The sequence below is a fragment of the Lutra lutra genome, chromosome 11, assembly GCF_902655055.1.
Source record: "Lutra lutra chromosome 11, mLutLut1.2, whole genome shotgun sequence".
In the NCBI taxonomy this organism is placed as follows: domain Eukaryota; kingdom Metazoa; phylum Chordata; class Mammalia; order Carnivora; family Mustelidae; genus Lutra; species Lutra lutra.
In genome coordinates, this window is record NC_062288.1 from 77105011 (window position 1) to 77177099 (window position 72089).

The 72089-nt window shown below is 35.3% G+C and overlaps 1 long non-coding RNA gene across 1 annotated transcript; it reads right to left on the reverse strand.

Moving 5' to 3' along the window:
- Nucleotides 1–8179: 8179 nt before the first annotated feature.
- LOC125080902 (uncharacterized) lies at nt 8180–49448 on the reverse strand. The gene is made up of 3 exons (XR_007121534.1): nt 49396–49448; nt 45534–45690; nt 8180–8273 (listed from the first exon to the last, which is right to left on the reverse strand). It is a non-coding gene; the product is annotated as an uncharacterized LOC125080902 (long non-coding RNA).
- Between the last annotated feature and the right edge of the window lie 22641 nt (nt 49449–72089).

Genomic DNA, 72089 nt, shown 5'->3' on the forward strand with positions numbered 1-72089 from the left:
AAATAAATATAAATTTAAATTTAAATTTATACATATAATGTATATTTATATATTTAAATTTATAAATATAAGTTTAAAATATAAAAACTATATATATGTGTATATATACACATATATATAAAATGATGATGTGGTGTTTACACAATAGAATATTACTCATCATCATCCTGGGGAGAGCAAAGGGGAAAGGGCTGAATGAGCCTAGAAATCCTTTTGCTTTGAAAATTCAAATTTCTCCATTTACTACAGTAGTTTATCTACGTTTATTCTCTCAGATTTTTGTATTTGCATATATATAAAAAGACCCATGCCAAATAAACAAAAGTTTTCATTTCCATTTCTCCCCTTTTGACCTGAAAAGTCAAAAGGTTCTTGTGTAACCAGACCAGGTTGCCAGAATTATCTGGAGTGCTTCTTATTAGTAGCCCAGATCATATAAATGTAGATTCTAATTCATTATCCATGGTGGGGGACACACAAATCTGCATTGCAATAAGATTGGAAAGAAAAACAGTTACAAATTCCACAGATGACATGGGGACTTCAGTCTATTATAAAGCATTACAGACCTTCTGTTTCAGGTTTTATTAATTCAGTCCTGCTCCATTACAAAATCTATTAATGATGTTTATTATCGAATACTTAAATGTACCAATTAGAAAAGAAGCAATTCTATTACAGTCTCTTGGCTAATCAGGATAACATTTTACAGAATATAATATTCTGCAGCAATAATCTCAAAGTTTGGCAAAAACCACATGGAGGACCTGTTAAATACAGATTGCTGGCTCCCACTTCCAGAAATTTCCAATCAGTAGATCTGAGGTTGGCCCCCAGAATTTGCATTCATTTCTAACAAGTTCCCAAGTGGCAATGATGATGATGATGATATTGGCCCAATAAACCCATCTTTGGTTAACAAACTTTTTCTGTAAGACAAGATAGTAACAGTTTAGGCCTGTGGGCCATATGTATCTGTTACCAATTTTCAACTCTGCCACTGTAGCTCAAAAGTAGACATGGACAATATGTAGACAAATGAATATGACTGAGTTCCAACACACAGTACTTAAAAAAAAAAAACAAAACAGGTTGAGAGGCTTAATTTGGCCCATAATCCACAGTTTGCAAATTTCTGCTTTGCAGTCAAATTTTTTAAGTTCAGCAATATTGACATCTTGAAATGGATAATTCTTTGTTTGGGCAGCCATTGTGTGCATTTTTGGATGTTTAGCAGAATCCTTGGCTTCTAACCTCCAGATTCCAGTAATACTTCCCCAAATGTGACAACCAAAATATCTTTGTGCTTAGTCAAATGTCTCTGAGGGGCAAAACTGCCCCAGTTGAATACCATTTCTGTAGCAGCAGAAGGAGTTACTATAGAAAATGAGCATGTTGTGACAGAAAACACATGGAGATAGATTTTGAGAAAAGGAATGTCTGAACAGCTTGATCAAATATTTCTGAATCTCCCTTCATCATGATTCCCTGCTGGGATTTCTTAGGAAACCAAACGATCATGTTGTAGCCAACTTTTAGAACCTGTTAGAAAGCTGAATAAAGCTGTTACTTTGAAAACTGTTGAAGATGGTTCAGGTATAAAGTGTGGTGCTTGGTGCAAATTAAAATCTGGCTGCTTGGCAAGTGATTTATGAGATGAATACCATCAAGCGTATATTTCCAAAAGTGTATGTACTGGGGAATAGACCAACTAGGAAAACAGATTTATCTTTAAGAATTGAAGAACAGACTCTGGACATTGTTAACAAGAAAACATTCAATCTGTTTTAAAAACAATCACTCAAAGGCACTAACAAGACAGTAAAGAAGTCTATTCAAGGGAGGACTATTGCAAAGTTACAGGGATCAGTCCAATAGAGTCTTGTAGTAGGGGAAAGAGAGTGTGTTAACTCTGAATAAAACTAGGAAAAGTGGAAATTTATAGCCAGGAAACAGGTTGGGGGTCACTGGATGCAAAATTCCTAAGAGGAAACATCAGAGGAAGGGGGGAATTCTAACTAAATTGACATAATAGGATTTTTGCTGAAGGCAGACCTGGGTGATCAGACATCACCTGCGGATGGTGGAGGATGAGGAATCTGATTACATTTTCAGGTGATCAGACATGGAGGATAATATGGAAGAGATTCTGGCTAAACGTACTCAGTAGGATTCTTGTTAAAACTGAACGATGCAGGGGTGCCTGGGTGGCTCAGTCATTAGGCATCTGCCCTTGGTTCAGGTCATGATCCCAGCGTCCTGGGATCAAGCCCCGCATTGGGCTCCCTGCTCAGTGGGAAGCCTGCTTCTCCCTCTCTGACTCCCCCTGCTTGTGTTCCCTCTCTCACTGTGTGTCTCTCTCTGTCAAATAAAAAAAATCTTAAAAAAAAAAACACAAAACTAAACGATGCAGAGAGGAACATGGAAATTCTAAAGTCTAAGCCTAGTTGAAAACAAGTTCAGGAGGGTCTGATTAGAGTTTGCCCAAGGAGAGAATCTAGTCACCATATACTGCATACAGTTCCTGGGAGAGTCTATTTACTCCCATTACCTCAGTCAGCACCAAAAATAAGTTGCAGGGTAGGATTAAGGTAAGGTTTCTCAACATGTGTCTCTTGACTAGTAACATTAGCATTCCCTGGGAACTTGTTAAAAATGCCAATTTGCAGGGGAGAGGGGCCCATCCCCTACCTGCTGAATCAGGCACTTAGGAATTGGGGCCCAACAATCTTTTTTAATTTTAACAAGCCCTTCAGGTATTTCTTTTTTTTCTTTTTTTTTTTTTTAAAGATTTTATTTATTTATTTGACAGAGAGAAATCACAAGTAGGCAGAGAGGCAGGCAGAGAGAGAGGAGGAAGCAGGCTCCCTGCTGAGCAGAAAGCCCGATGTGGGGCTCGAACCCAGGACCTGGGATCATGACCTGAGCCGAAGGCAGCGGCTTAACCCACTGAGCCACCCAGGCACCCCCCTTCAGGTATTTCTAATGCATGCTTACATTTAAGAAATACTGGCAATACGATTAATCTATTCCCATTTGCATTTATGAGACTGACGCGCTACCTACTGCGCTAACGAGGCACCTTCCCATTTGCATTTAAAAACAGTTTGCTTCTAAAACTTATCAGAAGAGAGGCCTATCTTGCCACATTGGTTTCTATTGGGTCACAACATCTTCCAATGCCTGTTGAGCTGCCGCTGCTGGAAAAATTCTAGATCATCCGGGCTGCCAGATATTGACAGAACTATGTTCATGAAAATGAGTGAGTAGAAGAAGGTCCCAAGCCATTATATGGGAACATAGTTGCTAGCAAGATAGAAATAAAGTTGAACTAGAACATATGGCCATTACAGAAGCATGATAATTAACTACTAATTACTAATTTATCTGTATCTTCAATTTCATCACTGTTTTATAGTTTTCAACATATAGATCTTTTACCATCTTGGTTAAATTTATTCCTATTTATTTTACTGGGGTTTTTTTGGTAATTTTATTTTATTGAAATATTGTTGATATACAGTGGAATATTAGTCATAAAAAGAATGAGATCTTGTCATTTGTATTTTATTGCTTTTGATGTTATTGTAAATAGGACTGATTTTTTTTTTTTCAAAATAGTTTGTTGTTAGGGTATTCGTTAGTATTTAAAAACACACATGATTTCTACATGTTGAATATGTATCCTATGACTTTACTGAATTTATTAGTTCTAAGAGCTTTTTGGTGAGATATTTAGGATTTCTATATAGAAGACCACATCGTGTGCAGAGACATTTTTACTTCTTCCTTTCTGATTTTGATGTCTGCTAGTTCTTTTTCTTTCCTAATTGCTCTGGCTAGGACTTCCATTATGATGTTGATTGAAGTGGCAAGAGTGAACACCATTGTCTTGTTCCTGTTTTCAGAGGAAAGGTTTTCAACCTTTTACCACTGAGTGTGGTGTTGGGCTTGTCATATATTTAGTATGTTGAGATATGGTCCTTTTATACCCTATATATAAAAGGGTATTTATCATGAAAGAATGTTGAATTTGTCAATTTTTTTTTGCATTTATTGAGATGACTATATGATATTTACATTTCATTCTATTAATGTGGTGAATCAAATTTATTGATTTGTAGATGTTGAAACATCCCTGCATCCCAGGGTTGAATCCCCTTAAGTCATGATGTATGATTTTTGTTGAGTTCAATTTGCTGGTATTTCGTTGAAAAATTTTGCATCCATATTCATTAAAATATTGGCCCACAGTTTTCCTTTATTGTAGGGTCTTTATCTAGCTTATGTGTCAGGTTAATGTTGGCCTTATAGGATGAGTTTAGGAGTTTTCTCTCCTCTTCAATTTTATTTTTTTTAAGTAATTTTTCTTTAAATATTTGGTAGAATTCATCCATGGAGCCATCTAGAGTCCTGAGCTTCTCTTTGTTGGGAGGTTTTTGAGTACTGATTTAATCTCCTGATTCATCACTGGTCTGTTCAGATTTTCTAGTTTTCATGATTCAGTTTTGGTAGGGTATATGTTTCTAGGAATTTACGCATTTCTCAACAAATTTCATTTGTTTGCATATGATTGTTTAGAACTATACCTTATGATCTTTTGTATTTCTGTAGCATCAGTTGATCTATCTCCTCGCTCATTTCTGATTTTGTGCATTTTCTCTGTCTCCTGATCAACATTTTGTCAATTTTGTTTGTATTAAAAAAAAAAACCCTACTCTTCATTTATCTTTCCTATTATTTTTCTTATCTCTATTTCATTTATTTCTGCTCTGATTTTTGTTATTTTCTTCTATCTGCTAACTTTGGGCTTAGTTTGTTTATTTTTAGTTCCTTCTGATATAAAATGAGGTTGTTTACCTGGGATCTTTTTTTCTTAATGTATTTGTCACTATGTATTTATTATAATAAATACCTACATCTGATTCCTCTTAGAACTGCTTATGCTGTATCCCAATAGTTTTGGTACATTGTGTTTCTGTTTTCCATTGTTTCAAGATTCTTTGATTTCCCTTCTATTTATTCTTTGATCCATGAGTTTTTCAAAAGTGTGTTCCACATACTGATGAATTTCCCAATTTTTCTTCTGTATTCCTTTCTACTTTCATGCCATTTTGGTGAGAAAAGGTAACTGGTATAATTTCAATCTTCTCAAATTTACCAAGACTTGTTTTAGCTAACTTTTGGTCTATTCTGGAGAATAATCTTGAACACTTGAGAAGAATGTATATTCTGCTGCTGTGGATGGTATGTCTTTTAGGTCAATTTGGTTGAAAGGGTAGTTCAAGTCCAATATTTCTTGATGGATTTTCTGTCTGGATGATCAATCCATTATTGAAAGTGGGGGTATTGAAGTACCCTGCTACTCTTATATTGTAGTCTATTTTTCCCTTAAGGATCTGTTAGTATATTCTTAATATATTTAGGTCCTCCAATGTTGGGTGCAAATATATTTGTGATTGTTACATTATCTTGACTAACTGATCCCTTTATTATTGTATAATGACCTTCTTAACTCTTCTGACAGTCTTTGGCTTAGAGTCAAATTTTTCTGATTTAACTGGAGCCATCTCTACCATCTTTTGGTTTCCACTAGCATGGAAAAATTTTCCTCTCCCTTTATTTTGAGCCAATATGTGTTCTTAAAGCTTAGGTGAATCTCTTTTAGGCAGCATATAGTTAGATTTTTATAATCTCTTTAGCCACTTTATGCCTTCTGATTAGAGAATTTAATATTTTTACATTTAAAGTAATTATTACTAGGTAAGGAGTAACTAATGTTATCTTATTGGTATTTTCTGGCTGTTCTATAGTCCCTTCTTCCTTTCTTCCTCTCTTGCTGCAATCCTTAGTGAACTGAATCAACGGTGTTGATACCCTTCTTTTTGTATTTTGTGTATCTCCACAGGTTTTTGCTTTGAATTTACCATGAGGCTTATCTTATCATCATTGATTTTAAGCTGATAACAACTTTTGCATACAAAAACCTCTTAAAACCTTTTTACCCTTCCAAAATTGCTTTTGATGTCTGCCTTTACATGTTCTTATACTGTACATACATTAACAAATAATTTTAGCTATAGTTATGTTATACTTTGTCACTTTACCTTTACACTAGAGTTTAGTGATTAATACACCACTACATTACAGGATTAGAGTATTCTGAATTTGAAAATACTTACATTTACTATTTTATATTTTAATAGGTATTATTTATTAATTAATGTCTTTTCATTTCATTTTGAAGAACTCCTTTCAGCATTTTTTTAAGGCAGATCTAGCAGTAATGAATTCCCTCAGCTTTCGTCAGGAAAAGTCTTTATCTCTTCTTCATTTCTGGGGAAAAAAAAACACTTTGCAGGGTAAATTACATTTGGTTGGCAGTTTTTTTGCTTTTAGCACTTTGAATATATCATTCAATTATCTCTTGGCCTGCAGGTTTCTGATGAGAAATTTGCTGATGGACCAATTGGTTTCTCTGGCACATGAAGAATTTTTTTCTCCTCCTGATTTTAAAATTCTTTCTGACTTTGATTTTAGATATTTTTATTATAATGTGCCTTGGAGATGACCTTTTTCGGTTGAAAATGTCGGTGGACTTGAAAGCTTTATAAACGTGAATATTCAGAGGTCTTCCTAAATTTGAGAATTTCTCAGCCACTGTTTTTTTTTTTTTTTTTTTTAACAGAGAGAGAGAAATCACAAGTAGGCAGAGAGGCAGGAAGAAGGAGAGGGGGAAGCAGGCTCCCAGGCTCAATCCCAGGACCCTGACACTATGACCTATGCCAAAGGCAGAGGTTTAACCCACTGAGCCACCCAGGTGCCCCCACACTATTTCTTTAAGTAAGCTTTTTGCCTTCTCTTCCTCTCCTTCTGTGACTCCAATAATGTGTAGGTTGTAATTCTTAAAGGCATCCCATAATTCACAAAGGCTTTGTCACTCTTGTTTATTTTTTTCCCCCTCTGTTCTCCTCAGACTGGATAATTTCAAATCATCTTCAAATGTCTTCTACTTCACAGATTCTTCCTTCTAACTTGTCAGATTTGTTGTCAATGTGCTCTATTGTATATTTTTTCATTTCATCCATTGTATTCTTTACCTCTAGAATTTTTTTAGTTCTTTTTTATGACTTCTGTCTCTGTGTTCTACTTTCTGTTTTGTTCATATACAGATAATTTTGTCAGATTTTTTTAATGTGTTTTTTTGTAGCTCACTGAACTTCCGAAAACAATTTTAATTCATTATCAGGAAAATCACATATCTCCATTTCTTTGGGGTCAGTTACTGGAAAATTACTGTATTTCTTTAGTGGTGTTATATGCTCTTGATTTTCCTTATTCCCTGAAGTTTTGCACTGCTGTCTTCCCATCTGAAGAATCAGTCACCTTCTCCAGTCTTAATGACTGGCTTGGGGAGAAAATACCTTCTGTCAGTCCTGTTAGGTTCTTAGGCCTTCTCAGACATTTGCTATGGATATGCCTGCCCCATGTTTTTTATTACCAATTAGGGAAGAATTCTTAAGACTGTGTGACTTATGTTAATCCTGCAAAATCATGCCATTGCCTAAAGCCTCCTGTTTGTTTTCCCTAGGATGTTACTGAATGCTCAAGTTTGTGTGGTTTGTCCTAAGCACAGTCAGTCTCATGCTCACTAGTCATTTATAAAGGCTTGCTTTCACTATCTTTGGAGGTATGCACAGGGAGATAGTCATTATGTGAGGAGGGCAGTATGTGAGTGAGAGACACAAAATGTTGAAGGTGTCCATGGCCAGGTGGGGGAATCCATAAGCAAGCTTCTCAGTGGTTCTGAAAAGGCCTTTTGATGGGAGTCCACAAAGCAGTTAAGAGGGTGCAAGTCTTTTTGATGCCCTCTAAAAGCATGGCTGCTATTTTCCCAAACCTTTACCATCCCTCATTTATACAGCATCTCTCAGTGTTTTGCATGGTGTGAAAAGGAAGTGGGTCTTTTTGGCATCATACAGCACGGTTAAGGAAGCTAAACACCCACTCATATGCTCTCACTATCCTGTGGGAGAAATCATTGCCAGGGATCTCTCTTGGCACTGAACTCTGATGTCTTGGGGGAGGGGTGATGCTGATAAAGTGAAACGGTTTCTCTTACCATCTTCAATGCCTCCAATCTTGGATCTTTCTTTCTTTCTTTCTTTCTTTCTTTTTGTCTTAGCTCCAGTGTTGTGCTGGAACTTCTCTACTAGACTCCCAGATTTCCACAAGCACACTCTTATCCATGGGTGATTGTCAGAATTGGTTTTCTTTGAGGGAAAGATGGTAGAAAGCTCATTCGATGATATCATTCTCCTGCATAAGTCAACATTTTATGAACTGAGAGACATCAAAGACTAGTGATTTTCACACAGTTATTAAGCAGCAAAACTGGGAATTAATTTTAAATTTGTCTGCCTCGTAAGGCCAGGCTCTTTCCCAATCTCTTTTCAAAATTATCTGGTGTAAATTAACACATGGGATATTCCCAAATTCAGACACACTATGTGACTGTGCCTACACAATCAAACTGTCTTCTCAGCATTCTGTTTGTATAACCAAGGATTATCTAGGAGTATCACTTTTCTATTTGATCTAGCCAGTATTCTGGCCACTTGACTATTATCTATAAGAACAGAGGTGAATGAAAGTCATTTTCCTTCTAGATGAAGTTAGGAACTTCTAAACTGTAAACTAAAAAGACAAATTTGGAAATTATTTAAAGATTTCCCCTAATTGTCTGCATTAAATGAACTACCCCCATCCAAGTGCTAGAGATGCTGAAAGCACTAAATTTAATTCTAGCCCATCTTTGTTATTTTGCAAAAAAGTGATTTTATTTAAAAACCACATAAAAGAGAATTATAAAACTTCAGTGGAAATATCTAAATCAAAATGTTAAGGCAGTAGCTCTTTTTTTTGGAATTTATCAGGCTTTTCATATTTATGCAAACTTTACCCAAAGCTCTAGATGAATAGACTATATCAAAAGCATCTTTGCTTTTTTCTAAAAAATGGAAGCAGTACAACACACATCTTTAAGAGACACTGCTGTTTCTACATTTAAAAATTGCCACATTTACTGATGGAGGAAAAGGGAAAAAGATATAAGATAGAATACAAGCCAAAGGAAAATCCCCTGATCCTTAGTTTGGCACAAAGAGATCTTAATCTTGTTTGGGAGATATTATATCCATTCATTATTGCAAAATAAAATTGGTTCTTTAGAAAAAATGAATTGTGCGCAAAGACTTGACAATTCTATTCAACATAAAGAGAGACTGCTTATTAAACCGGTTGTGGTCTTCCCAAAAGAACTGAGAGAAATAGTGTGAAATTTTAAATCTTTCTTTGGGATATTTCCTGAAGAAAAGGAAAGAGGACATCTCTTCATTTCAAAATGGTGCCTGTTCTTAGCACAGCTGTAAACAACCAAAAATGGTAGTAAATATTCCACAGAAGCCACTGGGCTGTAAGTTGTAGACATTAGAAAAGGTGTAGTACTTCTGCCCATGGAGACAGATTTAAATCAGCAGAACATGTGGGCCAATGAAATATTACTTTATTATTCAAACCTTTCCATAAACCAAATGGTCAGTCCTGTAATATTGTATTATTGCATTTACAATATGAGAAAAATAATAGGTAGAAGGAATACAGTTGAGATTTTTACATTTTCCTTAAAGACAAGGTATTTATACATTATACTTTAACTTGGGCTATTTGTGCATTTGAATAAAACAGACTTTGGAGAGTAAGAGAACAACAATTAAATTTTTGCCAGTTTTGTGCTTGGAAAGCAGCAAAAGGAAACTAATATACCAAGAAAACCCGAGGAGAAAAAAAGGAGCAAATAATAAGAGTAAGGCAAATAATAGATGAACCATGGGAAGAATGAACATATAGATACACAAACACCCAAAGAAGGTGTGACCTGTGATTACAGAAAGGAAGACCATTAAAAAAAAATTAGAAGGATAGGAATAGAGACAGTAACAACAACAACAACAACAAAATAAGGGCAAAGAAGGAAGGCAATATTCTTCTCCCTCTAGCAATAATTATATGTTTAAATGTACAGGAAATATTCCTTCTCCAACTTACAGCTGTGAAATTTCAAAACTTCACATAGAACTACATATTCCATTCAAAAGGCAAATAAGAAAACTTGTGTTTCAAATTCAAAGGAAGACCTAAAGGGGTATTTCTTCATTTCAAAAAATACTTAAGTCTTCCAGATATGAGGGAGATAGGTAAATCAGCTTAGGTCTCTACCTCGTTCACTTCAAAATTTTTTGTTAGAATGTTCTGATCCTTTGCCCAGAAAAAATTATAGTGTTGCCAGTGGAAAGTACTCTCAAGCAAACACGATCATAGAATGCTGCTTTGAATACTTCTGACACTTATAAGAAGCTACTCAAATTTATTTGCAGATGTTTTAATCTGTTTACAATTATAGTTGAAAATTGCAGTGTTTTACTTAATAGTAGCCCATTGAATAGAACGTGTCTTATAATAGAATTAGTTTCATTTATTTATTTTTAAAGATTTTATTTATTTATTTGACACAGAGAGAGAGATCACAAGTAGGCAGAGAGAGAGGAGGAAGCAGGCTCCCTGCTGAGCAAAGAGCCAGATGTGGGGCTCAATCCCAGGACCCTGAGATCTTGACATGAGCAGAAGGCAGAGGGAGGCTTAACCCACTGAGCCACCCAGGTGCCACAATAGATTTAGTTTTAAATGGGTAATTACATACCTTAGAGTTATTACCAGCCTTTGGCCAGTACACAACATATACGGAATCACTAGCATATACTGAAGATTTTTTTTTAAAGATTTTATTTATTTATTTGGCAGAGAGATGGCGAGAGAGGAAATACAAGCAGGGGGGTGGGAGAGGGAGAAGTAGGCTTTCCCCTGAATAAGAAGCCCGATGTGGGCTCAATCCCAGGACCCTGGGATCATGACCTGAGCCGAAGCAGACACTTAATGACTGAGCCACCCAGGCACCCCCATATACTGAAAAAAAATTTTTTTAGGGGTGCCTGGGTGGCTCAGTGGGTTAAAGCCTCTGCCTTTGGCTCGGGTTTTTTTTTTTTTTTTTTTTTTTTTAATTTGACACAGAGAAAGAGAGATCACAAGCAAGCAGAGAGAGGCAGGAAGAGAGAAAGAGAGATCACAAGTAGGCAGAGAGGCAGGCAGGGAGAAGCAGGCTCCCTGCAGAGCAGAGAGCCTGATACAGGCCTCAATCCCAAGACCCCAAGATCATGACCTCAGCCAAAGGCAGAGGCTTAACCCACTGAGCCACCCAGGCGCCTGAAAATTTTTAAGAATAGAATTACTATCCCTTACTATGTGGCAGAACTGTGATAGCAACTAAGGCAAAATGAATGAATATAATAAACACAATCTCTGATCTCAAGGCATTTAAAATCTAATTGTTTTACTTGCAATAAAAAAATATTTTTATTTTATGGGTTGAAATGTGGAAATAAATTGAAAAGAAGAAATGGTAATGTTTTGTTGCTGACCAGTTGGAAATGTTCTATGAAATGCTAGTTGCTGTACGTGGTAGATCTCCAACCCCTAAAGACTTTAAACCTTAGTTTCCTCAAGTGTGAAACAGAGCTCTTGCATCAGTATTTGTCTCAGAGTGTTGCCTAGTTTACTTGACATAATATACGTAAAGCATTTTGTCACAATGGCTTTCACATATTAGGTGCTTAGTAAATAGTGGTATGTATGGTAACTATTTTAAGTTATGAATGCAAATCTCTAATATAAATACCTATAGATAAAGATTAATCTGATATATTAATTTTAGGGGTAGTTTGATTTCATTTTGGTAGACTTACTCAATTTAAAAAGGAAGAGTGTATATATTGAAAAAATAAAAGGTGAAATAGATCTAAAACAAGTTTACCTCTGTCAAGTATTTAAAATATATTTACATTTTGAATGTAAGACTTAAGCTGAAAATTCTGATTTGAACTCATTTCTACTAACTGCAACTGTTGTTTTAGAGAACAAAACTCTCCCAGAATAAATTACTTTTTTTAAAGATTACTTCTTTTAAAAGGCATTAATAAAATAAGATCGTTTATTTAAAATCCAGTATCTAATAAATAGCACTTCAAAACAAATCCAGTACAATAATTTTTTTTTTCTTTCAAGATTTTATAAAATTCAAGCTAGTTAAAATACAGTATAGTATTAGTTTGAGGAGCAGAATTTCATGATTCATCACTTGCATATAACACCCAGTGCTCACTATAAGTGCTCCCCTTAATGAATATCACCTTTACCCCATCTGCCCACCTACCTGCCCTCCAGCAATCTTCAGTTTGTTCCATATCGTTAAGAGTCTCTTATGGTTTGTCTCTCTCTCTGTTTTTATCTTAGTTTATTTTCCTTTCCCTTCCCCTATGTTCATCTGTTTTGTTTCTTAAATTCCACATATAAGTGAAATCATATGTTATTTGTCTTTCTCTGACTGATTTTGCTTAGCAAAACACACTCTAGTTCTATCCACATTACATACTCTCTAGCATTTACAACAACATGGATATAAATGATTTTTCCTTAGAAACTTGTCCAATTATTTCTTTTGGTTCTTTCTTTTTGCATTATAATTCCATTTAGATAGTGCTTCTAATGCTTCACTTGAATTTTGATTTTTTTTAAAATAACTCCACTCTAGCCTGATATATTTTTGCATAAGAAGATTTGATGAGCAAAAGTATCTAGATCTTAAGTTAGGTTTTCCTTAGCAAATCATTCAAAATGGCCACCAGAGTAAGCATTCCCCACATAACTAGACACATAAAATTTCTTTATAAACCCACATGATGGCTGGCAAAGAAAGGTTGAAATGTCACTTTTTCTGCTTAGTATTTCAGAAGAGTACTAAGAGGCACAGCTACCCTCTAAGGCACACTAACAACTAAATCAGCACACTCAGGGAGAAGACATTTTCCCACATAAGTACTCATGCCAGTTACCATTACAAATTTATAAATATTTACAATATCTTCATATGAAAACCTAGCCAGCATTCTAATCAGCCATACAGAGAAGTAAGCTGACAAAGAGCAGTCCATATCATGTTATTAATTGTTCTTATTTTTTCATTGCAATTTTATTGTATAGCTATCATTTTTTTAGTCTCATACCCCATCAGTTCTAGAAGCAAAAATCATTTTCATTTTCAACCACAAGGGTATAATCTCCCAACAATAAATGCCCAATCCCTACTGATAGAAAACAAATCTCTTTTCTCTTACATCAAATGTATTCTTTTTGGGTACATTTTGACTTTTATATATGACAAGTAGAGGTCTCTCTGTAGGTAGAAATGTAAGAATAAACTAATATGGATGTTCTAGTAATGTTTTTGAAGTCAAACATTAGCAGACAATTAAGATTTTTAGGTGTTAGATTTGATCATTACTTCTGAAAAGGTAATTGGAAATATCAAAAGTTAACTTAATTTTAATATTTCTAAAGTAAGTCTTGGGACAGGGAGAAAGAAACTTTATTGAGATAAAAGAATATTTGAAAAAATTAAAAAAAGAATATTTGATAAAATTCAGATTTTTTTTTTTTTGGTAATGAAAGCTATTATTTCTTCTAAGTATTACTTAGAATTTTTAGGGAAAATGTTAGCTAGGTCTTTGTTTTTCCTTCCTTGAATAATGGGGATCTATTCATCTATCTCTATAAATAGATCTCTTCTAAAAAAATTCTTAATAAAACATATTTTATTTTATACTTGAAATATTTTTGTTCATATAGAACATATAACAATAGGGTAAGTACAAAGCAGAGCCATAATTTAAAAGAACTTTATCACCTAAGAAACACAGAGAAAAGCCTTAATACTGATACTTAAATATAAATTTGGAGTTCTAAATAGCACAAAAAGCTATAAGGATATATACCACAGTATGCTGAAAATGCACCCCTCTCCCCCAAATAAAAATCAGGTCCTATTCCCTGAAACCAGTGAATGCTACCTTATGGAAAAAAAGGATCTTTATAAATAATGTGAATTTAATGATCTTGAGGTAGGTAAAATGGCCTGGATTACTTGGGTGAACTCTATGCAATCATATGAACTTTTATAAGAGAGAGAGAGGCAAAGAGAGATTTTACATATACAAAGAGAAGGCACTGTATCTATCCACTGAGGCAAAGATTAGAGTGATACAACCATCAGAAACTGTTAAAGATGAGGAATGGATTCTCCCCTTATATCTTTGGAGGGAGTGTGGCATTTCAGACTCTTGGCCTTTGGAATGGTAAGATAATTTGTTTAAGCCACCACAAGGGTGGCAATTTGCTTGTTTTTAAAGATTTTATTTATTTGAGAGAGACAGAGAGAATGTGCAAACGCTCGCAGGAGTAGGGGGAGGGGCAAATGAGAGAGAGAGAGAGAGAGAGAGAAAGAGAAGCAGACCCCCTACTGAGCACAGAACCAGGCTCAACTAGAGGTGGGGGTGGATGTGGGGCTCAGTGTCCTGGGCTTGAGGGTGAGGCTTGATGGTAGGGCTTCATGCCCTGACCCTGAGATCATGACCTGAACCAAAGTTGGGTACTTAACTGACTGAGCCACCCAGGTGCCCCACATTAGTGGTAATTTGTAATAGCCTTAGAAAACGAATACACACACACACGCAGACACAAACACAAAGCATGAGTGCACACACAAAACTGAAACATAAATGGCTGCTCTATTTTAGATACTAAATTCAGAGAAGCACAATATCAAAAACTCTATTTTTTAAATGTATAATTTTTAAATTATCCAATTTTTAATATGCAAGAAAACTAAGTCTAGAAATAGATTAGTTCATAGAAAAGAAACCCATTTGTTTTACTACTTTTATTTCTTATTAGAAAACTAACTTTAAGACTATTTCCATTGTTATTTGCTCATTGTTTTCTTGTCTGAGAGAAGATTACATAAAATCAATGAAGTGTTTGTTTTAGTTGCCAAAAGCCTAATGTGAGGGAATAAAATCTACTTAGCATGAAGTCGGTCCTTTTTACGATGAGGAGCTTTTATTTTTAAGCCCTGTTACGTGCCGATGAAAAGAAAATCTGTCTGGGAAGAAAAATGGGGAAAATCTGGAAGAAAACAATGGGCTTTTATTTCTAAGTAATTGCTATGAAATATGAAAATAGTCAACACAGAAAACTAAATAAAAAGTTTTCTTGAATCAAATATATGGAGAAAGATATTTTGTTAAGTTAAAAATCATGAAGAAAACTAAAACACACTGAAAAAGGAGTTCTTCACGCTTATTTACCACTTAAATTTTGTAAATACGATTCAGACAATTCAAATCAAGCCTTTAATTTTAAATTTCTTTTATGAGAGATAAACGAAACCAAACAACTTGCAGTATTATGTTTGGTAACATATTGCAGCATACTAAATAGAGCTCACCAAGATAACAGAACATCAATAAATATCTATATCTGTACTAGTAGGAAATTAAAAAAAGTATATTATATTTTGAACTTCACGGCTGCCCCATGGTTCTAAACAGTAAGAAAGAGAAAATCACACACAAAAAATCTGTTAAGTTAGACAACAGTCCCCAAGACTACCCTCACTTCTGCCAGTCTGGGGTTCCCCAAGACCACCCTCAGTTTTGATAATTAAGAATTCACAGAGATCTGGAGCACCTGGGTGGGTCAGTGGTTTAAAGCCTCTGCCTTTGGCTCAGGTCATGATCCCAGGGTCCTGGGATCGAGCCCCGCATTGGGCTCTCTGCTTGGTGGGGAGCCTGCTTCCTCCTCTCTCTCTCTGCCTGCCTCTCTGCCTACTTGTGATCTGTCTGTCAAATAAATAAATAAAAATCTTTAAAAAAAAAAAAAAAGCATTCACAGAGATCACTGAGAGCTGTTGTACTCATGATTAGGATTTATTACAACAAAAGAATACAGACTAAAATAAGCCAGTGGAAGAGATGCATGGGGAAGAATCCAGGAAAGTTTCAGATGTGGAGTTTCCAATTGTCCTTTCTCATTAGGGTCATTGGCAATGCTAATTTCTCATCACTGCTGTGTGACAACGAATATAGAAAACTTCCAACTCATCAATTACATCAGAATCTTGGAGTCCAGTTTTATTTGGACTTGTTCTCTTAAATTTGGCTGGCCACCCACATGTTTGACCTCAGTCTCCAGCCCTCACCCTAAATCATATTGTTAAACTATCTAATGTGCACAAAGATGCGAAGTAAACAAAGATATTCTCCTTAGGTATTCCAAGGGCTTAGAGATCATCTTCCAGGATACAGGCAAAGACCAGACCTCTCTTTGGATAAAGTTAATTGTTTAACAACATCTAATATTTCTAATACTATACAATTTTTATATTTTAATTGTTGCCAAACAATGTCAAATTCCAATTATCTTAATCTTTATCAAGCATTATGCTTTTCTTCCCTCTTTCTCTTATAATAATCTATTAACTTGTACAATTAAAATGGAACACTTATTTTTAAATACTAATTTGAGAATTAAAAAGCTCATTTCTATTTTTAAAACATACTTTTTTTTGGTACCATGCACCATGATAGAAGTTCACAACCATTCAGAGAAATGGAATTTTAAACTATTTGTTTAAATGTAGATTCCCTAGTTAGAACCACAGTGTCTAAAAACATTATTGTTCAGTCATGTGGATATTAGTGCAATAACATGAACATTATTTCAATTCAAAATAAGTACCTTTTAACACAAATCTAATCTTGTCAATGGACTTTTTAAACATTAATCCTAGTTCTTACAGGGAAAATAAATCCTACTATAATAAAGACTATGCAAAAGATTTTAGAAAACATAAATTTTTACCAGTTAATGTAGACAACTTTTTAAAAGTAAAAGTAAATAAACAAGTAGGAGGAAGATAAATGGTCAGACTATAGGAGGAACAAAGGTAGTAAGACAGTATAATTGTGCTCATCTGAAAAAACTTCTGGATGAAATAAAAGAACACCTGTAATAAAGTAGATATACACACAGAAACAAAACAAAGTAGATACACTGTGTCCAACTGATTTTGTTTGATATGATTTGTCAAGTTATAAATACAAGTCATAACCAAGAGCTGGAAAAGTTCAATCAGTGCAAAGTGTTATATGATTTATTTTACAATTACTAACTCAATTCCAAGTTTGAAAACTTGAGAGTGATTCATGAAATATACTGTTTTTTTCTATAATGAGTACCATACTGATAAAATAATGACATCGGGGGCACTTTTTCCATACAATCAAGGTTTTCTTCCTTTCTCTCTGAATATTCTAAACTTCAGGAAAAATCCCATCAATCAGTAATGACCACCATATGTCACATTTTCCACTGATTTTGTGGACAAGTTTAGAGGAATAAGAAGAATCATCTAGCTCCTTTGAACACTGGTTATTTCAGTTTTTCTTTCCTAAAACAGAATATGCCCTTTGATAGCTTGTGCTGGGAGGTAATTACAAAGAATTCCTTTCTTTTATATCAATTAAAAGAGTGAAATTATTTATACTCCATTTGAATGATTACAATTGAATCTTACAAATAAGTATATTGCACTTTTTTTTGGCAGTCAAACATTACTTCAATTTTCTCTTTCCATTTTTGAAAGCAATACAATGACTAAGATCATCACCATCACAATATTACTGGCCAGACTCTAAGTATGTTATATGTATTATCTCTGTTAACTTTCATGGAAATCCTGTGGCAAATGCATTATTATTTTACAGATAATGAAACTGAAAAACTGAGAGGTTGATTAAATTTGCCTATGCTACTTCTCTAGTAAATGGTGGGTCCAGTATCCGAATCTATAGGTGATAGTGTGGCCAAAAAATTCTACTACTCTGTAACATGGCTTAACCATTTTTTATATTATAGGAACTAAAACTAAATTGTACTACTAAAATATGTATGTTATTTCAGTAGTAGAATTTTCCATACATTTAAGCAATTTCTCCAAAATCATGTAAGATAGAAATAGAAATGTGTCTTCTATTAAATCCTATTGTCCTTATGGCTCAATACATTTCAGCACTTTATTTTGTATCACTGCCTATTTTTTCTAGTTAGTTTGCATGTATAAATCATATTTTTCAAAGAAGATTAAAAGTTACTTATCCTTTGTTTTTTTACAATATACTTCCTTATGAAGTATATGGAGTGTGATAGTCAATTTTATGTATCAACTTGGCTAGGCCATGGTACCAAATATTTGGTCAAATTTCACAGTTATTTTTGTGAAAGGATTTTTTTGGATGGGATTAACAAACATTTAAGCCAACTGAGTAAGGCGGACTGCTCTCTGTAAGTAGGTGAGCCTCATTCAATCAGTTGAAGGACTTCAGAAAAAGACCTCCTCCAAGCAAAAGGGAATTCTACCAGTAGACTTCCTTCAGACTGAAACTGTAATGCTTTCCCTGCGTCTCCAGCCTGCTGGCCAACCTTCCAGATTTTGCCTTTGTACTTGCCATTCTCTATACTCAGGTGAGCTATTTCCATAAAATAAATCTTGATCTTTCTATAAAAATATATAGGATGTATGTGTGTATGTCTATAGATATACACATATACCTTCGGAGACCTGTGACTAATATAGGATGATATTTAACATATTCAGCAGTAGGTGTAAATGCCACTTAAAATTAAATTTACAAAAGCTGTGGTAATACAATTGGCAACAACTCAGTCTTTCAGAAAATATGGTAATTCCAATAAGAGGGATGTTCCTTATACCTGAAGAAAAATATAATGCCATATAACATCTCAACAGAAGTTTAAAAAAAATCCCAGAATATTGTTAGAGGAATATTCTTGCTTATCCTTAAAATGGTATTTCTTGACTAGTTTGACATAGTTTAAAGTGTCAGAATATCTATCCACCTAAAAGTTATAATTTATTTATATTAGAAAAAATCAATACTTAAGTATAATTTATTTATATTAGAAAAAATCAATACTTAATTACTCTGTATTATGTACTTCTCAGAAAGTTGTATGTATATCAACCAATTTAATCCTCATATCCTCATATTAAACAGAAACTCTCTTTACAACAATCTATGTGAGATAGGTACTATTATGGTCTCTATTTCACAGATGAGGAAAAAGAGTTGCAAAGGCTGAGTAATTGAGCAAGCTCACATAGCTAGTAAGTTGCAGAGCTGGATTCAAACCTAGAGTGTAGCTCCAGAATCCTGCTCTTAATCTCTATTCTATTCACTTATTGACATTTTTAGGAAAGAGTGTTTATTATGCTCAAAGTATTTTCTTTTTTTCTGTTCTTTTAATCTTGGCTTTGTAAGACCAGTGACTGCATCCATCAATAAACACTTTCTTCTCTTTCTTAAAAAGATAATTATAGAGAAGCAAGGGCTATGGACACAGACTAATGTTTCGGGGGGAAAATATGGAGTATTTCACAAACCATCAAATTCTTAACTACTCAGGTGCAGTGAATTGCATTATTACCTGGCCAGCTTCTCTCAGTACTTTTACATGGTGCCAAAGGAACTGTTAGCTTTGTCTAAAAGTGTTCAATTGCTACCTAGTGATGACAATTACCTGTCTCCTCCTCTTTCATAGACACTTGATCTCTAAACTGAAAATGTTGTCAGCCAAATTTATAGATATCCTTATTTGAGGCAAGGGCATAATGTCCAGAGATTATGTTGAGTGAGAGAGTATGCCAGCAAATCAAGCCCATGACACAGAAAGTAAATAACACAGGAAGGTGCCCAACAGGCAACGAAGTCAAATGAGGGCTGCCAAGCAATGGTTGGTTGATCAAAGGCAATGGGCCAGGCTCTCAGCATCAGCTTTGGATTAAATGATTAAACTGCTGGGCTGGAAATACTCACTGGGACACCAGCTAAAATCCTGTGCCCAAGAGGGATCCCCACAGATTGAAGCAGCTGCTGTTATTGCTATAAACTTTGATGCCAGCAACACGCAGCCTAAATTCACTTCTATTTCCTCAGCTTCCTAATTAACACTATGAAATGCATTACTTTTTTTTTTCTTTACTCTGTTCCATCAAAACATAGTTGGACTAAATTATTTCTTCCTTGTCTATAAGTATCACTTTAGATATTCTTAAGTACTTCTCAACATGATACTCTCAACAACCTCCCTCCCTCTCCCATGTGCAGAAGAGATGAATCCAGTTCCTTCCAGGCCTCCTTATTCACAAAGCAGTTCAGGCTGTACTCTGGGCTCTCCTCCAGGTCCCAGTGCCCTTCTGACTGGCATAAAGACAAGCACCTTTGCTCATAGCTCTCCAACTCTGGGACCTTCTGGAAGAGCAAGGGACATCACAGCTTATGTTCCTCTTATCTTTCCAAAGTTTCATTGCTCTGATAGTTCCATCTCCTGCTGCTCTTTCTCTGCTTTACAGCAGGCCTGTATTTCTGGCCTGTACATCAGCATATGCTTGGCAGCTTTCAAAGTGTTATCACCTGTATAGTCTCATTTCTGCTTTGAATTCAAATCTGCTGTAAATTGGAGAGTAGCTGTTAGTCCCACTGCAAAGATTAGGAAAGGAGGCTTAAGAGGCTAATAGACTTGAAGAGCACACAGTTAATAACAGAGGAATCATTCTGAGGCCCCTAAAACTGGTGTCCATACCACAATATTTGTTCCCACTTTCTTTTGCCCCTAATTTTTTTGTGTGTTCACAGTGTCTCCCTCCCAAAAATATAAGATACAGGGGTCTGCATCTCACTCTGGCATTTATTTCAGCAAGATGTACTATGTGATCAATAGTCTTTAATAGAGTATCTGAATTATCATTCTTTTTTATTATATTAGTCACCATACAGTAATTATTAGTTTTTGATGTAGTATTTCATGATTTATTATTTGTATTTAATACTCAGTGCTCATTATAATACATGCCCTCCTTAACACCCATCACCAAGATAACCCACTCTATCATTCTTAAAATATTATCATACAGTTGAAGAACTCATCCTTGGAATTTAAGGAACATAAAATTTAGTTTCAAGAGACCTATGTTATTTTACTCAATAAATGTGCTATCATTCCCAGAGGGGCACAACTGGTTCTTGTGGAAGTGAGCAAAGAGTTTTCAGTATTACAACAGTTTGTGGCTCTGGGCACTTGGGTGGCTCAGTTGGTTAAGCATCTGTCCTCAGCTCAGGTCATGATCCCAGAGTCTGGTGGTCTTCCTACAACTGGTAAAGAGTCAGAACTAGATTCAAATTAAACAAAAAACCTGACAAATGAAAAATAATCTGCTCTGTGGGACATTTTAAGCTGCCTCCTTTACCAAGCTTATTTACTTGTTCATTTTTTTCTAAAGGTCTATTTCCTAGTCAGTCAATTAAAAAAAAAATGTTAACAACCAACAGGATACAGTTGGCAAATGGAAGAAGAGAAAATAGGCCCTCAAAGAATCAATTGTTGGTGATCACTTTTATTGGTGCTATTGAATTTGATATTAAGAGAGAGCCAAATTTAACTGTAATATTGGTATACCTAAGTCTAATGTGCAAACAACCTCTCCAGAAAAAAAATCGCCTGTGTATAATGAGGATAGAGTCATGCCAGTGGGTGGGAGAGAGCAGGACTGAGAAAAAACACTTTAAGTCAAAAGTAGTAAAGAATGACAGTCAACAAGAAACCCCATATTCTAGTAGCACACCACAGTACCCTTTGTCTTAAGAGCAGTCATAGTTGTATAGTTGCCACACTGAAGCCACCATAAATATAGCTGTTCCCCATTAATCAGTATGAACATCTGCAACAATTACTCATGCAAGAATAATGATTTAGCAGCTGTGCATACTGGAATAAAACTTGTAAGATTTAGGAAGATAGGGATAATACACATATCATTCTGACACAAGCTCCAGGATCTATGATTTATGATTTTCTCCCCTTTAAGAATAAAAGAAATTATTGCTAGTGAAGACATAAAACAAAAGTGTATTACCTTGAGCAATGTCTGTGTCTGTTTAATATTTGTTGGTGTGCATTTGGGTAATCGATTTAACCACAAAACAAGTTGTTTGTTGTTTTTAAATTTCTCTGAAAGTTTCTCATTTGATTCTAAACTCATATCTACTCAATGGATATTTTTAAAGTCACATATGACTTCTCTGCCTTAAATGCCTTAATGGTCTCTATTTCCTGTTTAGGGTTATGTCATGTAGTTAGTTAAGAGCACAGAGCACTGTTGCCTAATTCCACTCAGCCATGTGGAATGATTGCCATGTGATTCTATTCCTTTTCCTTGGGGATTTTTCTCCCTATTCTCTTTTTAAAATCCCTTCTTACTTATTATATCATTTCAGTATTTTAAATGTTCATCTTCTTAATCTCTAAAGAAAAGCCCTTCCTAGCCTCAACTCATGCCAATTACTTTGTCATTCTATTTCTGTCCCTTCACAGCCAAACTTTTTGAGTTGTTTTCATTTCCAGTCTCTTCTTTCCTATTTCTCTTTTACTCTATAAACTAATTTTCATCTCAGCCACTTCACTGTTTCTACAAACTTCCTTGTATCTTAATCTAACAGATAATTTTCAGCCTGATTTTTCATGTAAAAGCATTTGGTAAAAAATGGCCTCCGTGACTCTTGTACCAGTTTCTTCATAAATCCCAAATATACCCTCTAGGTCCACCCAGTGTTCTCCTTCTAAAGAAATCTCAAGATAAGGGTGTTCCTTGGAATTGTACTTCCTAATGTGATCTTGGTCACATTCGCTCCCATAGCTCCATTGCCCATCTAAACATTGACACTCACAAATCTCTACCTCCTGTCATATTGCTCTCTTCTGTTCTCCACATGTGTATTCCACAGTGACTTCATATTCAATAAGGACAGAATTAAAAGGGTGAGAACTGCATCCTTAAGGCAATCTCAATTCCCAGCATTCAGGTCTTTGTCCACTACCATATAGATTTCAAGCATTACTCCTTCTCATACCTCAAACTCCAAAGTCTTTGACCGCACTGAGATTTTCAATCTTTTCATTGTCCTGCCTCCAATAGATGTTCACTCTTTCCCCCACCCAGGTGCTTAGATGCAATGGTTCATCATTATACTCACTCCACTGTATATACCCTTCACTATATTCACCTTGCTAAATCCCAGTCCACCTATTCTGTCTAATTCAAGCCAGATGAATATAGCTTTGGAGAAGAAATAAACCATGAATATAGGTATCATTTCATATTCACGGTCAGTAACTTTATATAGATCCATAAATATACCTATAGTATTCACTTTCTATTTCCCCAGGAAAATATTTTTACAAGTTTTACTCTCTAACCAAACCTCTATAAAATCCTAATTCCTTTTACTAAGTTCATGATTCTTCCTTTCTTCTTCTCTGAGAAAATAAAAGCATTCAAAAGATAATATCCACAGGTTCTCCAAACCATATCCACTACCCTTTCTGAAGCTGCAGCCATAAACTCTGCCTTCCTTAAGCTCTTCTTGGTGTCATGTTTCACTTTGTTTCTAAAGCCAATTGCCCCAATTTTGTACAGGTCCCATCTCCTCCTGAGCACAAAAAGACAGTAGTTGTATTACTATCTTCTAATTTATATTACATTTTCCTTGTCCATTAGCATACACAATTGTATTCTGTTCTTTACTGAATGCCTTATCTGCCTTCAGGCATCATGTGATTTTCTTTGCTCCCCTTTAAATAGCAAAAAATTTCCCCAAAACATTTGCAAGTATTAATTTTTCCCATATCCTCTTTTAATTTTCTCATTTCCCCAAATAAGGCTTCCATGATTGGCCTACATGTATTCAAGTGCAGTGGTCAATTGCTAAACATCATTTTACTTAATGATACACAGCATTTGACAGTGGTGCTAAATCTGCTTTAAAGTACTCTCTTCACCTAACATTTATAACAACTAGGTATTCTAGTAGCTTATAGGACAACTATATTTGAATTATTGTAAGACTCCTTTTCTTATGATAGATGTAGCTCTGAGCAAGAACTTAGGGCTTGGCAAGTCAGATACCTGTTAGATTTCAGCCTCCATTTGCCACTTGGCTTCTAGACAGTCATCCTTTTACAAGACTCAATGTGCCAGACTGTACCAGGAAGCCCTGAAAACAAACTCTTAGTTCTCCTTTACCTAATTGCATATTGCCGTTTCACTTTCCTAATCTCTGAAGTTCAGAATGAAACCAGGGCTCAAGTTTTAGATGTTTTCTCTTTTCTGTTTATGCTAATTCTCTAGGTAATCTCATCTGGTCTCAAAACCTACATACCATCTGTATGTTGATAGCAAAAAATGCATATCTTCAGGTTGGACCACTATTTTTCATGATACCTAAAATTGTACATGCAACTGTCCACTTAACATCTTGATTAGATGATATAATACTATATCAGAAATATATTATACCTAAAGCCAATTCCTGGATTTTCCTCCTGAAATCTCCTCTTCTCTCTTTCTCATCTCAATAATTGGCAACTGAAGTTTTCCATTTTCTCAGGCCAAAGCTTGCCTCCTCTTTTCATACATCTAATCTATTAGCAAACACTGCTGACTTCACTTTTGATAAACTGATAAAGTTAATTTCTCACTGAACACATGAATCCAAGTCACCATTCTGAACTAGAAAGGAGACTATTATAAAACTCCCATTTCTCCTCTTCTGCCCTTAACACATAAAATGTTATCAATACACAAAGCAGAATAATCTTGTCACAACATTAATTCACATTATTTCACTGCTCTTCTCAAAACATCTCAATGACTTTCCCTTTCACTTAGAGTAAAATTCAAAGACTTTGCCATGGTTTACATGGCCATGCATTATGTGTTAATTTTTCATGCAGCTCTAGCCCTCCTAGTCCCCTTACTATCTCTCAAACGTGACAAGGTTACCTCTACCTCAGGGGTTTTGTTCTGTCTGGAACACCCCCACTAAAGGTGCTCAAGGGGATCCTACATCACTTACTTCAAATAAGTCTGTTTAAATAGCATTTCAGCAGTCTTCCCAGTTACTATGCATGTAGCTGTTCTCTCTGCATCCACTCTTTGTTCTCCTTACTCATGTTGACAGTCCCACAATGTAAAACAGTGCTTGACACACTATGGGCATTCAACAAATATCTATTTTAAGAGGAATGAAAGTGTAGTTATAGGTGATGATATCTTCATAGCCTTAATGACATTTCATCCTTCAGTTTCGTAGAGCATAACAATGGTACCAATATAAACAGATTATTGACAGTTACCTTAATGATAATTTTCTAGAAAAATAAATTCACTTCTTTATAGAGGGGAGCTCTGGTTCTACAAGCATTAGCTGGAAATACTGTCCACACAGGACAAATTATATAATTCTGTAGTTAATATTTTTCTCCACAATCAAATTCCAAAACCACACACACTGTCCCACAATTTGCTTTGAAAATTATAGCCATTTTGATTATTTAAATGACAAATGTGAGGTCCCCTTTCTCACTACATGTAAAATATAATGTATTCAATGTACTCTGTTTAACTAGCATTCTGAAAGCATATAGAATAAGACTCTTTTGTAAATAATTTTATAATCCAGCTGTGGCCACAAATTAATTATTGATTATAGCAAATTATATATATTTTAAAGGAATTATCTTTCCTTCTGCTTTTGTAATGTGCTGTGTTTTATTAGTAAACACATATATCTCTCTTTCTCTGAAGAATAATATGAGTATTTCAGGAAAATTCAGATAAAAGAGATAGAATAGTACTTATCTGATGACCCCTAAAATATATTGCTGTATAATGACTACAAAATCATTTTCTTTGAAATATCCCAAGCAACTATACTATCTGAAATGACTTCTCTGTTTCAATAAGCTTTATTCAATAATAAAATCAACTTTCAAGGCAGTCAACCCTTCTTAGAGTCTATGCATGATTATATACTTGGCCAGCATAATCTCCTTTGAGGTTTAGTAATTTATTTCAGAACTTGAGATTCTGCTTTCTCCTTCCTGATTCTTGAAGAACTTCTATAGAGAACATTATGCACGTACTACACAACAGTGTTATGTAGACATTGCATAGAGAATGTAGTTGAACAAATGCATACAATAACCATTTTTTGTGAAATCAGAATTAGCCAATAAATTTACATTAATGTTTGTCTTCCAGAAAATGCTCGAAAAATTATATGCGTGTTTATCAATATATTTATTTTTACCAGTCTTAATAGTACAGTTGCAGGGTCGCCTCAGTGGCTCAGTCAGTTAAGTATCTGCCTTCAGCCGAGGTCATGATCCCAGAGTTCTGGGATTGAACCTCATGTTGGGCTCTCTGCTCAGGGGAGAGCCTGCTTTTCCTTCTCTCTCTGCCTGCCACTTGCCCTGCTTGTGCTCTCTCTGTCAAATAAATAAAATCTTATGAAAAAAAAAAGTTCAGTTGCAAACACTATGTTATATTGTGTTAACTATAAAGTGTCTGCATATATACGTATGTTTATTGGACATAAATGGCAAATGATTCTATACATTGATGAATAATTATAATACTGAGAAATGAAAAATTTCAAATGAAACCTTTAACTTGGCTGATAGCTAGTCACTATATATTAATACAAAAGCATAGTGCCAGTCTTATTGAAAATATTATGTAATAAAAAACATAAAATTTGGCATACTGATATAGTGATGACATATAAACAATTAGATATTCTAGGTAATTCTCAGAATTATTTGAAGTTCACTTTTTAAAATCTCACAAATTTATTTTTTCTTTTAAATTATATTAAATTATATACAAAGCATATATTAAGCATATATAAAAGCACCTATTAAATTATATACAAAGCACAAAATTTATCACCTTAATTATTTTTAAGTATAAAGTCCACCTTAATTATTTTTAAGTATAAATTCTAAGTATATTCATATTGTTGTGCAATAACTCTCAGAACTCCTCATTTTTCAAAATTGGAACTCTAAATCCACTAAACAACTCCTCTTTCTCCCCGCCCCTAGTTCCCTGACAACCATTATTCAGTTTTCTGTCTCTCTAAGTTTGACTACTCTTAGCACCTCATATAAGTGGAATCGTACAGCATTTGTTCTTTTGTGTTTGCCTTACTTCACTTAGCATAATGTCCTCAACATTCTTCTATGGTATAGCATGTGTCTAAACTTAATTTTTAAGGCTAAGTAATATTCCAATGTATGTTTATGCCATATTTTGTTTATCCATTCATCTGTCAACAGACATTCTGGCTGCCTCCATCTTTTTGCTATAGTGAATAATGCAGCTGTGAACATGGGTATACAACTATCTATTCAATACTCAGTTTTCAATTACTTTGTATACATACCCAAACGTGGAATTGCTGTTTCATATAGTAATTCTATTTTTAATTTTTCAGGAACTGCTATCTATACAAGTTTCCTATAGCAGCTACACCATTTTAAATTCCCAAAAAGAGTGTACAAGGGTTCCAATTTCTCCACAACTGTACTGACCCGTTATTATTTTTTAAATAGCAGCCATCCTAATGGTTGTGAAGTGGTATCTCATTGTGAGTTATTTCACTAAATGTTTTTATTAACAGGCTTTTAAAAGTACAGGGAAGTTGAAATGATCTGTTGAGGAAAAATGAGATGGAAAAAACAGGAATAGAATGGTATTATTTGGGAAATATGTTTAGAAAAAAAAATGAAAACAAAACAAAACAAAACAAAAAGGCTACTATAATCATTCTTAGGGTGCTATAGCATGATGACAACATAATCTCTAATGAGAAACATGAATTTACTCTAGAAACTTAAGCATCTCAAAATGAATTGGACTATACCTCTTAAAGCCATCTAAAGGAGGTATTAAGGCTCCTTGGGCAATTGGAAACAACTAAAATGTGAGAGATTGTTTAAATGTAGCTAAAACAAAGAAGTTTTGTTTGTTTTAAATCACAAAAAGGAGATTCACAAGTTTCGCATACAAAGATAAGTTATTTTCTTTCCCTTAAGTAGCTTATCTCAGGTCAAAGCTTTATTTATATGTATCTTGATGTGAGCAATAATGGTAGTATTTTCAAATTTGTTATCTCCACTAGTGAAATTAAAATGTATTTTATATTCACTTTATATTATACTCATCCACATGACATATGTATATTAATAAACCACCTGTATTTTCCAGGTCCCTTATAGAATATGTTACCATATGTAATCTTATCTATGAATATAACTTCTCAGAATTTATTTGAAAATTATTTAGATGTGGTATCTATACCAGACATGTCACTATTCTACATAAAACAAGCATATAAGTGCCTTAAAAATACTGTAAAATAAATATTACATGAAGACCACTAAAAATAACTCAAAGCCAGCAATCAGTCAAATCTATCACATTGCTCTTATAACTACTTTCCCTCACACAATTAGGTCTCACTAGTTTTGACCCCAGCTACAGCACTCAGCTGTCTCTGCTTACACCGCTCTCCATAACCAATACTGGATACCTTCTCCCTCAGGTTCCCTGATTCCAGTGTTATCCGAAACACTGTATCTAAACCTGTTGGGTTCCTTCTTATAGAAGGTGTAGCATATGTAGCTAAATGATGGGTACAGTATTACCATTCAAATTGCTCCTGAGGCATTCTCCAAAGAAGTACTTTTAGTAGAGATAAGAACATTTTTCAGCCCAATTTTATAGCATAAAATAAATAATACCCTTTATGAAGAAGTCTCAAAAAGCCAAAGATGGCTTTAAAAATTCATGCTATAAGATCTTCTGAAGTCTATTCTGTAAAAATAATGAAAGAAACCCTGAAATTTTCCTGAAGCAAAACAAACCCTAAATAAAATATTCAAATGTTTCAGATTCAGACAAGTCTTTGAAGGAAACAGAAACATGAATAAAATAAAATTCAGAAAAACCTAAGTACAGCTTGCCATCAACTCTTATCTCAGGACTTATATTTTCATAATAAGTTTTTAGTTTTAGCTCATACTGAACATACTGTGACCAGAAACATTTTCTCTAACGGTGATTAAGACAACCCTCCTTACTTAGTACAGGACTTCATGACCTTCCCTACATGGTATTAGCTTACCTGAGGCAGCACCCTATAGGAAATTTAGTTTACTATGCTTTATTAATTCTGCCTACAAAACCTTTATAGCAATCCATCAAAACCAGGTATTGATATACAGATATGCCTGGATTTTTTTAAATCAAGAAACAATAGGTTAAGAATGGTTGAACTATCCCTAGAGAACAAATATCAAATACATTATCCTGCTCAAATAGTATAACCACATTATATCTATAAAGAAATATTAAATATGGATATTCTGAATTAATTTCCAATTTTTCCTTCACTAGGAATAAAATCCAATGTGACTTACAATGTATATTCTGGACCAATTTTTTCTACTGAACAAATATATATTTAATAATCCTTTGCATAAAGGATGCATTTGCTAGGTACTGTGGATAGACAATGGATTTTACTGGAGCTTACTGTGATTCTTCTCATCCTGTCTTATCCTACTGAGACTGATTTGTTATATGAAATTCTTCCTGTCCTATATTACTCTCTTTCTTCCAGGAACATATCACTATTTACAGAACAATTCAATCTCTATATCGGAATTTGTGCAATGTTAATTTGAAGTACACAGTCTTCATCAACTCCTGAGGAGGTTAGTTGCAATTGTCTCTAAAGGTCTCCATGTTTACCCTTTGTGACAATGCTGCTCTTAAACCCAGTTTGCTGGGTTCTGAACATTAGTCCTTTGCTCCTTTGTGACAAGTTTACACTGTAAAACTGAAAGGGATAAAGGATATTGTCTCACTGGCTCCTTCATTAGAGGAGCAATTTCCTGCTTTAGATATGGGCTGAAAACATGTTCATGAAAACATGAACACAATGTTGGCTGCTATGATATATCTGTGTATACTAATAAACATGCCTTGGTGAAGGACTTCATCAGTGTTTCTCTTTAATGATTGAGTCTCATCTTCATATGTGCAATGATCTTGATGACAAGCCTCAGCACCTACAGCCATTGTATTCATTTGTTATAATTTTTTCCTGAAACATATTATCTTGCCAAAACTTATCGAGTTGAAAATATCAATGAAAATCAGGCTGCAAAAGCATTATGATCAGAAGATTATTAAATAAATACACACTTCAGGGGGATAAAGAAAAGGCTTCTGGACAAACTCCAAAGAACAAATGAATGGATAGATGATGGGAGAATGAAACCAAATAAAAAGACATAGAATTTTTCTGAATCATAGGCAACAGTACAGTTCTATTTCATTAAAGATGAATGAAATCATTCTTATCAATATGTATTATTTTCAATGGAATATTAATCTGGGTACCTTTAAACTGCTATTAGTTCTAAAAGAGAGAAAGAGCCTGGAAGGATGGTAAATTGGAAATAACAAAGCAAACTTTAATTTTAGGCTGCATATGTGCTCTCCTTTTCTTTTAACCATGAAGTTGGCCAAGAAGCAATTGAATTACCTTCAGAAGACAATGGCAGAAAAATGCTTGAGAACACCCAGACAATGATGATTGTTTAACTGGAAACACATAGCAAGAACACAATACAGTTTCTAGTGAAACAAAAGGAAAGATAAAGGAACAGCATTAATTTGAAAAGAAAAAAGTCACTCTGTGAATCAACAGAGAGTTAGGATCATAAACACTGAAATTAGTAGGAAAACGGTGGAGTGATAAAGAGCTTAGCACAGAAACTACTTCTCTCCCTACTAACAGTGTACTCAAACCAGATTATTTAATATGTAATAGAAAAATAGAAAATTTCAGTTTCCTAAAACCTAATACCCATTTAAAAATGTTTATATATTATTAGGGTTATTGATGTTTAATTTTAGAACTCTCTTTTAGAGCTTTGAATATTACCTGTAAGTTATGCTAATGAAATACTTCTCAATACTTAGTAGGAATTACCTTTATGATTTTTATTTTTTTTAATATTTTATTTATTTGACAGACAGAGATCACAAGTAGGCAGAGAGGCAGGCAGAGAGAGAGGAAGGGAAGCAGGCTCCCTGCTGGGCAGAGAGCCCAATGCTGGGCTCAATCCCAGGATCCTGGGATCATGAACTGAGCCGAAGGCAGAGGCTTTGACCCACTGAGCCACCCAGTGCCCCCCTACCTTTATGACTTTTAAATCTTAGCTTAAGTTTACACAGTTCATGTTCCTTTGTAAAGTTCACTGAAATTAGTCTTAGCGATAATTTTTTTGGATATGACACCAAAAGCAAAAATTAACAAGTAGGACCACATTAAACTAAAAGCTTCCAGACAACAGAGGAAACTAACAAAACTAACAAAAAGTCAACCTATGGAATGGAAGAAAATATTTGCAAATAACATGTCTGATCAGGGTTAATATAAAAAAATATAAGGAACTCATAGAACTCAATAGTATAAAATTCAAATAACCCAACTTAAAAGTGGAAAAATGTCTTGAATAAACATTTTCCCGAAGAAGACATAAAAATGTCAGTAGTATGAAAAAGTGCTCAAAATCACTAATAATCAGTGAAATGCAAATCAAAACCTTATCTTACACATGTTAGATTATTAAAAAGACAAGAGATAACAAGTATTAGCAAAGTTGTAGAGAAAAGGGAAACCTGGTACACTACTAGTGGGAAGGCAAATTGGTATAGCCATTATGGAAACCCTCAAAAAATTAACAGAACTACCATATGACCTAGCATTCCCACTTCTGGGTATATATCCAAAGAAATGAAATGAGGATCTTGAAGAGATCTTTGCACTACCATGTTCATTGTAGCACTATTCACAAGAGCCAAGATAGGGAAATAATGCAAAAATTGTCCATCCACATATCACTTCTTTTAAAAATGTGATACACACATACATACACAGAGGAGTATTATTCAGGCACAAAAAGTAAGTAAATTTTGAGAGAAAGAGAGAGAGAAACACTAAAGGAGAGGAGAAAAAAAGCAGTAGAAATATTTCAAGTAATAATCGCTGAGAGTTTTCCTCCTCCTCCTTCTCCTCCTCTCCTCTTCCTCCTCCTCCTCTCCTCCTCCTCTCCTCCTTCTCCTCCTACTCCTCCCCTCCTCCTCCTCCTCTCCTCCCCTCCTCCTCCTCCTCTCCTCCCCTTCTCGTCCTCCTCCCCTCCTCCTCCTCCTCTCCTCCTCCTCCTCTTGTCTTCCTCCTATTCCTCTCTCCTCCTCCTCACCTCCACCTCTTCTCCTCTTCCTCCTCCCCCCCTCCTCTCCTCTTCTCCTCCTCCTCCCCTCCTCCTCTCCTCTTCCTCCTCCTCCTCTCCTCCTCCTCTTCTCCTCCCCCTCTCCTCCTCCTCCTCCTCTCCTCTTCCTCCTCTCCTCCTCTCCTCCTCCTCCTCCTCCCCTCCTCTTCCTCTTCTCCTCCCCCTCTCCTCCTCCTCCTCCTCTCCTCTTCTTCTCCTCCTCCTCTCCTCCCCCTCCTCCTCTCCTCTTCCTCTTCTCCTCCTCCTCTCCTCCTCCTCTTCTCCTCCTCCTCTCCTCCTCCCCTCCTCATCCTCTCCTCCTCGTCCTCTCCTCCTCTCCTCCTCCTCTCCTCCTCCTCCTTCTTCTTAATTTTGCTAAATTCCTAACAGGGGAAAGGAAATGAACATCCAGAGCTATCTGAATTTGGTTGTTTTCAGAAGAGTAAGAAGTTGAAAACTGGCAAGTAGACAACTGATTATGATAAGAGGAGTCTGGATTAATGAAATAACATTTGGTGTATATTCCATGTGAACGATCATAGTATGACAGTTACAAACATGTAGAAAGGACAGCAGAAAAGATTGCAAAATTCTAAACACAAAAGATGTATTTAGAAGAATATCTGAGAATAGAGAGAAGGAAACTGATAAAATAGGAGGAAAATTTCATTATATTTTCATGCATGCTGAGGTCTGGGGGCTTTAAGATGGAAGCTATGGTCAGTTATATAGAACATTATGAGCATTTTTATCTATTAATACAGAATATGATTGCTTACCCCCTCAAAAAAAAGTTTAATTCAAAACAATTCAGTAGGCTACTAAGAATTGTAAGGGGATGCTGAATGGTATACTAGAATTTATTTAGAAAAAGTACATTTCTAAAATATTTCCTCTTAAAGATGAACTTAAGTTTTTATGCCCCAAATAATATATGAAATGTCTGTGTCAGTCCAATGGGAAAGTTATAAAATTAAGAGAACATTTTTCATGGATTGACTCTTTTGCTTCCACTTTATTATCAATTTTGACTTCATTAGATCCTGGTCTGAGAGTAGAATCTAGAGTGATTATTTCTGGTGTCAGTTATTTCCTAAGCTATCACACCACAGGTTGATATTCCCTAAATCACATTATAGTATTTTATTTATTTATTTATTTATTTATTTTTTTAAAGATTTTATTTATTTATTTGACAGAGAGAGATCACAAGTAGACGGAGAGGAAGGCAGAGAGAGAGAGAGAGAGAGGGAAGCAGGCTTCTTGCTGAGCAGAGAGCCCGATGTGGGACTCGATCCCAGGACCCTGAGATCATGACCTGAGCCGAGGGCAGCGGCTTAACCCACTGAGCCACCCAGGCGCCCCTGAAAGTAAATACTTTTAAATAAAGTATTTTAAAGGACTAAAGGCTTACATAACCCTTTCATGGGAACCATAAAATAAGTGTTGCACATTCACTACATTTATATCAGTCTAGACAAATTTCATTGAAATTCATATGTGTGTTAAAATTATACAGATGGCTATCCATCTGTGTCATGAAATACACTAATACCTAAGGCTTAAAAATGCAAGCTAGAAAAAATTCAGAAAGGCTGTATGATAACAAATGTCAATTAGAACAAAAACCTCATTTAAAATTAATGTTATTTTAATAGTTTTGTGTCCTTCAATGTGTGATCAGCATAAAGATAAAGTTCAGGTGAACTTTTCAAATATTAAGATGTTGTCAAAGTTTAATTTTAAACAGTCAATTTTTTTAAGTTCACTTTGATGACTACAGTGAACTATGAATTGCTTATAACTACAACTTTCTAGATTTACATTTCCACCTGAAATGATAAATCTAAGTATAAAGGCTTATTTAAATGTCTACTTGCTAAAATTAAGTGCTTTCTTAGTTTTTTAATAAAATCAATATATATAACCTTACATTATTGTCTATTTTTTAAATTTATGAACTATTTTTTTATCTGTATCTTCTGGGTCTTCTATCTCATTATATGTCATTTTATGATTTCAAAACACTTTAATAGCTGAAATTTGTTTTCATGTCATCCCTCTAAGGTCAGTTATGGTGCAGACAATATGCTTCATACAAAAATTCAAGTTTTATAATTTATCATTCTTCTAAATCTAAACCATCATTATCTTTCTAAGATTTTGAAAGTAATACAAAACTTAAGCTGTTCAAGTTTTCTTTCCTTTCCTTGCTATTAATTCATTCTAAGACCTTCCACCTATTTTGTGCCTCAATGTCCATATCAGGAAAAGTGTCCAAATGGTACTTTTAAAAAAATGGGCAACCTAGACCCATTAAACCATTCCAGATGCAGACACAATGATACTAAGGAGGAGGGGGAAGAGAGGAGAGGTTGGATGAGGGGGATAAGGAAAAGAGGCTCTAATCACAGGGGAATTCAATGTGAATTTGCAAATGTTACTAGATTTGCAATATTTAAGTTCATGTTATCTGAGGCTTCCTAGAGAACAATGGAGGCAGCATCTTCCCTGAAAAACAAAAACAAGGTGCGCCTGGGTGGCTCAGTGGGTTAAGCCGCTGCCTTAGGCTCAGGTCATGATCTCAGGGTCCTGGGATCCAGCCCCGCATCGGGCTCTCTGCTCAGCAGGGAGCCTGCTTCCTCCCCTCTCTCTGCCTGCCTCTCTGCCTGCTTGTGATCTCTCTCTGTCAAATAAATAAATAAAATCTTTAAAAAAAATTTTTTTTGTTTAAAAAAAAAACAAAAACAAAAACCTATTTAAGTTGGCTTTATCCTACTAAAATATCATGGAACTTAAAAAAGAAATAGAATACTTTTCTGGTAATGATAGAGACCTAAAAAAATTTCTAAAATATTAGTTTATTTCAGTCTCAGAAGGTACTTTAAATTCAATTTCATTTAATTTTCTTGGACATCTTTAATCAAATCACTCATATGGACCATTAGTTACAGATTTCCACCTAATTTTACAGCTGAGCTGACTGAGGCAGGAGGAATTAAATAATGTGTTCAACTCACAAGTTGAGTTAATGATGCAGTTGAAGGTAGAATATGGTACCTTTTGTCTTCCTTTTAGCCATTACCCCCAACACTAAACAATTTTCTTACCATTGGATGGAGAATTGCACATTCAGAAACCAGAAACATTAAGGAGCAATCAGTAAGCTGCTATTTAATGATTAAAAAAAGAAATCTTTAAAATATGATATGGCGGGGCGCCTGGGTGGCTCAGTGGGTTAAGCCGCTGCCTTCGGCTCAGGTCATGATCCCAGGTCCTGGGTTCGAGCCCCGCATCGGGCTTTCTGCTCAGCAGGGAGCCTGCTTCCTCCTCTCTCTCTCTGCCTGCCTCTCTGCCTACTTGTGATTTCTCTCTGTTGAATAAATAAATAAAATCTTTAAAAAAAAATAAAATAAAATATGATATGGCAAACAGAAAAGGTACACCCTTTGTGCAAGTGTTCAACATAGGAGAATAAACCCTAACATTTATTCTTTATTTTCTTATCACCTCCTCTCTAAATTACAATTGATCTTACAAGTAGCTTCCTAAGATCTTATCAATCCTATGTCCACTTTTATGCAAACTTCCTACATTCCACTAGGAACGTGGAATCTACATTCTACATAATCTAGCCTTATTTATTTATTCATTAATTCGATCACTTATGAATACTGAAACAGAGTTAAATTCTGGTTTGCAAAGATAAATAAAACATGACCACTTCAATGAAAATGACTGCAGTCTCAAAGGGAGACAGAACCAGTCAAACAAGAGTGCATTACCAGTATTTCTAAAGGGTAAACAAGAAGAATATGAAATGGCGGGTCAAGAAAAGATTCCTACTCTTAATTTATCTGTATTTTTATTCCACAGTCATATACTTATTTCATTAGCTTAGAAATGAGTGAGAGGGGAAAGATTTTTGGTCAGCCTTGTATTTCTGCAGTCTTCTGGCTTAATCTGGCAATCCTAAACTGGAAGAAGGGGAAAGTCCAAGTTAAAAATGAGAAATATAAGAATGAAAAGTGATTACTTCAAGGAAAGGTAAAAAAATAAATAAAAAATGCAATAAGGAGGGGCGCCTGGGTGGCTCAGTGGTTAAAGCCTCTGCCTTCGGCTCAGGTCATGATTCCAGGGTCCTGGGATCGAGCCCTGCATCGGGCTCTCTGTTCAGCAGTGAGCCTGCCTCCTCCTCCTGTCTCTCTCTGCCTGCCTCTCTGCCTACTTGTGATCTGTCAAATTAAAAAAAAAATGCAATAAGGAAATTTTAACATTTCCTTGGTACATTGTGAGAATCTGAGGAAAAGGAGTAATAGCTATTAGCTATATTTACAATATTTATAAAGGTGAAGCCATCTGTCTTTGCAATCTCCTTTGGGTGAATCTGATGTTTATTCTGACTCTGGATAATTTAAGAAGCATTCAATCTGGAATATCTGTATTATGTGTCTCGGTGATACTAATAGTATATACTAAAACACTTGGAAAAATTCTAATGGCATTTTGATTTTCATTTTATAGGTTGACCCATTACAACAGACTTTAGAAGGTGCTGTGCAGGAGCTGTTGTCTTCTGACCGCACACAGAAGACCAGGGGTCACTCTGTATCTATTCATCTAGGTGATGATCAGTTGAGAAAGTTGCTGGATTCAATGGTACCTGTACAGTGCCCAAGCTCAAAATTCCATGTATCTTAATGTCTACAGACCATGTGTTTGTGGATGGAAAGGTAAAGAACACTGATAAAGTAAAACAAATATCAGCTTTGGAGTGACCCTTTGTGTCTCAACACCACTACTAAAAATGACAACACCCACTGATTTGGAAAAGTCTTTGGCATTCTCAAACGAGTATATTTGGGGTCTCTACTATCCATATTACTTAATTCTGAGGAACTCAGTATTTCAAGTCTAAAATATACACTCAATTTCCAAGCATTAAGCAAGCACCCTGGGACTACTTCATTTTTGGTGAATAAACTACACAGGCCAAAACCTTAAATAATATCATTAATAGTACTAGGTCCACCTGAATTTGTCTTTAATGAAGACAGACATATTGAGTCAAAATACTTGGTCTCTACTGGATGCATATGTGGGATAACATCTCAGGAAGAAAAGAAAGAATGGCAAATCACTTCAATAGCACAGTTGTAGAAAACTAGATAAAGCAAACCGAACAGATAATTAGATATCATACACAGAAATTAAGATGGGAAACAGTATACCTGCTAAAAAATTAGTGTCGTTTATTATGCTTACTTGTGATAGAAAGTAGAAAAAACTGTGGACTGGTATCTTGGCAGTAGAAATTCAAGAAATAAACTTGTGGGAAACTAATGGCTTCCTAATTTATAGGAACTCATAAATAGGAAATGTAATCTGTATTGATGCTTTCTAACTTCTAAGACACCATAAATAAAAAAAATTAGTTGTGAAATTATTGGTTGGGATTGGAGGCCTATTAAAATTGGATTTTATTGGTCAAGGAGAGGTTAGGCATTACTTAAAGATAAGGACAATTTGTAACCTTTGTCAGTATCTCCATATAATATGAAACAGGAAGAATGATTATGACTACCAAAGAATTAGAATCCATAACTGAGATTTTGTCCTTCATTTAAATCCCAATCTGTGAAAACAGTGTCATGTGGATAAGTGCCACTTTTGGTGAACCTCTATTTGAACTCATAAAATAATTGGTACTTTGTGATGCTGGCTTAATTTGTAATATTATTTTTTAATTTTTAATTAAAGTACAACATATAACATTATATTAGTTCCAGGTGTATAGCATAATGATTCAACAATTCTATACATTTCTCAATGCTCACCATGACAAGTGTAGCCACTATCTGTCACCATACAATGTTATAACAATATTATTGACTATACTCCCTGTCCTTAACTTTTCATCTCTTGACTTATTTTATAACTGGAAGTATGTACCCCTTAATGCCCTTTATTTCACTCATACCTCAACCAACCTCCCCTCTGGCAACCAAGTTTGTTCTGTGTCTATGAATCTTATTTCCATTTTTTTAGATTCTCTTTAGAATTGTTTTCAGATTCTCTGACTTTTTCACTTAGGATAATATTCTATTAAGTCCATTTATGTTGTTGCAAATGGCAAGATTGCATTCTTCATTATAGCTGAGTAATATTGTTATATGTGTGCATGCGTGTGTACACACACGCATGCACACATACATACATGTATACACACATACATACATGCATACACACACACACATGCAAATACATACACACCCCACATCTTCTTTATCCATTCATACATCAGTTGACACTTATATTGCTTCTGTATCATAGGGGTACTTATATTTTTCAAATTAGTGTTTTCGTTTTTTTAACTCTTCAGAGGTGAAACTGCTGGATCATATAGTAGTTCTATTTTTGACATTTTGAAGAACCTCTATGTTGTTTTTCATAGTGGACATATCAAATTTCATTCCCACCAACAGTACACAAGGTTTCCCTTTTCTCCATACCCTCGTCAACACATTATTTCTTGTCTTTTTGATAATAGCCATTCTGACAGGTTTGAAGTCGTCTCATTGAGGTTTTCATTTTCATTTCCTTGATGGTTAGTGATGTTGAACATCTTTTCATAAGCTTGTCAGCCATCTGTATGTCTTTTCTGGATAAATGTCTACTTAGGTCCACTACTCATTTTTTAATTGGGTTTTTTTGTTTGTTTGTTTGTTTGTTGTTGTTGTTGAGTTGTATAAGTTCTTTATATGTTTTGGATATCAACCCATTATGAGATATACCCTTTGCAAGTATCTTATCCCACTCACTAGGTTGCATTTTGTTGATGATTTCCTTCACTATGCAAAAACTTTTCAGTTTGATGCGGTTTCATTTGTTTATTTTGCTATTTTTGTCCTTGCCTGAGGGGACATCTAAGAAAGTATTGCTAAGACCAATGTCAATGTCAATGCCTGTCTTTTCCTCTAGGAGTGTTATGATTTTGTCTTACATTTAAGTCTTTTTTGAGCCTATCTTTTAATATGGTGTTAAAAAAAAAAAACGCCTAGTTTCATTCTTTTGCATGTATCTGTCCAATTTTCCAACACCATTTATTGAAGAGACTGTCCCATCATATGTACTTGTCTTCTTTGCTGTAGATTGACCATATAAGCATGGTTTTACTTCTGGACTCTCTATTCTGTTTCCTTAATCTACATTTTGGGGGGGGGGTGCCAGTAACATACTGTTTTGATTCCTACAGATTTGTTGTACAGCTTGAAATCAGACAGTGTGACTTCTTTAAGCTTTGTTCTTCTTTTTCAGGACTTCTTTGACAGTTAAAGGTGTTTTGTGGTTCCAGATAAATTTTAGGATTACTTCTTCCAGTTTTGTGAAAAACACCATTAGTATTTTGATAGAGATTGCACTGAATCTGTAGATTGCTAATAGTACAGACATTTTAACAATATTAATTCTTCCAATCCAGGAGCACAGTATATCTTTCAGTTTACTTGTATCATCTTCAACTGTTTTCATCAGAATGTCTTATAATATCAGAGTACAGGTCTTTCATCTCCTTGGTTAAATTTAATCCTATTTTATTCTTTTTGATACAATTACAAATGGGACTGTTTTCTTAATTTCTCCTTCTGATAATTTGTTAGTAGTATATAGAAACATACAACAGATTTCTGTATATTAATTTAGTATCCTGCAATTTTACAGAATTCATTTATTAGTTCTAACATTTTTTGGTGGAGTCTTTAGGGTTTTCCATATATATCATCATGTCATCTGCAAATAGTGACAGTTTTACTTTCCTTTCCAATTTGAATGCTTTTTACTTCTTTTTCTTGTGTAATTGCTGTGGGCAGCACTTCCAATATTATGTGAAATAAAAATAGCAAGAATGGGCATCCTTGTTCCGTTCTTGATCTTAGAAGAAAAGCTTTCAGGTTTTCAGGACTGAGTATGATATTAGCTGTGGGTTTGTCATATATGGCCTTTATTATGTTGAGGTGCATTCCCTCTGTATCCATTTTGTTGAGAGCTTTTATCATACATGGATGCTAAATTTTGTCAAATGGTTTTTCTGCATCTATTGAGATGACTGTATAATTTCTATCTTTCATTTTGTTATTGTATATCACTCTGATGATTTAAAGATATTAAATCATGCTTGCATCTCTGGAATGAATCCTACTGGGTCACAGTGTATGAACCTTTGAATGTACTGTTGAATTTGATTCGCTAAAATTTTGTTGGGGACTTTTGGATTTATGTTCATCAGGATATTAGTCTGTAATTTTCCTTTTTTATAGTGTCTTTGTCTGGATTTGGTATCAGGGTAATGTTGGCTTCATAAAATGAGTTTGGCAGTACTCTTTCTCTTTAATTTTTTGGGAATAATTCCTATTTAAGTGTTCAGTAGAATTCACCTATGAAGCCATCTGGACCTGGACTTTTTGTTTATTGGGGAGTTTTTTGATTACTGATTTAATTAATTTTATATTAAGTAATTTACATTAATTAATAAATTAATTTAATTACTAGCAATTGTTCTGTTCACATTTTCTATTTCTTCATGATTCAGTCATGGAAGATCATATGTTTCTAGGAGTTTATCCATTTCTTCTAGGTTGTCTAATTTGTTAGTATATGATTGTTAATAGATATTTATATATTTTGGTTATAGGTAGCAAAATGAAGGGAAATGTTTCTTTTGTTATCACAAAAATTTTGGTCTGTACCATGTTTTAGCAGGAGAGCCTTACATTTTTTCTTCCTGGCACTGTACTGCCTGTGAATGTATTATATAAAACTAGATAGTAAATTCTGGAAATAAAGAGTACCTATTCCAAAGTTTTCATCAACTGGTGATATTTAAATGGGATAAATTCACTTTTATTCCAGGAAATAAATCAAGTTCATTTTACACTGGAGCACAGGTGGCTTACTACCTGTCTTATTATCACTGTGCCTAAGTCCAGTTAGCAGCGTTTTTCTCTGCTAGGAGCATCACCACAGCTAGATGGCTACTGGCAGACAAACAAAACTCATGAAGGGAGGGGACTTTTGAGGGTCTTCTAGTGCATTACTTCACAACTTAAAAGAAACAATCAATTGATTGTAAACCTCAAACACTGTCTTACTCTTAGGTCATCAAAGCAATATACTCTTAAACCTTAAGATAACAATTATTTTTATCTGATGAAATTTAAATATCTCTTAGCACTAATTGATGTCTCCTCAAAATTTGTATGTTGAAGTCCTTACCCTTTTACTTTAGACTATGACCATATTTGGAAAGGTGGTCTTTGCAAATATAGTAAATCAAAATGAAGTTTGCTGGAGTAGGATAAGCATCTAATACAGTATAACTGTTATCCTTAGAAAAAGGGGAAATATGGACAAATATATACACATAGAGGGAGAACACAACATGTACATAAAGGTAGAGATTGGTGTGAAGAAGGAAGGAGAAGTCAACAAACACCAAAGATTGCCAACAAACCATCAGAAGCTAGACACGAGGCATGAACACATTCTTTTTCACAGCCGTCAGAAATAACCCACCCTGCCAACTCTTTGACCTCAGAATCTAGCCTCCAGAAGTGTGAGGCAATCTGTTTTGTGTAATTTTGTAGTATTTTCTCATGGCAGCTCTAGCAAACTAATGCATTCATTATGACGACAGAACAATGTGTGAGTAACACCCAGCTGGGTTTAGATTCTAGTTTAACTACCAATCAGAAGATATTCTTTCTCCTTTCAGTACTTTGGTTTCCTTATCAGTATAATGAAGATGATGCTAATAACTACCTCAAAGGACCCAGGTTTGAAGACTAAATAAGAATCTGTGAAAACTGCTCTGGGGTGCCTAGGTGGCTCAGTTGGTTAGGCATCTGACTTTGGCTCAGGTCATGATCCCTGGGTCCTGGGATCCAACTCTGAGTCTGGTGCCCTGCTCAGCAGGGAGTCTTTTTCTCCTTCTCTCTTTGCCCCTCCCACTGCTTGTGCTCTCTCATGCTCTCTCTCTCTCTCTCTCTCAAATAAATGAATTAAAAAAAAAAGAATCCATGAAAACAGCTTTGAATAGCTATTTGTTAAAATAAGTGTTCAATAAATATTAACTAATAATATTACCATCAGCATTTGAGTACTATTACTGCTATTTAACAAAAATGTTAAGTTAAATACAGCAAAGACAATTACTCCTACTTAACATAGTTGTTTATGGATTAGACATAATACTGTAATAATTCTAGGCACATTTTTTTTCATTTTACTATCTCTAGTGTTGAGATGTAACATATAATTGATGATTTCTTATAATTACCAATGTTTTAAAATTTCATATTAGTACTTTAAGTAATGGAATATCTTACAACCTATAATGCCTTACGATTAGTTAAGTATACATCTATACATTTTAGAATTGTTACATTTCCAGAGGGGTTCAGTCAGTTGAGCTCAGTCAGTTGAGACTCAGTTGACTCTTGGTTTTGGCTCATGCCATGATCTCGATTCTTGGGATCAAGCTGTGCATGTTGGGCTCCATGCTCAATGCACAGTCTGCTTGTCCCTCTCCCTCTTCCTCTGCTCTCCTCTCCTTCTCACACTCTCTCTCTAAAATAAATAAATAAATAAATAAAATCTTTAAAAAAAGGATTATTATACTTCCAGGACAGTGTTTGTATTAAATACATTGTAGCTATTCTGAGTACAAGAGGGTAAGCTGGCTAAAAAAGTTCATCTTTAGACTTTGCCTAAAAGTCTAAATAATGGTGTATGGAAGGGGTAAAGAATGGTGTTTGCTGAAGTGCAGGCAATAAAAGACTGATAGAACTGCTGAAGAAATGTGAGAGGACAGAGGGCAGTCATTCTATATAACTTTTCCAATGAGTTTTGAATTAAGGGAAAGCTGATGTGGGCAGTAACTGAAGAGAGAAGTGGAGTTAAACACATTTTTAAGTATATGATAAATGACAGCACAAATTCAATAAAGAGGAAAATGTAATAATGAAAGGGCTACAAGGAATAATGAATTAATTGAACAATATCCTTAAAAAGGCAAGTGGTGAGATCTGTTTTCTAAGAGGAAGGGCTGAACTATATGGGAGGTAGAACATTTCACAGTAATAGGAGAGAAGCAAGGTTCATCCAAATGTACAAATGTGATCTTGAGAACTCATGCAAATTCTTTTCTAGTTGCCTTTTTTGTTTGTTTGTTTGTTTGCCTTTTGTTTTTTTCTTTCAATGAAATAGAAAGCAAGTTATCAGTTGACTAGGAGACAGGTGGATGAATTGTTGAACCATAGAGGAGATATGGAATAGTGACCCACAAGGCTGGGAGTATGAAAGGAACACAGAACCATGATAATAACCAGGTAACATTAAAGCCCGCTAGAGTAACTTTTTTATTCTATTTCATTAATATTTGTGGTTCTTATCGCAATTAGACTGTATTTTAATTAATGAAATTCTAGGAAATATCTTATTATTCATAAGGGAAATTCTATCAGTTTTTTCCCCTAAAATGTTCTATCATTACAACTATGTTATTCCCGATGGTCACTTTAAGTAATTTCATTAAAATAAAAATTTGGTTGATAGTCTCATTGACTTTAAGTCAGTTGAAGGTTAGTGTGGGAAGAGATCACATTTTGAGAATGAGTGATTCCACTGGGGAATCACAGTGAAATATTTCACTTATTGTTTTCCTTTTTAATGATTCTTAGGAACGTTTTGCTATTTCAAGTACACCTACATATTTCTAAGATTATATATAGAGATTTCACTAAAATTTTACTTCTATTGAGTAAAGATTTTATAAACAGTGATTTCCTATCCCTGGCTATAATGGAACTGTAGTGATGATGGAAAAGTATCACTAATTGTGATCACTAGATGACACTAATTCTTAGTCTGAGATAGCATAAAAGGAAATGTGTTCTAGTCCTTTGCTATGCTGTGAGCGTACATGTGTGCATGTCATTTGAATTTTATTAAAAAGCCTTCCCAGACATTGAAGTTGAAATATTACAGATATGTTCTTGTATTGCCTGTTTTTCCCCAGTAATGTTCCAATATTAAAGCTGTTGGGCAAATTTAAAAGAATGCATTTTAAGCATTCTTTTAAGCATTAAGTAGTTAATTTTATTTTTATTCTAACTAAATTCTAATTTCAGCGAGGCCACATTAAAGATGTGACTAAACTATCATATAACAATTATAGCTAATTGATTTTCTTGATGGAGTTTTATTATTGTTGGATAACTTGTTTCTATTTTCTTATTTTCTCTGAGGACAATGTAACAAAGGGCTGTCCAGCTGGTTGCTGAAGAGCCTTAGAAGGGAGGAACACCAGGCTTCAAAGGGGAGGCAGAAAACCATGTCCAGCTCCAGGCAGAAGTGAAATGGAGGCAGAAGCACACACACACCATTCTCAGAATCTGTCCCCACCTGTCTGAAGCCATCCCTTATCAGTTTCCGGTCACCTGGACCCTATTACCTTCTTTATGACTTTTTTGTTGAGAGGATGGAGCCCTTTCAAAAGACTATGTCCATCACTTTCGTCATGTTCTCCACAGGGCACCGGCGCATATTTTCCGAGTTCTGTTCCCAGAGTTCTGTTCCCAGAATACGGGGCTGTCACTATTCATAACCCTGCCCGCAAGGCCTCCCCTCTGACATGAGGAAGAGCCACAGCACCACTCACCTTTCCTTCTACAGGAAAAAAGACCATTTTCATCGTCCTAGGGAGGGGACTGAGCATCTTTGGATGAATCCACACGCTCCCGACCTCTTTCCCTTCTTCTCGTTGCTCCCTACTGCACTCCCGCGCTAGGCCACTCCGGCAGGCCTCAAGCCTAAAGCTCTTCTGCCTCACCTTTCCTAACGCAGAGGTAATTGCCGTCAAGCAGCTGGCGAAATTCCACTGCACATGCGCATTGCGGACACCTTTGTTTTGGGCATGCGCACTGTAGCTCATTGCCTGTGGGAAACCAGGCGTGTGCTCCACACTTTTCACCCACTGTGTCCCACTCCCAACTTCAGAAGTATCCCACGCACAGCTGTGTGTTCGTCCCATTCCAGGAACAATTAGTGAAGCATGCCGGGAAACACTGTCGCCCGTGAAAAAGCCGACTTTTTTCAAGATAGGATCTGCATCAATCCAGGGATCCAGGGCCATGTAGCCTCGTTCTGCGGACAACTTAAGGTACCTCATGAATTTGTTTTCATTGTTTTGATATACTTCTTACCTCACTTAATGGCAGAAGCCTGAGTCCTGGAGCATACTCTTCTAAAACCCTAGTATTTGTTTCCGAAATTAGCAGGATTCGGGTCCATGCCTTGGTTTCAGAAAGTGTGGCAGCTGGTACTCCCAAATGGTAACCTATGAGGTGGCAGTGAGGTATACTGTCCAGCCAAACAAATAAAAAAGCATTACCGTGGCGTCCCTCCCCCCCACCTACAGTAACATTCATCTGGTCAATAACAAGATTCTGTTTCTATTTTAGGTGTGTGTGTGGTGGGGGGGGGGTACTAAGTTCTCTCCCTTCCCTTGCCTTTCCCGTTGCCTCTTCTTCCCTTCCCCATTCTCCCCTTTCCCTCTACCCTCCCATTCCCCCTTCCTCTTCGTAGTGAAAATTTTTATGGAGTTTCACAAGTTGTGTATATAACAATTACAGAGATTCTGGATGAGGTTACAAGTAATGTTCTTCCTAGAAGAATTATTTTTTCTATTGGAAGACACAGGGATAACCAACCAATCACTTTGTTATTGTTGGGTTTTGATGTTTGACTTTGTAAGGGCTGATCTATTAGCACATATCCTTAAAGTGTTGCTCTTATTCCTGAGCAGTGTTCTTCTACATGCTCTAATGAGAGTTTTAGTTCTTTACTTATCCATTTTGGTATGGTTTGAACACAGCCTATAGCCCTTAAGTATTAGGTTGAATTATATTTCAGTCAGAAAGAATAGCATGTGAAGTTGTTGTGAAGTTGTTCACCTATTTAATTGTTGCTCATCTATTTATCCTCTCCACTGATGTGTTTTGTCAGTTCACACTGATCTGTATTGTCTTTATGTCTCATCCTGTACATGTGAGCTTAGGAGTCAGTTGATACATAAGAGAAAATTGCATGTAGAATTTGAGAATTCAGGTTTCTATGGCTTTCTCATCACCAAGATGTTGTTTTTCAAATTCTATCACCTTTAGTAGAGCTGAAGTCCAACTTCTTTCTTCTCTGTCTAGTGAGACTTCTGCTTTATACTTAAATTGCACTTCCCTTTTCTGCTGGGTTGAATATGGGACTCTTCGGAAATTGCCTACCTTCAGTAATATTAGCACCTCAAGTCTTACTTGAGTTGCTTGTGCTGCAGTGTCTGAAGATGGTCACTCAGTTATACTGATCAGCTTTTATAGTTGTTTTTGGCAAAAGATTTGGTCTGATACAAGTCTGAAACTTCATCATGGACAGTGCTGGGAATCTCTACTTGGGACTCTGAGGTGCTAAGGATCTAATTTGTAAGAAGTAGAAATCCATTGGATAGTTTTAAGCAATAAAGTGATTATTGGTTTACAAAGGTTATGCTGGCAGTAATGTGGTGGAATGGATTAGAGGATAATTATATTGGAGCCATGGAGAGAATTGAAGGGATATAGTTGTAATTTAGATAAGAAATAAGAACCCAAAATAACATTATATAATGCTGAAAGAGATTATGGTATAAGTGAGGCAGCTCACAAACTTTAGGAGGAAATGACCCTTTCATATATCTAAGGTTTCAGGTGAAAGGAAGAATCAGAAAGACTACTCAAAATATAATGTAAGATATTATAATAAAATAATGTAGATTGGAGAGAATAGTGGCCTGGAATAAGCTCATAGCAATGATCAAATTTTGGATACAGTTGGAAGTAGTAAAATGAACATTAACTATTATAGGCCTTTGAGAAAGAATTAAAGAACATGAGTGTTTTGAACTGTGTATAAGAATGGGCTAATCTGTACTAAGATCAAGAAGGCAGTGTAGAGAGCCAGTCTGTGTTTGAGTGTCAGGAGGTCGATTTGGACATGCTGAAGGTGAGATGCATGTAGACAATCAAAGGTAAGTATCAAATAGGCTGCTAGATTCCTGATTCACCTTGGGGGTCAGAAGAGGGGACCAGTCTGAAACTCTTTATTTGGAATTCAGTAATATATAGGTAATATGTAAATTTTGAATGAAATCACCCAGAAATGAATATAGATTAAAAAAATTCTAGGCACAATAGTCTAGGTATTTTTTTTAAAAGTTAGTACTGCCAGGATTTGCTTTTACTTTGAATGTGTACTATGCTAGGATTCAAAAATGACTCCAATTTTGAAAAAGAAAAGTGAAAGTGTAAATGGAGTGATCTGGAACACTTTAACACTGGAAATGATGTGGAACTAGCAAAGTTGACTGAGAAGGTGTAACCAGATCAGTAGGACAGTTGCAGCGTCTTGGAGCACTAGTGAAGGAAAGTGTTTCAGGGATCATGAAATGATCACTTGTTACAAATATTGCTATATTAATACTAAGATTGATAAATGATTATTGGATTTCACAAAATGTAGATCTTGCTGGAGAATAGTGAGAATGATGTTAGTCAAGTGCAAAAGGATGAGGGCAATTGCATTGAGAATGAAGAGGAAGAAACTGGAGGCAGATATCATAGGCAATAATTCAAAAAAATGTTACTGTAAAGCAAATAAAAGATATAAGGTGGTTGTTACTGGAGGGAGTATGTCACAATGCTGTTCTGATGAGAAAACATTAGTATGGATTTATGCTAATTTCCATTATGCAGCAGAAAAAGAAATTGATGATCGTGAGTTGAGGTCGAGGGGATTGCTGGATCCATGCTATGAATTAGCTGGAGAGAATGGGCTTTATTGCCAAGAGGAGAGGCTAAGCCTTTGCTAAAAAGATGAAAATTTCATCTACAATAACTGGAAAGAAAGCAAAACATTTTTGGCAAGGTATAAATAAGTGGGTAGATGTGCTGGTAGCCTGTGGAATTTTATTGTGTCTTTTTTCTCAATGAATCAGAAAACAAGGACACCAGCTGCAGGCGAGTTTGAGGAGGTTTTGAGAGAAGGAAAACATGAAATGGTTAAGGAGAATGAGAGTGGGAATGGACCAAAGAACTACTTTATCATTGCTGTTCAATATTAAGAACTTACTTGAAGTGTCTTCTGTGAACTGAAAGTGAGAACAGACAGTGTGTCATTTTCTTTAGTCACATTGTGTCTCAAGTGGGTAATTTTAAATAAGGCTGTGGTTTAACCAAGTAAGAAAAGGAGAAGGGGGGTAAAATATTAAGAATTGACCATAGACTTTAACCAAGAAAGTAGGGAGGTGATGGTATGTGTAGGGTATGGGTAAAGGTCCGTGAAAAAATAGTAAGATTTATGAAAGGCAGGTGGGGATTGTTTGGAAGGATTTTTGGTGTTTTGTGAGTAGACAAAGTACGCCAGACATGTGGGAGTTGGGAGTTCAGATGAGATTAGAGTGCAGTTATTGTTAATGACAGATTGCAGCATTTGACCACAAAGGTGAGATGCTGAGTTAAGTTGCAGAGCAAGGTTCCTGGAGGAGACTGATTGTTCCAGGGAAAGTAAATTTCGGTTTGAAAGAGTTAAAACATGAGGTCTAATTTTAAATAAGTGTATATTTTTGAGAACTGTGGTAGATTTCAATCCTAATCCACAAGATATAATAAAATATATATTGATGGGTGTCGGGAAGGCTAGATTCTAATCACTTTCTGTTACAGACTAATTGTGTGACCTTGATGAAACACTTATCCCTTCCAGCCTTGATTCTTTATCTTTTGGCAGTATCAATGCCCTCCAGCTGAAGACCACCAGGAACACATTTGTAGATGAACAAGTTGGGTTTGTTATTCATTGCACCATGAGAGAATGTAAACCATGGGGACCTCTTAGGCATCCTAGAAAGAGAGCACAAAAAAGACTTATAGGGGTCTTAATGCCTCTTAATATGTTAAAGTGAACCCAGGGATTTTTAATTTATAGAAGTGAATGCATGCCAACATGGAGAAGTTAATACCACTGAAAGATTTTTATTACATTTCCCCTGAGAAGGGGGCAAGTCACATCCTGGGAGAATACCAGAGTTGGTCAGCAAGCAGACAGGAATGAGGGAAAAGCCTATGCCAGAGTTTTTATTACTATAGTAACTGGAAGTTCTTAGGTGGTGACATCACCTATTAGCCAACAAGTGGAACACAGATGTTGGAGTTTGTGACTGGAGGGTTTGTAGCATGATTTTTATGCACTTGTGAAAGCTGGATCATAGGAAAGATGTGAACAACTTTCTTTGGCTGTTAGTTCAGCCCTGTGATTAATGAATGCCAATAAACAAATATAGAATTTAAGGAAACAGAACTAGAAGACTTGGTCCTTCTAATTTCCTTAATGATATGTTTTTCCTGAATTAAAATTTTAACACATGTGGGGCGCCTGGGTGGCTCAGTGGGTTAAAGCCTCTGCCTTCGGCTCAGGTCATGATCCCAGGGTCCTGGGATGGAGCCCCACATCGGGCTCTCTGCTCAGCAGGGAGCTTGCTTCCCCCTCTATCTCTGCCTCCCTCTCTGCCTACTTGTGATTTCTCTCTCTGTGTCAAATAAATAAATAAAATCTTTAAAAAAATAAATAAAATTTCAACACATGAATTACTGGAATATGAGAAAGAATCTTAACCTTTCTATGTTTATAACCCCCACTAAAAATGAGAATAGTTGAACTTAACCTCTTGACTGGTGTGAAAAAAAAGAGACATTTAAATTAAATTACGTAGAACAGAATCTAATAAACAGGTGTTGATTAACAAAATGTGAGCTCATTTTCTTTCCTCTTTATGTGGGAGAAATGAATGTATAATCCAGGTTTTTGTTGTTCTGATTCAATTAGCCTTGTACTTTCAGTTCTATACAGATATTATTGCAAAACTCAGTGTATTTTTTTGATTCACCAAATTAGTAAGCATTATGTTTCCAGTTTTACTGAAGGTTTGTGTGGTGGGATTATTTGTTTAGCCAATATTCATTTCTGCTATCCTGTTCCCTGTTTGGTAGAGTTTACTTCCCTATCCCACTGATTTGGTTTAGCCAGATAACTTGCAAAGGCCAGTTGTCTTATACACATGCCATTTGCCATCTAAAGAGCATCCTCGGGTAGCATGTCATCTTTAGACTGCATCCCATTATGAGTCACAGCTATGACATATGTGAATGTAAGCCCAGCTGACCCTAGGAACCCAGCCAGGCTCAGCTTGGCCACACTCAACATCTGTAGACTCAGGAGGAAGAAATGAATATTTGCTTTTGTAAACCACTGAGAATTTTGGATTATTTATTGAATAATAATTTCTGAATAATAGAGTAAGGGACAGGGGGATATCAAATAGCACATGGCATTTCATTCACAGTTCCTGGAGCTGTCGTTCTTTCCTCCCTTCCTGGCTTCCAGATCCCTCCTCTTCTCTGATTGCCCCACAGCAGCTCAGTTTTGCACCTTCTCATTGGCCTCCTATATTATGTCCAGTTGTTTTCTTCCTGCTAGTGAAACTCAAGTTTTATTTCTGCAGTGTGCCTCTCACAATTTGCCTCCAAGTGATTGTGCACCTCACCCACATTGCCTGACACCCATTGTCTGGTTACTCCCTATATGGCCACCCTCCCTACCTCATTGACTTAAACAGTTTGATTAGAACCACCCACCAATCCACATAGGGAAGACCTGCCCACCTAGGGCATTTAAATGTACATCAGTAGATGCCTTTCTTTCCCAAATTGGGTTCTGTCATTTCAGGTTGGGATACCTTCCTCTTATGTGGTTATTCTTTTCATCCATCTGTGGTTATGGGCCCTATCTTCTCCCCAATCCTTACACTCCCAATATCAGACTGCCCTCCATGTAACTTCCTTATTACTTTGCTTTATCTTTGGTATCCAGCCCTCCACACCACATTCAGGCTCCAATTTCCCAAGCCAGGCTTCTCATACTTATCTTTCCCTATGTTGTTACCCTCCACCAACGGCTCAGGCTCTGAAACTCATGCCTGGCAACTCTCCATGTAGATGCCCTACTTAGCTCTCTAAAGACTCCAGATTCTGTATCATGTGTTACATACCTTTACCCCACAGAGGTCCTCCTCCTTCAGTCTGCTCATCCAGGCACCTTCCCACATGGTGACCTCACACACCTGCTTGGGTTCTGACATTCTGTGTCAGTCCACATGTAAAATGTTCACTATTAGGCTCAAGTTCTGCCACTACATGCCAGATTGAACAACTTCCTCATGTGAGTAACCCCTTCTTCTACTTGTGTTCTTACTCTGCGCTGGGTCACCCCACCCCATGGGATCACAGATGCCCTCTTTACCCTTCTGTTGCTCTGTCACTGAGTCAGGCATCCCTCATGATGGAGATGCATGTCTTAGCCTGTTCAGGCTTTCCCTCAGGCCATACTCCTGTATTGAGCTCTTCTTACCCTGTCAGAACTCTGATACTGTATACTGGGCAGTCTTCCATGTGGATCCATGTTAGGTGACCTCCATCATGGACATAACTTTCACCCTATTTGAGCTCTGAGAGAGCTTGCCCAGCTGCCACCCTTTCATGGACTCCCATCTTCATCTTGCTTTTACTCTTGACTGCTCATACTCACCTTTCTAACACTGCTAGGGCTTTTTATACAAGTGGAGATAATTTAGACTACTTATTCTCCTTTAAAGATCTTTCATTTTGGGGTGCCTGGGTGGCTCAGTGGGTTAAGCCTCTGCCTTCAGGTCAGGTCGTGATCTCAGGGTCCTGGGATCAAACCCTGCATTTGGCTCTCTGCTCAGCAGGGAGCCTGCTTCCCTCTCTCTCTGCCTGCCTCTCTGCCTACTTGTGATCTCTGTCAAATAAATAAATGAAATCTTTTAAAAAATCTTTTCATTTTTGGGGTACCTGGATGACTCAGTTGGCTAAGCATCTGCCTTCAGCTCAGGTCGTGATCCCGGGGTCCTGGGAATGAGTCCCACATCATCGGGCTTTGCCCACCCACAACACCAATTCTACATGTGGGCATGTGAAGTTTCTCAAATAAATAAAGAAAATCTTTTAAAATTTTTCAAAAAGGATCTTTCATTTTCCTTTTTTTAAAAAATCTTTTGCTTCCTTAAAAGATAGTCATTATGAAGTTTTTAATTATTATTCTGATGACCAAATAATATATACCTAGTACATTAAAAAAAACAGACAAGCACATAGAAAAAAATATCTGTACTTCTATCACCCAAGGATAAATACTTTAAAAAATTAGGTGAAATTCCTTCCAGTGAAAGAAGATTATTTTATTTAGAAAAGTAACATACAGAAGTATATAAAGTGGAAACTTAAAAACCTTCCTCTTCTACAGAAGGAATAGAGAGCCTGGAAATAGACCCACACAAATATTGTCAACTGATTTGACAAGGGGGTAAAGGCAATCTAGAAGAGAACAGATAGTCTTTGTGAACATAAAACCACTCTAAAAAAAAGGCTGCTAAATTTTTTTTTTCTTTTTCCTATTCCATTCTCTAAGACAGTCAGTTTCTTGGAAATCTCTCCAGTCAGTCATGCCCATTTTTATTTTGTGTGAACACAGATAGGAACATACATATCAATGTGTGTTACTATTTTAATATTTACTGGTTATGTTAGTTATAGTTATGACATAAAGAATTGTTTTCAGTTTTGAAAATATTATTAAATGTATTTTAAATAATGCAAGGAATATGGAAACATGCAATTAAAAAATAAAATACAGGAAATCTCATCATCCATCTGTAAGTAACCAGCATTAATGATTGGCAAACATTATCAAGACCTTTTAGGCATACATGCAGATCTAATAATGGATGATGGGTAGCTAAAGAGAAAGATGACTAAATAGGTAGAAATAACTCTTTTAGAATGAAATTATACTATGGGTAATATTTTAAAATTAAAGTATTTTAATTAATTTAGAGAAAATAAAGGGGAATTGCAGAGATTGCTAGAGTTCAGAGAATTTCCTTTTCCCACAACAGTTACTAAAACCAAAAATATTGTGCTAATTAAAAGATTATGAAAATCATTAAGAAGTAATTAGCACATATTCTCTTTTACGCTTCTCCTCACATCATAGGTTTTGTTACCAACATTTTAATTTTTTCATAGTTTCTTACATGAAGATTCATTTTGTAACTTACTAATTAATCTCTGTTTTGTTGGTATTTGTGGTCAGGTAGGTTTTTATAGGAAAGACTGAATTGCCTTTTGTTTTTATGTTGAACAATAACTTGACTGGTTATAGTATTCTTGTTTCATGTTTTTTTTTTCCCTTAAAATGTTGACTTTGTTTTATTGCAGTCTGTCATTGAGTTTTACTGAGAAGTCTGAAGCCAGTCTGGTCACATCCTTTGTTTTAGATGATTTGTTTTTTCTCTCTTGTTACCTGAAATATTCTCCTTTTATATTTAAGGTTAAATAGCTTAACCAAGAAATACTTTGATCATACTCTGTATTAATATTTCTGGGTGGAGTAGGACCCTTTCAATCTGCAGATTCAATTTTTCCTTAAATTACATGCAATTGTCCTGTATTAGATTTTTCATTCTTATAAAATTTCCTTTATTGTAAGATTTTCTTCTTCAGGGACACTAATTGTCTCTACTAATCACATTTCATTGCCTTCTGTATTTCTTACCTCTCTAATTTCTATCTTCACTTTTTCTGCACATTCACAATGCTTACTTTCAGTCTTTCAATTAATTTGAATTTCAACGAGATCTGTTTTCTAACATGTCTAGTTTATTTTCTCTGATGGTATTATTTTGGACCACCAGTGCTTTCTTTACCTTAGCCATCCCCCCCCCCCTTTTTTAAATCTCATTCTAATATTTGTAGTCCTATTTTTGAAAAATTGTTTTGTAGAATCCTTGGTCATGTTAACATACGTATACTTCAAATGAATCAGTTTCTGTGGTTATTTGCCTTCCAAATTGCATTCTTAGTACATATCTAGCATGTTAAATCCTTTTATCCTTTTGTTTCTCCATAACTTCCTTTTTTAAGAAAAAAATAGCAGGATATGAGAATAAGTATGATTTTACAGGTGCCATGTGATTTATTTTCATTTTGTTTGTGCACTTGGACAGCTTTAATTAGCCCTTCTCTTTAGTCTTCTGTATCAATGAAGTGGGGATAAAATTTACCTTTCCTGCCTTTAATTTTTACTTTTGTTATATACTAAGAATAAATTCTAGAATACGTATAACTATTTGTGTGATAGCAAAATTAAAATATTTTTCTTTTAATAAGTTTTTTGTGTAATTGGTTAGTATCTTCAGATTTTTATTTCATATTTTACACAGAATTATATGTATAATATTTTGAAAAATAATGAAATGGTAACCATTTCTTTAAAATATTTGATTATAGCTTTGCTTAAAAGTATTAAAATATATTTCAAAATGCAACTCTTTATTTCTTAAAATTTATCTGCAAGAAATATTTTAGTTACATGCAATATCTGAAGCAAAGATCTAATAATTTCCAGAAAGTATTGTCAGAACTATTCAGAAATAACTGCAATCTATCCATATAGAAATAATAAAAATACTGAAGTCATTTAGATTTTTAAAAAATTAAATGTGTTAGATGTAATGTGATTTTTTTTAAAGACTTTTTAAAATTTCTTTTCATTGTAACAGAATTCATTGTTTTTGCACCACACCCAGTGCTCCATGCAATACGTGCCCTCAGTAATACCCACCACCTGACTCCCCCAACCTCCCACCGCCCGCCCCTTCAAAACCCTCAGATTGTTTTTCAGAGTCCATAGTCTCTCATGGTTCACCTCCCCTTCCAATTTCCTTCAACTCCCTTCTCTCCATCTCCCTATGTCTTCCAAGTTATTTGTTATGCTCCACAAATAAGTTTTTATTTATTTATTTGACAGACAGAGATCACAAGTAGGCAGAGAGGCAGGAAAGGAAGCAGGCTCCCTGCTGGGCAAAGAGCCTGATGCGGGGCTCGACCCCAGAACCCTGAGACCATGACCTGAGCTAAAGGCAGAGGCTTTAACCCACTGAGCCACCCAGGCGCCCCAGAGGTGGTGTGATTTACATGAGTATCTTTAGGCCTATTATTCAATTTATATCTTGAACACTTAGGGGGAAAATATTCTGTTTAAGAAGTTATAACAGGTGAGAAAATGTATAGAGCACTTAATGTAAATCGAGTATGTTGACTAATCACACTGCAATCTCAGACCTGATGAAATCAGAAGTTTTCGAATGAGTAGATTCTTACTATATTTAAATCAGCAGATAATGAGTAAATTTTTAAAGACTATCCTATTTTTATTAGAAAATTGTCTCTGCTTCTTACTTTGTATTTTGTGTATTTCCAGGTAATGATAAGCAGTATGCTCTTCTGCTGTAAAAATAAGGAAACTGATTAAAATGAAATCATTGGAACTGCCTATATATAGGCATATATATAAAGTTGGGCAATATAGAAAGATATATAAAGATGGGCAATTGTCTCTTTCTTGATGAAACTGTAAACATCACTAAGAAGCAGTTAAAACACTATGTTCTTTATAGGAATGCCTGGTATTCTAAAAATGACATTGAGAAGAAGAAAATGTGGGGGATCATATTCTTCAAAATAAATCCTCTGACTCAAATTTTACATTTATGCTTTATATTTAATATTTTTGCATTTGGGAAATATTTTGAAAGCTAGATATTTTAAAGGATGCATAGGATATCCACTTTAGTTATGACATCATAGGAGAACCCAGTTTACTTTCGATTTAGATAGATAGATTTATTTGTTTATTTATTTATAAATTTATAGAAGTCTCCAGGGCCAGTGTGAAACCCAACACTGAGCTTGAACTCACTGCCCTGAGATCAATACCTCAACTGACACTGAGAGTCAGATGCCTAACTGACTAAGCCATCCAGGTGTTCCTTGAAATAGACTTTTAAGAAATCTTTCTATCAAATTTCTAATGAAATATATGTGGTACAATCAGTTTTTAGGGAGATGAGCTTTTTTTTCAACTAATAAAGCTTATTTATATCAACAACTGTGCCATTAAAATCATCTCTCTAGTCTTTGATCTGGATATTCCACATTCTAGAGTAGTTTCTAAGAAGATAAGCTCAAATGAAAGCAAACATTAATGTACAAAAATGTTCATTACAGATTTCATTGTAATGGTAAAATATTAGAAAACATTAAATGACCATTAATAATATCTCAGTATTTCAAGGTGAGATCATCTTCTCCTTTTATCCTGAATGTTAATATTTTTAATATGAAAATAAGTCTGTGCACTGCTGCTTACTGGCCAGTCTTATATCTCAGAGCTCATGATTTATGCAGCATTATTCTTCACTGCATTGTTTTTGCCCCTTTTCTTTTGAAAAATTGGGCAAGGGAAAGTTAAGAAAAATAAAAGAAAAATAGAGTGATGGTTGCCAGGGCCTGTAGGGATGGAGTAATGGGGATTTATTGTTTAATGGGTACAAAGTTTCGGTTTTGCAAAATGAAAAGATCTCTGGAGATGGATAGTGGTGATGGTTATACACCAATATAAATATAATTACAACTGAACTGTACACTGAAAACTGTATACTTAACAGATAGTAAACTTCATGTAATGTGTGTTTAACCACCATAAAGAAATGGAAAAAGAAATGAAAAAGATCATCTTTAATAGTATAACCTTGACATGCATTTGTTGAAATATTTGTATATATTCTTTTAGACTGTGTGTGTATGTGTATAATATGCGGCCATGTTCTGTAAGTGTTTTAAAACTTGATTTTTCATTGTACAATCTGCTATGAAATAGTTCCATGTCATGATGTGTTTTTGTACAATATAAATTTTTAATATTATACTGTATGAATGGATGTGTCATAATTATAATAGTCTTATGTTATAAGATCTTTAGGTCATTCAAAATTTTCACCACAAAAGTAACATTTTCATAAGTTTTGTGTACACCTGACTTTTAAATAATCCTCCAAATATTTTCTTTCATATATTTATGTATATCACTATAAGTAGAACTGCTAACTTGAATCAGATGGTCATATTAAAAATTTTGATAGTGTTTCCAAACTAGACAAAATTTCTACCAAGTTTATGTGACTAGTCTCCCTCAAATTTTATAGCATATATAACTTTCAATTCTGAAAAGTCTTTAAAAATACATTTTTTCTTCAAAAGCAAGGACTGTTATCTTTTGGGATAGGGCGTTCTGTTTGAATCAGATGAAAACATTGCTGTGTGTCTGTATGTTCCCCTTATTGTTTCATTCAAATTCACTTTTCTGTTTCAGTTAAGATATTTTTAGAGCAGCTGTCATGCAAACATTTACTGACAAGTTTACTTTTTTTTTTTTTAGAGTTTTCTAGTCTTTTCAAGGTTTTTAATTCTCTTTACAAAATTTTATCTCAGAATTTTGGTTGAAAATTGAATTTAACAATGCAAATTTAAAGAATCCTTGCTTTACTGAATTTCATTAATATATTTTGCTTTCAATCTGCCTTATCTAAATAATGCTAATTTAGCTGGATTGTAAGCCCAATAAGGGCAGCAAACTAATTTCAAAAGTCAATAAGAATAATTATACTGAATTTTCTCCCTGGAGCTCTATTTAGGAAAGGTTTACTTCTTCTAGACTAATGTAAGTCTCTAAGAGCTTTTCGTAGTGATTTTTATCCCTGAAACTTTTATGAAAACTGGAGTTCAGGAGTCAGACTAAGATACATACTTTTCTGTAGACATGCAGTTTGTTAGCAGCAAAGTAATTTTAAAAAATGAATGCATGTTTAATATTCTGCATAACAGATGGCATCTGTGTTTCACAAATTTGTTGACTCATGGTATTTGGAAATATTTGTTTTTCAGATTAATTTAAAATTTAATTTACATATTCACACAGAACATAATATAGTACACAAGAGGTTTTCAGCTGTTGATTAATAAAGAAATGTCATGATTTTCAAAAATTAACTTCAGGGATTTTACTTTTTGGAAAGATAATACATGCAGATAACATTCAAATAATCTGTGGATTTTGTGATAAAATTTATCCCTTAGAATGTATTATAATTTGTGGGGCGCCTGGGTGGCTCAGTGGGTTAAGCCGCTGCCTTCGGCTCAGGTCATGATCTCAGAGTCCTGGGATCGAGCCCCGCATGGGGCTCTCTGCTCAGCAGGGAGCCTGCTTCCTCCTCTCTCTGCCTGCCTCTCTGCCTGCTTGTGATCTCTCTGTCAAATAAATAAATAAAATCTTTGAAAAAAAAAAAAAGAATGTATTATAATTTGTAAAACACATGACCATATATTTCTTTCAAATCTATGCTATGTAAGGGTAGTACTTCCTAGTGTATTTGATATTAGTTGTCCTAATTTCAGATATTATTCAGTATTGTAAAATACTCTAATATACCATGTAATTTATAAATAATACATAATATTGCTTTGTAACAATATTCACAATATAAATCCTACTTATATTAGCACGTGGATAGGATGCAATATAGGATGGTGGAAAAAAAATACCAGTGTGGGAGTCAGGATGCTCTTGTCAGAAGTGTGGAGGTGGGGCACCTGGGTGGCTCAGTCAGTTAAGCACCTGCCTTCAGCTCAGGTCATGATCTCAGGGTCCTGGGATCGAGCCCCATATTGGGCTCCCTGACCAGCGGAGAGTCTCCTTCTCCTCTCTCTCTGACCCTCCTCCCCACTCTCTCTCTCTCTGTCTCAAATAAATAAATAAAAATAAAAATTATTAAAAAAAAAAAAAGAAGTGTAGAGGTGTATTCTGTTATTAACTTGGTCTGTGGCTTAGATGATGCATCTGAGCCTTAGTTTATTTAAAATGAAGTGTCTGTCCTGGATGACTCCTGCAGTTTTTTAATACCTGGAATATAATCTCATTAGGGTATACAAAAAATTTAAATACTCTTTTTAAAAACAATAAAAAAAAGCCTTCAATTTAAAATGATACTTCCAAATTTCTGTTTAGTGTATGTCTTATTTCGTATTAAGTAAGCATTGCTTCACAAAAAGTTTTTATTTGTATTGCTAGATAAATATTTAACTTAATTTATTCCTGGTTGGAAACAACCATAATAACTGTCAGAGTAATCTATTTCAAAAACAGTCTGTCAGAAAGTGCCTTATGTAGCATTAAGAAGTCTGTGATTTTGTGCTGAAAACTCCTAACTTTTCAATTCTATGATCTTTGCCCTCACTATCTTGTCCACTTGCTATTAAAGTTATTTGCAAGATTAGATTTAAACTTATTCTTTGGGCGTCCTTGGTTCTATTAAATAGAAGTCTCCAACCACACTTGGTAAGACCATTTGATTTCCATTGTCTCCTGGTGTTCAGAGGTTTTTGTTTTTGTTTTTTGGCTAAAGCGAATCCAGTTAAGATGGAAGAAAGAAATAAAATTTAGCACTGTGTTGATACTCTGGTTTTAAGCCTTTAAAATTATTCATCATCAGAAGTTTTTGACTGTTTTTGCCATAGAACAACTAGGCCATACTGGATTTATGTTTTATAGTGCCATTGTTTTATGATGTCTGCAGGCTCCCCAAAGCTTAGAGGAAAGTCATAAAATTACCTGCCAGCCTTGCCTGGAGTATTCCTGTCCAGGCCTTTAGCCTTCAGCACCCCCCTCCCCCCCGGATAAAAGACCCAACTATGCTTAAATGCAGGATAAGAGCAAATCTAGGTTTTATTTACCTTCAGTGACTGTGTTTGTGTTCCAGTAATACTATCTTCCAGCTCTGAATAACTGTCTCTAAATGTCTTACTTCTTTTATCTATAACACGATCTGTTGTTATATAATTTATTTGGATTAAATAGTATGTATAAGAACTATATATAATAGGTGCCCGTCCATATTCCATCATTCCTTTGAAAATAAAAGACTTTTTAAAAAGAAGCTAGTTTATAATGTCAAAGAAAATTTGTACCAGATGGAGTTAAGCAGGCAAGGATGACATTATTCAAGACTGTTGCAATAAAGCGGAGAAGTTGGACTTCATTAAAACAAAAAACAGGAGAGATTTTAAGCACTGGGGTGAGCTAATGGAAGAGTATAGGAGGAAATTAGTGGAGGATTGATGAATGTTTTAGGCCATATGTGTTTGCTGATTGAAGTTTACGGAAGTAAGACTCCTGCCCTCTTAGATACCTGGAGATAGAGGCCTTTTTTCATGATGATTGCATTTCAAACGATTGGCTCCCAGATCCTTGAGAAAGACATTTCTGGGTTGTGAAACTGGTAAGAAGCTGAGAGAATATTTACATCACAAATAGGCAAAGAAAAAATTGATAATTAAAAGTTTTCTAAAGTAAATGCTCTAAGAAAAGGAAGGTCTGGGGTCTATCCTTAGAAAAGAAATCAGTCTAAAATTTAGTGAAGTTTCAGGGAATATTAAGGCTATCTTGGCCAAAAGCTGTACAAAGTGTGTGTTTGTTTTTTCTGTCCTCAAGGCAAGTTAAAAAAGGGTCCAGGAGTTCCTAAAGCTTAGACTTCGGGCAAGCCAAAAATAGTAACAGTTGAGCCTTGAGCAGCTGCTTCATTGTTCAAACCTAAATTGTTTTTTTTCTTATTGACATGGAGAAACTTAATCAGTAAATTTAAGCTATTGTTAAAAAAAGTATTATATAAATTACCTGTAATACCTAGTTTGGAGTTGTCAGATACAGGAAACAAAAACAAACCAGAAAAAACAAAAATGCAAAAGAAAAAAAAAAGTGTTTTTCTTTTTGTTGGTTCCAAGAGAGAAGTTTCTCTTCCCACCTTGTGAAATGTTGATCATAAAGAAGCCTGTGCTTAGCATGGAAAGAGTCTACCCAGTCACAGTTTTGTCCTGTTTAACCAGAAAATTAATACAAGATCTTTGAGCTGGATATTTGGACAGGCAGATGCTCAGATGAATAAGAAGCTATGATGAAGAGAACTTTTCACTAGAGAAGGTGGAGATAACCTTTCAGAAGAAATGGGCTTTGTGAGAAGAGTTTTGAAACCTAGGGGAGTGTGGACAGAGGTGTCAGTGGTGAAGCAAGAAAGTGAACACACAATTTGCAAACCTAAAAAGTAAGACAGTGTAGCTTCCCAGCCACATATTATCATATCACAGTCTTACACTGTCAAGTATTTAATAGTTTTATGGAAATTTATTGTATCTCTGTTTATGTTCATTTGAATGATAGCGACATATATATATATATGTAAACGTTTGTGTATATGGATCTATGTATAAGCACACACACACACAAACACTCACACACACACACTTGTGCTCCTTCATGTTTGTAGCATGATCTAAATATAAAATAGATTTACCAAAATAATGAATTAGGCTTTCCATTTATAAAAATAAATCTTTAGATAAATTTTGCATCTAGGTTATAAAATAGTTTTTATTTAAATGTATAATAGGTAGGCTATATATTTTATTTGTTTATTTTTATACTGTTGAAGAACTTACTGTATATAAATTTCTTTAATCAGAAGTTATATTCTCTGTAAAACCACAATGTATTGTAATTGAAAGGTAGGGGAATATTGGGTTGTTTCTGGATCTTTTTCACTTAGGAAGGCTAATATCTTTAAGATAGATTTGTAGATGCCAGTTCTAGGTAACTGAGAGAAATGTTTTTCCCAGGACTTAGAGGCAATTAGATTTTAGGATCTTTGTGTAGGGGAGGTAGAGTAATCACTCATTTAAACAGCCTCTTAAGCATTTACTCTGAATTTGATTTATGTAGGAAATGTGGGATAAATTATATGTGGCTTGTAAAATCCAGGTACTTTGACATTTGCTTTTATTTTAATATTATCTATAAATTTTAATGAAGTACATTTTGCAAATGATTTAATAATATTTAGATTTTTAAAAAAATAAGCTCTATTATGTCACTTTAAAGTATGAATTACACACCAAAGGAATTAAATTCTCTTGGTCCACCATAGCTTCCAGCACTAGCTCTAGCACCTAAGAGGACATGGTTGAGAAATTGTATTTGGCATTTTACCTGGATGTGGATTTCTACTAACATCTTTCTTAGATGTAATCATTAATATAGCTGCTGTGTGAAATTAACTGGCCAAATCAAAGGAAACTAGAATTTAGAGCGGACATGCTCTTTGTGTTTTGCTCTGAAATAGTTTACCCACATTCAGCAAATCCCATGTATATTCAGTTTTCAACTTTGTGAAGTAGAAACCCCCCCCCACACACACACGAGTTAAAGCCAGAAGAGAGTAATGTCATGGTGTGCTGCTTTTTATTAGTGAATACATGCTTTTCATTTTTATACACTTAGAGGGACTTTAGTAGCATACTGCAGAATTCTTTGTCTAAGGAAAATAATTTTTAGAAGCATATTATAGGAGAGGAAAATATGTGTGGATGTTTTGTATATAAAAACTACTGCCCCTGTATTATATTACTTTTGTTTAGTCTCACTGCTGAACTCAGCATATCCTATCAGCACTGGGAATTGTCTAATAAATCTCCAGCCCTGCTATGTATTGAGAATAGTGGTTATATGGCAAACACATCAGCAGTGGTATAAGTGTGCATCTGAAATGATTCAGTGTAAGAATTGATATAATTTTGGGGCACCTGGATGGCTCAGTGGGTTAAGCCTCTGCCTTCGGCTCAGGTCATGGTCTCAGGTTCCTGGAATGGAGCCCCACATCAGGCTCTCTGCTCAGCAGGGATCCTGCTCCCCCCCTCCCCCGCCTCTATGCCTACTTGTGATCTCTCTCTCTCTCTCTGTCAAACAAATAAATAAAAATCTTTGAAAGAATAATTGATATAATTTTATTGGTTTTTAGTAGACATTCTGTATTTGAGAATATCTAGGAGATGAAGTTAATGTTGTTTATATTCTCTATTAATCTTAGTAGTATGGATGTTAATTCTTACCCTGAAAAATTGAGAGATACTAGAATGCTTCTTATAGGGGGAGTATGAAGCTACTTCATTGGCCAGTGGATGAATGGATAGGAAGGATAAAGAAGAATAGGTAATAGGTGAAACCAGAAAATACACAAAAATAAATCTTGTTAAATAGTTTTCTGTAACAAATAATTTGTACCTGAATTTCTCTACTTTGGGCACTTGCTATAGTTTTAATTACATAGCATTCTGATTAAGGAATACTTGGGGAGTTCTTTTATTTTAAAACTCAGTGAGCTAGGAATCAGAGATCTCTGGTATGAAGCTTTACAGTGAGGAGTAGATATTTCTAGCAAGTGGACTTGGGTAATCCTCTAATCTTAGTATCCAATTTGCATTTCCTAATGTGCATAGAAGATACAGTACTCTGAGGGGGAAAAAAAAGATTGATTCCATCTATCCTAAGGTTTAAACAATATTATGACTTACATACCTGACTGCTCCCCCCTAAAAAAGAAAAACGGATGGAGTCTGGTGAAATGAGCCTAGATCTAGCCATGGGGCTTTGTTTTCAGAGGAATGTAATTTGTACATAGAGTTGAGTGACTGATGATGGACTTGTCCTGACTCAGCTATACTGCTGAGTGTAGGAAGAAAAAAAAAAGAAAGAAAGAAAAAGAAAGAAAATAAAATAAAAGCTATAGTTCTTAGAAGCATGGGAGGTCTTTGCCAAGACTGTGGTGCGGTAGTGATTGAGACACTGTAGCCAAAGAAAACAGACTTCTCTGCAGCAAGCTGCCCCTTTCCACAGGATTATTACAGCCTGGGCTCTGTGTTTCCAGCCTGGGCCAACTAGTACTGTGTCACCAATCACCAAAGTCACTTGGATCTCAAGCAACAGGGACCCCTCTTTAAATCTTTTGAACATAACACAGAAAGCATGTCCTATATATATATTTTTTAACTGTGGTAAAATATACATAAAAAATTTAACAACTTTATTTTTAAGTGGGACAGTTCAGTGGCATTAAATATATTCACACTGTTGGGCAATCACTGCTATCCATCTCCAGAACTTTTTCATTTTCTCCAAACTTTATACTCTTTAAACACAAACTCTGCTCCCCTCTCCCCCCATTCCTCTTCCCTCAGACCCTGGCAGCCACCATTTTACTTTCTATCTCTGTGAATTTGACCACTCTAAGTACCTTATGTAAGTGAAGTCATATAAGAATTGTCTTTTTGTGACTGGCTTTTTTGATTTTTGCATAATGTCTTTGAGATTCATCTATGCTAAAGCATGTGTCAATTTCCTTCCTCTTTAAGGCTGAATAATGTTCCATTGTATGTACTATCTATTAAATTTTATCAGGTCATCCCTTGAAAGACACTTGAGTTGTGTCTACCTTTTAGCCATTATGATTATTGCTATTATGAACACTGGACATACAAATATATGTTTGAATTTCTACTCTGAATTATTTGGGGTAGATACCCAGAAGTCACTGTCCTTAATTTTTTTTTAAATTTTTTTAGTTTTTCAGCATAACAGTATTCATTATTTTTGCACCACACCCAGTGCTCCATGCAATCCGTGCCCTCTACAATACCCACCACCTGGTGCCCCCAACTGTCCTTAATTTTTAACAGGAATAATTTCCAGCTTTATCAGCTACAGCCACAGTAGTGGTGGTAATGTTGTAAGTGCCACTTTAATCAAATTTGAGTGTAATGGATTTCCAGCTTCGCCAATAATCATTTCCATGACAGTGACAGCAAAGGGGATGGAACTACATTTCCAGATTTGAAAAATCCTTCAAGAGCTCCGTCACTACTGTTTGGGACAGTGAAGTCAGTTCTGACTTGTTAACACAGTCACACAAGTATATCGTGTTTTGTAACAAAGGCCAAATTTCCAATAGCCACACAAGTTTGTAGTTGGAGCAATGAGAATTATATATGCATGTGACTGTATCTACATTTATCAACTGACAGAGTTCACACACAAGATATATCACAAACCATGTATAAAAGAGTAGTCTATTAAAATATTACTTTGAAGATGTGCATTAGTCTGGATATCCTAAGAAGTAGACAGTAAAATGGGATTAAACTTGCAAGTTTTTTTTTTTTAAAGATTTTATTTATTTATTTGTCAGAGAGAGAGAGGGAGAGAGAGCGAGCACAGGCAGACAGAATGGCAGGCAGAGGCAGAGGGAGAAGCAGGCTCCCTGCCGAGCAAGGAGCCTGATGTGGGACTCGATCCCAGGACGCTGGGATCATGACCTGAGCCGAAGGCAGCTGCTTAACCAACTGAGCCACCCAGGCGTCCCAACTTGCAAGGGTTTTTAAGGGAAATGCCCATGAATGAAAATGAGGATTGCAGTGGGCAAGGCTGGAGGTGCCATCAGACTTGGATACCTGTCTAACCCAGAGAGAAGGAGAAGGAAAATGAAATTGGGTGGAGACTTTCCAAACTGCTATGAAGTTTAAGGAAGGTTCACCACAATAATTAGAAAGCCTCAAGCTAAAAAGTCAGTCATCAGAGGATCCCCATGTCTTTGGGGCAGCTCTGCCTTATTGTCACTGCTGTGCTCACTGCCTGCTGGGAGCAGCACGGAAGAAGCATGATCTTGGCATAAATGTAGCAATGGATTTCAGAGTGTAGCAGCTGGGGGCCTTGGTCAAATAACTCCTGTTAGTTGGAGATGAGCACAGCACATTCTCATGGCCTGCCATTGTGCTTATCCTACAGTTTTCTTCTCCCCAGTATAGCTAGGTACTTTACACTGGTTGCCTCATAGACTTTGGGAAAGTGTCAAGCATTCTTCTGCAATTTTAGCAGTTTATACTGTGCCCTCTGACAGAGCACAGGCTAATGGTGCCATTCCTTTCTCTGCTACCACACCATCCTCTGGCTGTATCCAGAGAGGGATTGTAAAAAATTGGATTGCCTTTTGAATTGTTGGTGATGTCTAATGAATTTGAGTGCTTTCTAATATTTTTATTGTCTGCCTCATTCAGTGTGCTCTCTTTGTGACAGTGAGTATCCATCTTACCATGGTCACCTGTTAGGCTCCAAGGAGCCTGTGGGCTGGTGACTCAGAAAGATAAATATGACCTCACAGAATGGTCTTTGTTCTTTTTGGACCCAGTTCTGCAGTAAGGTGTACTGCTTGTCAGATGGAACCAAGCTGAGTTTTTGCTCTCCATATTCCATTAGCAGGTTGCTTTTGTACAGTGTGCAAATTCCACAGTTCTGTGAAGCAGCCCGATGCCCTACTTCCTCCAGTGAGAAAGTCAAATCCTGATTCGGGTCTGAGCAGTAGCTCCCAAGCTTCTCTGCTTATCTTTGTTTTTATGGTGTCAGTTCAGTAATGTTCTGTCTTCATCATACAGGGAAGGAGTACTGACATTTTCATTATGAATGTTTCTCAACTCCCTGTTGTGTCTGTTTGAGAAACCCACAAACTGATGAGAGGCTAGGAAAAACTATAACATCCAGTATGGAAGACAATATGGAGGTCCCTCAACAAATTGAAGATTAAAATCCATATGATCCAGCAATTCTACTTCTGGGTATTTATCTTAAGAAAATGAAAACACTGAGCCAAAAGATGTATACACCCTGTGTTCATTGAAACTCTATTTACAATAGCCAAGTTATGGAAGTAACCGAAATGCCCATCAGTGGATGAATGGATAAAGAAATTGTGACACACACACACACACACACACACACACACACAGTGGAATGCTATTCACCTATTAAAAAGAATGAAATCTTGGCATTTGTGACAACATGGGTGGACCTTGAAGGCATTATGCTAAGTGAGCTAAGTCAGCCAGAGAAAGATAAATATCATATGATCTCTCTTATATGTGGACCCTAAAAAACAAAAAAAGACAAAAAACAAAAACAACAATAAAAAACTCACACCTAACTGAACAGAAACAGAAGCATGTGGTGGTGGGTGGGAGAAATGGATAAAGGAGATCAAAAGGTAAAAAGAAAACATATATATATACATATATATATATGTATGTATTTTTATGTATATTATATGTATGTATATGTGTATATTTATGTGTAGACCAGTTAATATTACCACAATTACACTCTGCAAATTTATGATGTATATTACCATCTTCATCATTTATTTTATTGTCTATACTTAATGGATTCTATGGGCTTCAGAATTTGACCTTTCTTCTTACTCCAGAAGAAGCTGACATATAACTAACAGTAAACTTTCTTTTTAGATCTATTTTAATATGTATAGTATATGTTTAGAACTTTCTATTGTTCTTTTACATATTGTAGTTTCTCTTATTTGTATGAGAAATCATTTAACTTTGGAAAAGTGCATTGGTAGTTTTCTGTATTACAACAATTTATTTCTTCTTTGCACATATAAATCTTGGGGGATGATCTTTTAAAGGGGGGAACCCTTTAGAGAGAAATGCATACAAATGTAGCTCATATATTTTCTGTGTGAATATGTTCATGTATAAATATACTGTGCTATTATATATGAGAACACAAAACAAAATAAATCAGGGCATTTTAGTTTAAGGAAAAATACTAGAGAGATAGCATCCCAGTTTTCTAGTCTCATAAAATTGGTACAATTGTGGGGAAACTCAAAATGTCAAATTCTTAGGTTAGTTCATATTTGATATAGGAAATCAGATTTCTCCAAAAAGTAAAAATTTAAAGTTTTACCCAAATAGGATTTTCCCTGGATTTAAGACCATGAACTTTCTAATTGTAAAAATTAATTTGATCTGATCTGTAGATTTCATGTTGTTTTCTCCCAACAGTAAAATAATACATCCTTAAAAGATTCTTATAATGCATTCTATGAAAAAAGTATTATTTTCCAAAAGGCTTTATTTGAAAAAATAGGCATTTTTAAAACCTTTATAACTGTCTTAAGTACATCTACTATGCTACTTTCTGCTGTAAAAACACCATCTGATATAAAGCAGTGAAAATTAAGTCTGTGCTTTGCATGCCAAATCTTCAGAGTATTTCTCAACACCTTGCTTCTCTTTAGTGTCTTGGCCTTCCAAATTCTGGCATCTTGGATTGCTCTCTAATGTCTTAAAAATCTTATTTTTGGTACAAATTTTATGTTCATCTTTCTGTTTTATTCAGCTTTTGTATTTATTCTTGGGCAGATATTTAGTCTGATAAAAGTCACTTCCTTCATAGCTGGAAGTGAAAGTCTTACTCTCTTATTTTTGAGATGTTACTAAGTTTAAGATGATTATATAAAAAAATCATAATTCATGTGATCACTTTCAATATATTCAGAGAATTAGTGTCCTTAGAACACTTCTGCATGTCCATAGCTTAAGATTTATTTTATCCATCTTATAATTATAATAAATTTATATGTGCTCAATACTTTTTTTTTAGCTTTACATAGGAAAAAGTTATTTTTTTAATGGACCCAATTTGGTAGTCATGTATCATTTGATTTGGAACTGAGTGTCACTAGGAAAGGATGCTCTGAATTGAAGAATCAATTCAATGGAAGAAAATAGCAAATGTAATTCAAAATAATGAGAATAAAGTCTGAACAAACTATTTAGCAATTGTAATCAGATCAAAGCATGGTTTCTTCTAATTGTCACAATAGAAAACACAGTTCAGGAAAAGGGTTGTAAGATGATTCAGGAAGTTAATTTGGTAATTTTTAAAGATGGTCATAAATAATTGAAGAGTTTAGGAAATGAAGACTAATTTTAGAATAGGAACAAGGTGTCCTATGACTGACATTTTCATCAGATTCAGACTTCACTGCCTTGTTCCCATGTCAACCATACAGTAAGTATATAATTCAGAAAGCTTAGCACTTCTAGCTTCCTATGACTTTTCAAAATGATTCCTAATTCTCAAATAATATAGAGTAACAATCAGAGATATAAGGCCATTTTTTATAGGGTGTGGAAAATTGAATGCCAAAGTCAAGTGTTTGTAACATTTCCATAGGTCAACTGCAACCAGAATTTTTAAACTCTCATCTTAAGCATTCATACATTTTTCAGAAAGTCACTAAGAGGGAGTAGCAGTACATTTACTGGTTGATTTTTACTGTATAATAAATGACTCCAAAATAGTATATTGCAAAAAATATGGACACTCAGCACTTACCCTAATGTTAAATTTTCATGTTTCCTTTATAACATCTTATAAAAATTATCACTTTTTATGGAGAATTTGATCAGTTTTAACTTTTTCCTTTTTTGTCAGATATTTCTATTTTTTCCTACACACAGAAAATGGAATTATATATGCTTGTGTTCTCTGTGTGTACCTGTACCTGTATAGTTATATAAGTATATACATATTTTTGCACATGCTAGTTCTGTATCTCATTAGAACTCATTTTATTGTGGCTATTATTTGTAGCTATGACTAAAGCAAGAAAAGCAAATACCTTAAAATAATATTCTTTCATGTTTATTTTTGGCTTTATAATTATTATTAGTAAATCTGGATTTTTCAAATTCAGGGTGAGACCCATTAGTAATGTATTCAGTAATGTATGTGTTAAAGATTTTAATATGAAATTTTCTTGAAAATACTGTTGTCTTTTTTTTTTTTAAGATTTTATTTATTTAAGAGAGAGAATGAGTAGGGGGGAGATGGAGTAACAGGCTCCCTGCTGAGCAGGGGTGAGGGGACATGGGGCTTGATCCCAGGACTCTGAGATCATGACCTGAGCCAAAGGCAGAAACTCAACCGACTGATCCACTAGTTGCCCCTATACTGTTGTCTAAAATTAATTCTTCTGTTAACATTACTAGCAAGCAAAGGAACTTCACTATAAAGAGATACAGTCACATTTCTCACCAGAATACAAAGTGGAAAACCTCTTCTGGTTTTACTTTTTTGAATTCTGAAGTAATAAATTTTCAAATGTGAAATTATGTCACTTAACTTTTAAACATATTATTTTAAAAAAATGTATAGATTTTTATTTTTTTAAACACTGCTTGCTGTTAATTAACCAATGACCTTTGAGGAAGTACTGTAATGCTTACACACATACATACACACACACCCCAAAACCCAAAACAAAGCTGATTTTATTATGACTGTTAAAGAATTAAACTTGGAGGCTATTGGATGAGGCGACTTTAATGCCCTGGTAGTAGTCTGGAAAACCAGAAGCTGAGCCAGAGTCAATACACTTGAATCCAAGAAAATGAGACTTAAGAACAACCAATCACAAACAGCCAACTAAGTAAGGTGACTGCTTATGCTGTAGCCCATCAAATAATTTCCTTGCTTTGCTTCCTCATCTTTTCTGTGAAAAGCTCTCCATTAGCTCCTATTGGTGGAGCACTTGTTAACCACTTTAATTTTGGTGCTGCCCTATTTGAAGTTTTAATGTGCCTCACTTTTTTTTTTTTAAAGATTTTATTTATTTATTTGACAGAGAGATCACAAGTAGACAGAGAGGCAGGCAGAGAGAGAGAGAGAGGGGAGCAGGCTCCCTGCCAAGCGGAGAGCCCGATGCGGGGCTCGATCCCAGGACCCTGAGATCATGACCTGAGCCGAAGGCAGCGGCTTAACCCACTGAGCCACCCAGGCACCCCTAATGTGCCTCACTTTTATCTTTTAATATGACTCAGCTAGCTAGGAAAGAAAAAGAATTTTGCAGAAGTTTAACTTTAATGGTTTTTAAGTTATATTTTTAAAAAATTCAAGTACGTTTGTTAAAATCACAGAATATAGGAAATGTAGAAGGTTTTGTCCAAGTCACATAGCTGGTTACAGCAGAATTGAGATTATGAATCAGGTGCCTTGACTCTTAATTCTGTGTTCTTTCAAATTCATATTCTGTTTCTTCTTTTTTTCTCCCCCGCCCCTGCCATTTTTAATGTATATAACCCGTGGGGATTTACTGGGTCATTTTTGGTGCTTAGTTTGATGTATAACACATCCTTGTCCTTCATAGGATTTTATTGAAAAAGAATTGGGTTGCCCTGGCAATCTATAGAGACTTAAAGTGTAATTTTGGGAAGAGGGGTTCCAAATGTATTCCTTAAAAAGAATATTGGTTGGTGTGTGATAAAATATGGATCATCCTAAATGGAAATGGACTTGAAAACAGATTTAGTAACCTGGAATCCTACTCTAGGGTTTTTTCAGAGGGAATACTAGGAGGGAAAGGACAATTAGTTGATATTTTCTTTTACCCATTTTTGTACTTAGCAGTGGTTAATATAGGCTATACAGAATTGAGTGGGGAGTAAACTTTGGAAAAGAATCCTTGGACTTAGCACTTTCTAAGGCAGGACTGTAAATTTTTCTTAATTTAGTTCTTAATTAGTAATTAATTTCTTAGTAAAATGTAACTATTTAAATAGCCATTATGTCTGATGTAGCACTAGGTTCCCGGAATGCAGAGGAAAGACCTGGTACGTTGAGTTACTACTAGACACTATTTGAACAATATGGATAAAACAATATGAAGTGAAATCAGCACTCACAAAAGCATTTAGTTCCTATAGGGAACTGATAATCAGGTCTGTAACAAAGACTTAACACCCCTCTGTAACATGCCAGATTAAAAAAATAATTCATGTGTGTGCTGGAGAGTCTTCAATTTAAAATATTAATTTTCTGATGGAAGGATTTTAGGTCATTGGGGGAAATAGTTTGATGGAGGGTGGTTTCTCTCCAGTATATGATGAGCAATGCACTCTACATATCACACTACCTAGCATCTACCATCTCTGGACGGATTTGATGGTCAGTTGTGATAAGCACATTCT